The sequence below is a fragment of the Alosa sapidissima genome, chromosome 14 (assembly GCF_018492685.1).
Source record: "Alosa sapidissima isolate fAloSap1 chromosome 14, fAloSap1.pri, whole genome shotgun sequence".
Classification (NCBI taxonomy): Eukaryota; Metazoa; Chordata; class Actinopteri; order Clupeiformes; family Clupeidae; genus Alosa; species Alosa sapidissima.
Window position 1 is genome coordinate 23,457,662 of NC_055970.1, and position 72,089 is coordinate 23,529,750.

At 42.4% G+C, this 72,089-nt stretch overlaps 1 protein-coding gene and 1 pseudogene across 3 annotated transcripts; both read left to right on the forward strand.

Moving 5' to 3' along the window:
* Nucleotides 1–5,828: 5,828 nt before the first annotated feature.
* Nucleotides 5,829–39,875, forward strand: trpc3 (transient receptor potential cation channel, subfamily C, member 3). 3 transcript variants are annotated; one of them, XM_042061166.1, is made up of 13 exons: nucleotides 5,829–6,098; nucleotides 17,559–18,324; nucleotides 19,202–19,252; nucleotides 21,138–21,323; nucleotides 25,548–25,712; nucleotides 29,885–30,101; nucleotides 32,659–32,892; nucleotides 34,609–34,873; nucleotides 35,852–36,047; nucleotides 37,080–37,289; nucleotides 38,306–38,389; nucleotides 38,497–38,572; nucleotides 38,932–39,875. In XM_042061166.1, exons 1-13 carry the CDS (start codon nucleotides 5,944–5,946, stop codon nucleotides 39,072–39,074), a joined length of 2,748 nt encoding a protein of 915 aa, XP_041917100.1. In that variant the 5' UTR covers nucleotides 5,829–5,943; the 3' UTR covers nucleotides 39,075–39,875. The 3 variants fall into 3 exon arrangements, with proteins under 3 accessions (XP_041917100.1, XP_041917101.1, XP_041917102.1); XM_042061168.1 differs by lacking the exon at nucleotides 5,829–6,098 and adding an exon at nucleotides 15,310–15,382; XM_042061167.1 differs by lacking the exon at nucleotides 19,202–19,252.
* Nucleotides 39,876–70,837: 30,962 nt separating this feature from the next.
* On the forward strand, nucleotides 70,838–71,842 carry LOC121682502 (annotated as a pseudogene).
* The last annotated feature ends 247 nt before the right edge of the window (nucleotides 71,843–72,089 follow it).

Here is a 72,089-nt window from a genome sequence, read left to right on the forward strand (position 1 = left end):
TAAGTAACAGTAGTCTGAAACGAAATGCTGTTTTACATCTAACCAGTGGTGCAAATAACTGACATGTCCAAATGGGCCTTGATGAAATGCTTCGCTAGACTGTTAATACACATTTTAACGGGCCAAAGTTGAAGAGCTGTTGTCCGTTATTGTTCGTGCAAATATAGGCTGATTCATGTTCCCTTGCATTGTGTAACTGAGGTCCATGGCTAGTCTGGCTTTCACCAGACCAAGCTCAATCTTTTAAGAAATCAAAAAATAAATAGCGGGCAGATCAGGCTGGGTTCACCCAGCCTAGTCCATAGGCACCCGATATTGTTTAATTTTCCGATTGAGATATCCACGCTCTGGCTATTCTAAATGCAAAAATGCATCAGGGAGTTATGACAAAACTGTACAAACTAGATCCTAATAGAAAGCTGTTAGCTTCCCTAAGCTACAGGTAGGCTTATAAGGTAGGCCTATTTACAACATAAATTGTCAATAGGCTATGCTGGCGACACAAATAAAATCTCCTTTGGAAACCAATGGCTTACGCCTTACAGTATCAAGCGGACTTAAACTGCCATATCGTGGCGAAAAGTTGTAATAAAATTCACGCAGCTCCATGAGTCAAGGAAAGCGCGAATGAAGTAGCCACTTCTAAATTGGACCCACTACACAGTAGCTTAAGGTGTGTTGCTAAAGCAGCCATAATGAAATGAAGGTGTCATTGGATAGGCCTACTTCACACACACATGCTTTTTAATTTCACAGACTACAACTACCAAGCTGGAATCAAAGCACATCGATTCCCCTCTCACACCCTGCACGCACTTAAAACAAAATAAACAGGCGTCTCAGTCTGTAGGCTATAGGCAAAACTGTATCAGACCTGTGTAACGTTGGTAAATCTTCCATTGCACAGAATGATATTTGTAGCACGTGCAACAAATGACAGTCGAAAGATACAATTACAGTGCTGCTATCAATTTGCTTGGTATAACCGCATTTATAGTTTTCTACAAATGCAATCAATCAAATTGGCCTCCATCACTCAACCAATGCTAACGGTAACATTACCTAGGTCCTTATTGATATTATAAGATTAACGTACCTGCAGTAAAAACCAAGCATGTCCGATAAACATCCTCAGATTTATTTCGGCTTCAAGAAGAAATGGAAATTACATTTCATGTGATCATCCTATCCTTATTAGACGTTCTCTGCGGCAAACTACACTCCTTGTATGAAGCGTCCATTGTTTTTCCAACCCACTTTTAACTTCCAACAAAATTACGTCTCACTGCAACGACGCGCCATCTAGTGGACAAACGACTACTTATCGCCAATACTGGAAATGCAGACATGATGATGATGAATATTTATTTTGGCTTTCTTTTAATCCTACTGAATTTGTAATTATGTATCGGCCGTTCTAATACCGATAGTATGTGGGTGCCTGTGTGTGTGTGCATGTGTATATGTGTGCACCGCCATCTACAGGCCAATGAGTGTACAGTCACTAAATGTACACATAACCTAATTTTTTTTAGACCCCCCCATGGATGAAATTCTACGAAACTTGGCATACCCCCAGAGAATGTCAGGTCAATTATACACATAAAATTTGGTGCAGTTCTGAACATCTTAACTGAAGATAGGGGCGATTAAAGCAGAATAATATTGCATTTTCATTTTTTACCGGGGGGGGTGCAAATCACAAATGAGTGATTATGGGCCAGATTGATGTGGGCCCTTGAGACCAACATACCATAAAAGATTCTTCATCCTCAGTGCCACGGTTCAGGTAGTTATTTAGGAAAAACTGCTTTTTTTGCGGTTCGGGGGGCCCAGCACGGGGGGGGGGGGGTAAAAAGTCTAGTGGGGCTACATACCCACCAAATTTCATGTGCCCCGGTGGTTCGGTGTCCCGGGTATCGTTGACCAAAAATTCAGGAAGTAGATGACGGAAAAAATGTAGGCTATACTACATTGCTGGTACATTTTGGAACATTATAGCTACCTTAACAAATTATCTTTAGGCTAATGTCTTCCAGTAGCCTATCGTATAGGTTACTGTATATTAGTTGGCTTGTGCATGAATATGACTTGATGTTTTGTAGCCTACATTTTCGTCAGTCTACAGTCTTTTAGCCCATCTTTACCATGATAACCCTTCCAAGATAGAACCCTTTCGACGCTCTACTTTGAGAGACCAACCACTCATGCCATCGATGTTGAATTTTGGGCGTCTGACGGGGACTGATCAATCTGACCAACAATTAACATCGATTTGACACTCTTTTGCTGTCCGGGTTTACAAATCATTCATTTAGAACATTTAAGTTGCGCTATTTGTTATTATAATCACAGCACAGCCTTATATTATCATTACCATATCATTACATTATCGCAATTAATAAGTCATCATAATCATCATCACAGCATGGCATGTCACACATAGCCTACCTGCTCCACCACTGAGTTCTTATCATGTAGCCTCAACTAGGCTCCACTACCTGCTCACTGTCCCTCTGCTCTGTATGCTTGCTTACATCCTCGTTCAAACTCAACGAACTTCAACATGTTGCTGACATATGCTAGCCTACTTGCAATGTTGTATTTTTGAAGCTTCTACATTGGTGTTACTTTTGCACTATTGTCACTACCGGCACCAGCCGCAATTTCGTGTAGGCAACTTCGATTAACTTTTGATGCGCTCACAAAATCCTGGCTCTGAGTCAAAATGCGAGGGGTGGGGCCTGAAGTGAGCTGTTATTGGATCAGTCGAGTGTCAATATGGAAATGTAACCAATGGGCCGCTGATTGTCCTTCCTTTGGGCCGATCGTTGGCCAAAATGATTAAATTATATAGTAGGTATAAAATAAAAATAACTGATTCATTTCGATTAATTAATTTGAGAAAAAATAACTGATTAAAAAAATTAGTGCAGATTAATCGATTTCGTATGACTTTTGACCCCGAGCCGTTCTAGTCAGTAAAAAATAGACTGTAAAATGAAGGAGAGAGAAGAAAACGTGCTGCCTGTATCATTGATTGGAACATTTACTTTTAAAAAACGGCCTGATGGTGTTGATAAAAAATGAAGTGTTGAAAATAAAGTCCTCTGCAATGTCTGCAGGATTTGCATATCACCGGAGTTCATCAACTCTGTAGTCGCACATCAATGCAAAGAAATTGCAAAGTGTTGACATTGAGGGGAGTGTTAATTTATTTTCATTGTGTCAGGTTATATCTGTGGCCTGAAATGCCTTGTATGTGGAAAAAAAACTTCTTCCCTAAGCACTTTTGAATTTATTTCCTCAGCATATTAGGTCATATCATAGATTATTATGGCAATTATTTAAACAGTGAAAATAATAATAATAATAAAAGAGTCTTTGAACTTTAATGTCACTAATGCTGATTATTCAATGATTCATTTGAATTTAAATATTTAAAATACTTTCACAGCAAAAATTATATATGCGATTAATTTAGATTAATTAATCACAGAGCATGTAATTAATTAGATTCATTTTTTTAATCGATTGACAGCCCTAATATATAGCCTATTCTATCGGCCCAAAAGGTGCGTCGGCCCACCGGGAAAATGCCCGGTATGCCAGATAGCCAGTCCATGCCTGGAGTATCCATAGCAAAGGGGCAGCATGACTAGCTAGCTTGTCCCATTCTAGAGAGTTTATTTGGTTGTTTTTATCCATGTCATATTTTTGTCACAGAAGTATTTGCATGTAAATTTAGCACAGCTGAAGACCGATGTGACAAAACAGTATTAATTTGCTCATGTTTCCTATATTAAAGCAACTTCTTTTCACTGAATACTAGGTCTTAGGTCATAGTTGTTAACACTGTGTTAGATGTAAATTTATCACTTTTCTATCTTTGCATTTTATGCTCAAGATAAATTTGACTTGACACTTAAGAGGCGAGCGACTCATAAAAGCCATTGAAACATAACATGGAAATATTTATGTGGTTCATTCTTAGCCGGTAGTATTTCCTTGCCAGACGTGCATGCAGTACTCTATGGGGTAAATGATGCTTGCTCTGTCAGCAGGAGGTCTCTTGGCATTCTACACATCCATGCATGGAAGCTATGGGTCACTGATTTAGCCAGCCGCAACATCCACTCACACAAATGGCAGTGTCAACTCTCCAGGGAATCTCCCTGGTTGAAACACAATAGGTTATCCATGTAGGGAATCTAGACGTGACAGCCTGTCATTTTAAGGTTTGTCAGTAGGTGTGTTACGTTTGTTGTCAATAGCACGTCCTGTCAATATTGTTGTCATGCTAGGAACCTTGATAATGTTACTATTTAATATTATCATTTAAGTATTTTTGCAGCTTTATTGTTTGGACTGTCTTTTATGCCAACAACAGCACATGTATATAGCAACAGAATACAAGTTAGATGGGGAAATGATGCAGTGTCAGAGTGGCAGTGTCTGAGGAGAGCCTCTCCATCATACTGAGAGAATAGATTTTCTCATGAGATTCAGTGGCAATCCTCTTTCCTAAGATCATTTTGTCGAGGCGGACCCAATTCATTGACCTGAGGATATTGGTCAGTCCTCTGCCTGGTCTACCAAGCTCTGATAGGCCCATCTGTGATTGTCTAATGCCACTCGTCAATACCTCTACTTTACATCACACATTACTGAGAATGACAAAGGGGCCAAGTGATCAATTGCCACAAATGTTGCCCTTTGTCTCCATTGACCTAAAGCTCCCTGCACATACGTCATTGTACATAAGCGACCAAGTATCATTTGATCACATGATTACAATTTTTGAACAGTCAGCATTTTGTTTACTCCTACCACCCCCATGGTTTGATGATGAGTATCACTTGAGGTATTTTGCTGCATTACGAAGTTATACATTCTATTGTTCTATTGTAATTCACTAGAAGCACAGGAAAAAATCCATATCTTATACTGAGGTATTTGCTGAGCAACAATTTGCTCATTTGCTGAGCAAAGCCAGGCTACTCATGGCAAACAGCAGGAACCCAGCCTGTCATACGCAGGCACACTTAGGGCATTAGGAATGTGGACACAGACAGAGCACACACATACACACACGCACACACATACGTACGCACGCACACACACACAACACTACACGGTACTTGCAAACACTTAAAGAGAGACAGAATGGAAAGAAAGAGAGAGAGTGACAGAGTGATTGCTGGCCAGGTTGCACAAAATTATGCAAAAAATATACATCCTCTAATTCTTCAATCTATTAATTTTTGAAGGTACCAATACGGTTGGACAATCCACAGTGAAAAAAAATACAGTTTAAGGAGTTAAGCATCTGTAAATTAACCAGCTGTAAATGTACTGTTTGTCTACACTCGAGAGCCTTTTCCTTCCTCGATGTCTCGCCTGAACTGTGCATGAGTGTACATGTATTTCTGCAAATTCTTAATGTTTCTGTCACATTCAGTGACAGCTGCTGAAAAAGGAAGTCGCATACATACACACACAGTCTCCCTCTCTCTCTCCCTCTCTCTCTTACTCCCTCTCTCTCTCACACACACACACACACACAGACAGAGAGACAGAGAGAGAGAGACTAGTAAGGGGAAACTGTTCTATATAAAATCTACATAAAATGCATAAAAAGGAGAGAGTGAGAGAGAGTCCTGCTGGCTGCCTCCATCAGCAGCGGTGAGAATGAGAGAGTGATGATGGTCCCTGTGGTTTTATGAATCTCTCTCGAGGAAGATGGGTAGGGGTAAGTCCCCCCCTCCCACACACACACACACACACACCTCCCGCTGGTCACCCGTGCAAACTACTGTGCAGCGAGGAGCTCCAACTCGGATTGGTGAGAGTCAGGCGCTCCACGGTCGGCTTCTTGGCTGGGCTCAGAGTCGTGCCGCACCTGGTCGCCAGCGCAAAGGGCGAGGGAGAGCATCTGTCTGTATGTCCACGAAAGAGAGAAAGTATAGTAAGCGGGTCTCGTTCTCCGAAGACGAAGATGAGCAGTGCTGGAAAAAGGAGAACGGCGGTGTGGATGCACATTACGTGAAATCCGTGAAGACCTTTAGAGATTGCTCAGGATACTACCGATATAATATGTGAGTGTTTGCATGAATTCACCTCATTGCAGAACGAGTAAAGCTATGATAATATAGAGCTGCTGCATATGTCGATAAAATTAGCGTCATGTTAACATGTTTGAGGAAGTTTTAAAATAAAATCCAGATATTTTTCTTTTGCTTTTTTTTAAGGATAGGTCTTGTTTCAGCGTGTTGATTCGCCACGTGCATTTGATTTAGGTTGACATTATGGTTAATTTGACAGTGAATACAACTTTATAAGACAAAAGGTGCAAGGTTCTGAAAATATCTAGGCAAGTACTAGGCAATAGTTTCCTGTACAGCATCGCGGCAGTACCATCTAGTGGACGAAACTATGATTCGCTATTTACGGTGTAGCGTTTACTTGGAAGATGTGATTTGTATTCTTGATTAAGAAAACAATGTATTGCTCTCTGAAAGGCATATTTGTCTACTAATCTATACAAGAAATCTTCTTTAATCTTCTTTAAAAACATCGTTGTTAAAATGAAATTGATGTTTTATTCTAAACGACCTCCTGGATTAATAACTGCGTTGTCGCGTTGGTGGAGTAGGCCTATAGGCGAATGAATCAACAACCTGCGAAGACGAGCAGCATCCCATCATTCCACTGAAACTATCTTGTGCATCAGCTAATTCCTAAACTATCCGTAGCGTTGACTATATTGCAAACTGACATACAATTTCACAGCAGTAATCAATGGCATCAAGCGTGGGTGATTAAAAAGTCAGTTTAAAGAACAGAAAGCGCACACATCCATTTGTCCCTCAGCCGACCAGTCAAATCAAGTCAGGTAGGCCTACTGTGTAATTGGATGTTTATACACATGCAATTATGCTTGTTGCAAGGGTGAGAAACAACAATAAATGCTTTGTAGATAATGAATGGCATTTTGTAAGGGCATACACCAGGCTCAACGTGCACACAAATGTATTAAGCGAGGTGTACATGATGTAGAAAAGTACAGTATGACAGTAGGCTAGGTTATACAGTACATAGAAGGGACACTTGATGTCATAATAATCAAGCACATAACAAAGTTTTGTTGCAGATGACCAAAGATTGCCCAAGATAGGAGCTCACTTCCTGTTTGGTGGCTTCACAACTAATTTAGAACACACAAAAATCAAAAAGCCAACTTTGGTTTGAATATCTTCTGGAGCAAATTTGATGGATATTGGAAAAAGGAAAATTGAGGCCCTTGATCTTCATTGATAAAATCCAGTATGACCGCTATATGAATTACACTAATATAAGTTCAAAAGATGCCAAATTGTCGGAGTGTCCGGACAATGGGTGCAACTTTGCTTTCATATATCAAAACATTGCTGAGATAGGTATGGCATTATTGTCTGTTTGGTAGCTCCGTTGCTAAATTCAATTGTCTGTAATGACCATGGTATTTCAAAAGTTTCAAAAACCATACAGTTCAGGCGCATGCTAGCCTAGGAATACCCATATGAACCTGAATTTGGGATTTGCTGTGCAGGTCCGTCTGGCCAAGAGGCCATTGAAGCCCATTTCAAATGTCCCTAAAATACGGGCACGCATACCTAATCCGGCATCGATACCTAATCCGGCATGTATTTCTTTCAAATTGAGTAAACAACTGCATTTAAAACCTTCGTTTATGAGATTATTAGACTTCTGAAGCGATTTGGTAAGAATTTAATGCACCAATTTAAGTTTAATTTCACTACTAGTTATACATCCCTGCTGGAATTCCTAAGTCAATTAACCTTTTCCAGACCCAAGGTCTGCATGCTAACCAGGCTAGGCGCATGCATTAACACAAATCCAATTTCAACCTGTTGGTGCCACTAGTGTTGAATGGCAGACCTGACATTTAGTGAAAAGAATCAGGCAACTGTCTTCAGATCTCAACCTTTTACCCATAGACTCCCATGCAGAAGGGAATAAAGAAAAGCTAGGAAACCCATGGAGCTAGAAAACCCATAGAGCTAGAAAACCCATGGCTTCCTTAGACTCAGCCTTTTCACAAATTATCACAGGTAAATTTGGATGAATTCATATTTGGATGAAACTGAATCATTAAAAGAGACATAGAATGGAAACCACTTTTGCCTTGGTTTTGATAAATTAGGAGAGGTTGTGCATAACCAAATAACCATCATGAACATGAGGCATGGTTGTCACCTCCTTCATATGAAAATCTTGAACTCAGAAATAGCCACTAAAACATGGGCGAATTAGAAAAAGCCTACATGTGATGTCAAATATCACAAAGCAATTATAGTTCAATTGTGGTTGCCTAAGAGGGTGCCATTTAGGGTCAGTCATGGCCTACAGGTTAGGGCTTCGGGCTTGTAACCGAAGGGTTGCCGGTTCGATCCCTGACCCAGTAAGAAAAATGTGGGTGGGGGAAGTGGTTGAGCACTGCTCTCCCATGCCTACATCCACGGCTGAAGTGAGCATGAGCAAGGCACCTAACCCCTCACTGCTCCCTGAGCGCTGCTGTAGCAGGCAGCTCACTGCTCCGGGTTAGTGTGTGCTTCACCTCACTGTGTGTACACTGTGTTCTGTGTGTGTTTCACTAATTCACGGATTGGGATAAATGCAGAGACCAAATTTCCCTCACAGGATCAAAAGAGTATATATACTTATGCCTATATATTTATTCAAAAGGACCAGTTGTCCAGTTGGGACTTTTGAAAAGTTTGGAAATCCGATTGCTTGAATGGCATTGAAGTATCCATCCTTTCAGTACGGATGAATAGGCTGTCTAGGAAATTAGCAACAACTTAGTCATTTGACAGGATGTTGAACAACAACTTGCGTGCTGCTAGCAGCTTGTCACCAGAAATGCATATTTCCCACCCCCACAGCAGGAGGCTGCCACTGAGCCAGAGGCGGGCCAGAGCTGGCCCAGGTTCCCCCCAGGCCCGGCTGCCTTTGGAGCCAGCAGCCCGGAGCTGTGTAGGAGGGCCATGACAGCAGTCGTAAATCCAATTACACCTTGTTGCTGGGGGTGGCTAATGATGCCAGGCCCAGACGTCATTCCAACTGTTTTCAGTAACCTGGGGGATCCAATCTGGTTGTGGTGGTGGAGGAGGAGGTGGTCAGTCTGGACTGGTAGCACTATCATCATGCGCCTTAAAACTCACAGATTGCTGTGTGTGGATAAAGGGCATTATTATGCAGGAGGTTACATACAGTATGTCTCTGACTCTGCGTTATGCTTCAGGGCAGTAGTGTTGCTCTTGCAGTTCAGTTAGTGACATAATAAGGCAATGGAGAGAGACGCTGTGTTCATCAACAGAGATTAAAAGTATTTTTTTTACAAAATGTAAAAAGTTTGACAGAATGTGTGAGCTGAAGCTCCTGTAAGGTCTTTCATTTATGAAATGGGAATCCATCAAGAAATTTCCCAAGAGACAGACGTCTTTAATATTGATCTGCCCCAATTTTGCTTAGAGGCTTTTAAAATGTATCTTTGACTCAGACCGAATGTGCCTAAAGTGAGCCCAGTGGCTTCTACATCTCTTCAAGCGCATTGCAGACACTTTTTGACGCTTGCCCACGCACACCATCGCCACATTTTTCAACTGACAAGCATTTGATAAAAAAAAATGGATTTTATTGAGCGGCTCCTTCAAAGAAAAAAATAGAACTGAATCATAATCTACACAGCAGTGGCAAAAGCAGTGGGCCGAACTTTGGCATCTAATGCCACTGATCTTTGAAAACGACGTGCGCCACACTCATGTCGGTGCCTATGTGTGGAGGCCTCAAGAAAAGTATGCAGGTGCTGCGCTCACTGAGAGGTTCATCTGTGGATACTCTGTCTTGTAGAAGATAGCAGCAAATAGTAACATTGTTAGCAGCAAAACACATCAATCACTTGAGAGAATATAAAACATGGTTAGCACCAAATCTATTAATCTGTGGTTGAAACCACAGGAAAGCATTGCTACTTCACCAAAGGACTTATCTCAAGGACGCAGCTTAATACGTATTTCTCCCATGAATCATACCATGATGATGGAACTTTTTTGAGCATAATTCTTTATTCAGGATTCGAACCATTCGATTTTATCTTTTTGTGCCGTTTTGTCTGTGATGTGAAGACTAAGTGGTAGATTACTTCATTACTCATCCTGTTGGCTAGAGTCTCAGGAACTACCTTACGTTCAAATAAGGCTTTGGCCTGTCATCAGACCATGATAAGGCCAATGCATGCAGTAATTTAACTGCAGCAAGCCTGCATCCTTAGAGAAATCACTGAATGTGATGCACACTACTGTGTGAATAAGATGGTGACTGTGACTCAGGAAAGCAAACTTGAAACACTACACAGTATGATCTCTAATTTGTATGGCACACAATGCCCGTATACAATGTGTTAATACTGACCTGCAGAAATGAATGCTAATTTTATTTATTAGCAAAAAGAAGTTTATGGAAGTGTACTGTTGTTCTACTTATTTTGAACTAAACATACCTTACTTTTTGTGCACTGATTAGAGATACACTAAATTGAATTATACTTGACTTATACTGATAAGTATGCATAAAGGTTTAAGTATATCTAGCCTATACTTAGTACTTATACTTAAATATATATACTTAATATACTTATTGGAAAAGTCTAAGCATATTTACTTGTACTTGTAGCCAGAGACTGATCTTTGTGAGGCTGCATGACAGAGTGTCATTTCATTTAATTTTATTCACTTAGCTGATTCTATTATTACCCTTCCGGTAAACTTATATTTTACTGAGGATATACTTAAAGTAGGCCTATACTATCATGAACTTGAACAATTGGGCTAGAAATATATATCAGCAGTGGGCCTTAGTGGCTCAGGCGGTAGAGGAGTCGTCCAGGAAATGGAAGGTAGCAGGTTTGAGCCCAACTCCTCCTGACAAAACACTTATGATTACTGAATCACGTCAGGTAAGCATATATAATGGGACAAAAAAGAAAAGAGGGTTTGACACACGTTAGATATTAAGCATGCAAAGTATCAGTGCAGTGTTTCCCACAGAATTGAATTCTATTTGTGGTGGTAGGTTTGCATAATTAATTTGAATGCAACAGTTTTTAGCAAATTAGCGCAGCGTGGTTATGGCGCTAACCAGATTTAAGCACAATTTAGTACAATTTGGAAAATCATTGTGTTGTGGTCAATGTTGATATTGTGGTGGGCCGCCACAAATAAGTGAATGTATGGGAAACACTGCAGTGGTTCAATGGCACATGTTTCCAACCTCAATAAATGCTTCTGAATACTTGAAGTCTTTAACATCAAAGTTATCTTCCTTTAACATTGACGTTGTTTTTTTTCTGTGGCTGAAACAAAAAGGCAGTAACAATAAAACCACAAATATTCAACAAGGCCAAACTAAAACATTTGCATGATGCAGAGTTAAGGCCCTTTCACACCAGTTCCGCATTTTCAGACAAAATATTTGCACAAAATCACACAGGTAATAAAATGCATTTTCTTATTAATACATATCCTCTAATTACACACCAAGAACTCATTCAGGTGCCTATTTTGGTGATACAAAACCTGTCAGAAAGCAGATTATTATCCCAGCGCAAAGTTTATTCTTATCTTGCACGCAGAGTTTCCGCTAGAAAAAAATGGTGCCGGTGAGGTTTCGTTTTCCGGACATTTTGATGATATGCCGGTCAAATATCCTATTATCGCTTCTTAATTAGTCAAGTTGAGGAAAACTGGAGACAAAAAACTGCTATAAACTGTTATAAACTGCTATAAACTGTTATAAAAAATAACATCAGGCTGAATAGAATGCAACATGTTCATTAGCCTAACTTACGTAAACATGCCTAACAAGATCTAGCCAGTATGTAGGCTTGTTTTCATAGACAGCAAGAGTCCGCTTCGTTCATTGTTTTAAAAAGGCTACGTTGTTTGTTGCTGCTACCCACGTTATCTCCAGTGGTTCCACTGTTTAACTTGCACAGATGCGCACACACAAGAATGAGCGCTCACACCACTACCCCCTAAGGCTATGCCTCTTTATTTGATAACAATAAATTAAGAAATGTTTCCTATTCTGGGAAATGTTTAGTTTCTTTTTCTTTCGGTCCGCGGTTCAATGATACCGTTTAATTGTGCCGGAAATGATCCACGGACCAGCAATCTCCTCGTCGAGGAGGCCTAACCCTGCAAATTATAAACAGAGAAAGCATAGGCCTACTCTATGCTTTGGGTACAGAACACAGTTGCATGTTAGCCTGGGTGTTCCCATGCTGCCTTGCACGCGATTTGATTCACGCTGCTAAGGCAGCCTGGAGACCATGAAGCAAATTTTCGCCTGAGATAGGGAACCAATCACAGAACAGGGGGGAAAGCAAGATGATGATGAGCTATGCACAGACGCATTTGATAGACATCAACCCAATAAACGGATCTGGGCATTTTTTTCAAATACGAGAAAATGAACGTTTGGTTCCCAGACCACGTCTCATTGAGAAGTGGTGGCGCTAGCCAGGCTAGTTGCATGTCCAGTGGACACGGAGAATGACAGTGTCTTGGAGCGGCGCAACCCCGCAACTCCACTTCCAACGTCATGATTCCGCACGAATCATGCACGCCAGACACTTCTGCTTTTTATCTGGTGGTGGTGTTATTTAAGGCTTCAGACGTTACCAATTTGTCATCATCCATCGCGTCTGGCCTCTGAAAAAACTTTTAAGGCTAGTCTGCCTGGGCCTGGCCATGTTTGAACCGCCTCACTCATTTGCTTGTTGTTTAACATGGACGTTTTAAGCGTGCGCTTCTTATTTGAAATGCAGCATAGGCTATGCGTGTTGTTTAATAACTTTCAAACGGTACATTTAAAATCATAGCCAGAGGACGTATTGCTTTAATATAGGCTTACATTTAGGCTTATTCTCAAATTCAGATTGCGTTAGAGGGGATGGTATTAGCCAATTTCAATCGGACAATTTGACCGGAGAGATTTAATTTTGTCGGACATTTCATTTTTTTCCGGCCAATGTCCCGGAATTACCGGACAACGGAAACCCTGCTTGCACGTCTGAGCAATGCACCAAAGGGTGTGACACTTAACTGTGTATAACTGTTTTGTCGTTGACTGACACCACGGTGAAGCTATACTTCACGGCGGGCTATACTCTGCTAGGTTTTAGTAAAGCATGGTTTAGTGGAATAACTGTTCCATACGGTCTCAAGCAAGCAGATTCCTTCAAATGCGCCGCTGACTATTAAAATGCTGATGCGCTGTTTGAAGTTGCACTGCTTGCTGTTAAAGGGAATGACAGATGTCATTCTCATTGGTTTAAATGATGTTACGCCCAAAACACACCCATGACTGATTAAGAATTATAGGAACGCCTTGTTGTGCCATGCGCCCGACGTTTGATAACGAAAAAATGTGAAAGAGTCAGACAGACTTTATACAGTCAGATACAGTAGTCACATATTTATGTGCAGCATCTGATGTGAATCTGTGAACGTTTTTTACTTAGCACAAAGAAAAATTGAAAAAGGTTTTCCCTTCAGAGGATTCTCTTTGGAGCCATTTTCCCCTAGCCAGATTGCTTCTCAAATCTCAGTTGAGATTGAAAGTGGGTCTGAAAAGGCTTCATTGACTTCCAGGGGCATAACCAGCAGTGAAATGAAAATTAAATTGGTGTATTGTTACCAAATTGTTTCAAAAGTACAGCAATCAAATCTTTCTTGTAAATTAAGGTTTTAAATGCAGTAGTTTATTCAATTCCAAAGAAAATACATGTCCATATCTGTTAACCCTGGTGCTATCAGCGCAGCCATTGGTTGTGTTGAATATACTGCTCTATCTGTCATCACATAAAACCCACTCAATGCCGCAAGATATTGTGATTGGTGCCCGGGTTTTTGGAACATTGGAAATGGGTGTCAATGGCGTCCTTTCCAGACTGACCTGCAGTGCAAATTTCAAGAGCGTATCTCCTAAAACCACTTCTCAATACAAAAGATCTATTTACAGCATGCCATTTACAGTGCCCTTTTCCAACAAAGTTGTGTCCCATTGCTGTTCATATAGGTTACTGTATGTGCTGAGCGATATGCTTTTGGTGTCAGATCTTGAAATGCATTCCATCACAGTACATGCCTGCTGATGGAACGAAAAAAAGTAATTAAAAGTAGTATTCATAATTCATAAAACCTTAGAACATTTATGGTCTGGTCATTAAAGAGGTTTTGCCATTAGTAAATTAATTAGTTAAAAGGCACCGGCTGGCAGACTGATCTAGACGATTATTCTCCATCCGTAAGGACTTCTATTGTCTTGGTATGCTCTCAGGAATGACGGATGATGTCAGGTTACTTTACAATGCAATTTATGGATCATGCATGTTTGTAGTGTATGTATGTATGTATGTAGGTAGGTATGTATTCATGTATATATTATGTATGCATGCATGTGTGTACGGTATGGGGTGAATGGAGGCGGATGGGGTGAATGCTCTTCCCCTTTGCTACAGTGACCTTCTCACCTGTTTTATGTTTGATGTTGTACAAGTACATCATGCTATTGTATCATCGTGTTGGTTAAATTTGATGAAATATCAGATTAAATCCTGAACAGGGAGTTATATAATTCTTTATCCACAATATCTACTGAACAAAGAACCTAAAGAAGAAATCTATCCTGAAAATAATCCTAAACAGTTTGTCCGTCTATTTGAAGTGTGTTCCGTAGAATTCATTCCTGGGCAGGGTCATGCGTGTAATTGTGGCAAAGCAGTCATTGCTGTTGCAACGGAATGGAAAGACACGTCCAAATTGATCTGGTGACTCTCTCGCTGTAGAAGCACATCCAGTCTCCATCTGAGAGGGAAAAAATCCCTTCCACGGCTTTGGCTCCCTGTGAATTCATTTGGGTCGTAAGCCTTCGAGACTTCTCAGTCTGTCCCGGTGAAATTAATTTTCTGTTCTCAAGAGCAACTCTCAAGGATCCTCCCCCTCTGTGGTTTGGTGCCTGTGGCGGTAAATCAATTCAGTTGCCCCTCACATTGCAACACATTCCCAATATATAGACCCTTTCAACAATAAAAACAAAAACAATGCTTGAACGTTCTATTTGGGTCCCAATCTACTTTCTCTGCATTAAGATAACATATGGAATGTTAAAAAGGAAGTCTTGTGGGGCCAACTATGATGCTGAACTCTCTTGAAAGGGTCTATATGTTCCTTGTATTACGTTTAGAAAAAGCCATTGAGCCTTGATGTCTCATGGAGACCTTCGAATGTTGTTTATCGGCGTTTACTGAGATCAGGTAGAGTTAATAGAATCATTATTGCTCTTGGCCTGGTGATACACCACATGGACTGGTTGCTGTTTCCAATGGCTGATAATGGTGCCAAGGCCTATAAAAGAAACAGTCGGGCTTAGCTTATATCTTCCCATAATATGGCCTACAGACAAGTCTCTCCCACGTGACTGAAGTGGTCTTGAGGCATGCGTATATGCTTTTAATTCAGCTTTGTATTAAATTAATGTAGCATGTAGTTTTAGTCACAAAGTCATATTGGTTTATCATAAACAATACTTATAAGATCGGACCTTACATAATACCGTATGGTACACAACTTCTTGTGAAGGCCATTGTTTTTTCCAAACTATTGCAATGCATTGTTAGCTGGCCTACCTGCTTGTGTTTTGAGACCATTACAGATGATTCAGAATGCAGTGGCACGTCTCTTCCACCCATCTGTGAAATGAAGGTTCCAAATAAAGTGGATACATTTTTAGCAGTGTGCACACTGTAAAAAGGGAACGTCAGGGCTGTCTAATTTATCAAACCACATTACATTTATATTACAATTACATAAACCAGTCTAGTTCTGAATGACACACAACATTATTATGTTTAAATAGTAATTTCAATTGAGCGTTCCATTTATCTAATTGAATCACGTAAGCAAAGTGTATATACACTGTAAAAAAAATGTTAGGATGTAATTAGGTTGAGCTAATATATTTTTCCACAACAATGAATTTACAGAACCATATTAGATGAATGTGAAGCATCTATGTCATTTCGGAACCAGGAAGGCAAATGAATGCCCTTGTTCCCATAAGCCCATGAGATCCATGTTGGCAAAAGTTTTCACATAGGTTTTTTTTTTATGTTAGTTATAGAAAAAGACCAGTAGAGTTTTGGAGCTTGGGTTGTATCTTATGTTATGCTTAGAGATTAGCGTTTCTTGGTGTTTTATGCCCCCAACGTTGTCTTCAAGGCAGCGCTGCCTGGAAGGCACTAGGGTTAGCCATTGATTAAGGTTAGGATTAGAGACGACATTGGGGGCATAAAACACTATAGAGCGAGATGAGCCATGCTTTGTTACCACAATGTGTGCGTTGTGTATTAAGCATGCAAAATATCAGTAGATTCATATTACATGTATCTAACTGCAATGAATGCTTCTGAATATTGTGGCACAACTTATTCAAAATGATTCATTGTTTCATCTAAAAATGTTGCTATTTATCTTCTCAACATTGATGCTGTAATATGAATTGTAGCATCTACATGCCTATTCTCTGTACATACCTCAACCTGTATAACACAATGCTGTCAAAATGGTGTGTACAGTATATTTCATGTAAACTGAATTTAAACAATTTCAATCGAATTAGCTCAAATTGTTCAAATTCGGTCATCACGGCATATATTAATTTTGTAAACTGAAATTGAAATGCTGCATTAATTATAGACATGTCATTTATGTGTATATTCAAATTAAGTAAATCCAATGGTTTATATTTTTTCAGTGTAACTGATATACTGTAGTTGATCAGTGTACCTTGTACCATGGCAATGTGCATTTTCTAAATACCCTTTCATTTAATTTTAGAGTGGCTCAATAGTTATGTTTTACATGCTTATAGAAAGCAGTCATGTAGGTCCATTAATTATGCCGGTGTGCCTGCGTGTGGGAGCGTGGTCGTGAGGTAGCCACCTGTGGCCTGGCCTGGGCATCTGTTGCGTTTCATTAAAACGCTCTTAGAGAGCGGTGGAGCTCTCGCCTCCGACGGGGTGCCGTCTCACTCGTCCCGCTCTGCCCTCTCCTCTCGGGGCATCTCCCGCGGCGACATGGTGACTGGGACAGCTGCTGCCGAGTAGAGGCGCGCCTCGGCGCTGCCGCTTCACCACCGGTTGGACACGTGTCAAGAGCAGACTGCTGAGCCAAAGGAGACGCAGCCGAGCCAACAGGAAGTTGCTGGCACTCTGAGGAATCAGAAGACTCAAGGCAGCTTTAGCAAACATTACAAGTGTTGTTGTTCTGGCTGTAAATCTCTCTCTCTCTCTCTCTCTCTCTCTCTCTCTCTCTCTCTCTTTCTCTCACCCTCTCTCCCTCTTTCTTTCTGTTCCTCTATTGTCCCCTTTCTGTCTTCTGTCTTCTCATCCTCCTCTGTCCTCTCTCTCTGTCCTGTCTTCCCTTCGACAGGAAGACGGTGGACAGCCTCAGCCACCAGAGGATGACCATGCAGCGGGATAAGGGCCGACGGCAGGCTATACGCGGGCCGGCCTTCATGTTCAACGCCCGCGGCACGAGCCTGACCTCGGAGGAGGAGCGCTTCCTGGACGCCGCCGAGTACGGCAACATCCCTGTGGTGCGCAAGATGCTCGAGGAGTCAGAGACGCTCAACGTCAACTGCGTGGACTACATGGGCCAGAACGGCCTGCAACTCGCCGTGGGTAACGAGCACCTGGAGGTCACGGAGCTTCTCCTGCGGAGGGACAACCTGGCACGCATTGGCGACGCCCTGCTGCTGGCCATCAGCAAGGGCTACGTGCGCATTGTGGAGGCCATCTTGGCTCACCCGTCGTTCTTGAGCGGCGAGCGGCTGACACAGAGCCCGTGCGAGCTGCTGGACGACGACTTCTACTCGTACGACGAGGACGGCACGCGCTTCTCGCCGGATATCACGCCCATCATCCTGGCGGCGCACTGCACCAAGTACGAGGTGGTGCACATGCTGCTGCTGAAGGGCGCGCGCATCGAGCGCCCGCACGACTACTTCTGCAAGTGCAACGACTGCATGGAGAAGCAGCGCAAGGACGCGTTTAGCCACTCGCGCTCGCGCATCAACGCCTACCGCGGACTGGCCAGCCCCGCGTACCTCTCGCTCTCCAGCGAGGACCCCGTGCTCACCGCGCTCGAGCTCAGCAACGAACTGTCCAAGCTAGCCAACATCGAGAAGGAGTTTAAGGTAGGACACTGAGGTCACTTCTCATGACAGTGCCATGGTCATAGTGTAATTAAACCATACATATCGCTGTATGTTGATTGGGTGATGAGCAGGTCATGAGCAACAGCACATTGGTACTTTGTAATCCTGAAGGGTCCTTAGGTTTGGGTTAGGAATATGAAGAATTTGTTTCCAAAAGGTCATATCTCCATTTTTGAAAACATTAATAAATCTTGTTATTTAATTGTGTACTTCAGGTAATATCAGTAATTGCAGTTGTGTTGTTTTGATTGAGTGAAGATAAATCAAATAACAATAACACAATTACTGTTCCACTGAAATTACCTGGAAAATGAAAAAAAAAAAAAATGAAAATGCATTAAAATGGAGGATATAGCATTGGAACCAAACTCTCATATGTAATTAGATCAGTTTCCTGTAACTCTTTGGTATTTGTGTGAAGATCTATTTACTGTAACACACTGGTACTCAGCGAGTGATGCTGTACATAAACATGTCATTGCATCGTAACTATGGCACTGTAATATGAAGTGCTAGCGACATTTTATAAGCTGCTGCTGCTGCTACTTTGACTATGGCTGGCCTTATGTAATTTTTTCTGCTTATTTTGATCACCACACATTCATTTGTTTCGATATATTACATTATTTTGCTCATGGATTACTTTTGAGTTATTTTTGTGCACAGCATGACTGAATATCATATGCATTCCCTGAAGTATCAGGCATCTTTGATGGTTGCTTATATCTGAGAGTGGCTTAGCGGTTTATTTATTTTTTTCTTTTCTGTTCTTGATTTAAACTCTGTTTTTATCTCATGTGGAATCTACCCTATATGTGTGTTTACATGTGTGTCTGTGTGCCGTTGCTGCCACCAGGATAAAAAGAGCCATAAAAAAGAGACTACGCAGCACAATTGCTTCTCCCTGGTAAATATGCCTACCTCCATAAATTCATTCATGTTGACTAGAATGTGCCTCTTATGCGCAATACTTGTTAATTATCTTTTCACTCCAAGGTCAATGTTGCCGTGTCTTTAAGAATCTCTGCCATGTGGGGAATCATACGGTTGTCACTGCTTAATTTAGGGCCACCAAGATGAACATTTAAAGATATTATCTCACATATACAGTAAATGGGCATTTTGACTTGTCACTGTCACTGCTATTGTTTTTTGTGTTGTCGTTGTTGTTGTTGTTGTTGTTGTTGTTGTTACTTCTGAGGATTATCTGCACCTGCTCTTGTCCTTCTAGTGTGTTTCTCATTGTTTAAGTCCAGTGGAACCATTGTTGTGAAAAACGAAATGCATTTCAATAAGCACTGTCAGAGCATGACTCTAGATTTATGGCTAACTGGAGATGCAGAGGTCCTCACAGTGTAATGGTGTCGTAAATCACTGTTGTGTCGCTGGACCTGTGCTCTGCTTTGGTTATGCCAGTTGGCTATTTCTGCTAAATGTTTATATCTGTAAAAAAAAATACCCCAGACACCGTGGTCTATTTCATCTGTCTTAATCTTTTCAAAGTCAATGAAGGTTATCAGCTGTTGCCAAATAATATTTTCCCTCTGTTGGCCAATGACATAATTGAAATAGACATGCTTAATGGTTCTACCCAGTAGCGTTTCACAGACCACAAAACTGAGTCCTGGAAAAATCTAAGAGAGCGATCTTCATGTTCACGTGAAGGCTGTATTGCATGAGGTGGCGTGGTCATATTTTTCCTCGCCAGATCTCTGATGAATTGTCGCTGACTAAACGCCTGAACTCCTCTGTCTCAGCGTCTAATGGGTGTTGTGACCTTCTGTGGGAGCTGAGAGGTTTGGTACAGACTCAGCAGCATATAAGGTTGCACAGGGGAGAACGGTTTAATCTACTGCACTGTTAGATAATGCTGATTTAAACAGTCTTGAGGCTCACTTTTCTTTCACTTCTTTTTGTCCATTCTGTTGCTTCATGCCAGTCCCTGATTTTTCTCAACAAGTCCCTATTGGACAAAAGTGTGTGCCAAAATGGCCCCAGCTGTGGCGCAACTGGCTGGGGCACCTGCATTGTACGCCGGCGACCCGGGTTCGATTCCCGCCCCGTGGTCCTTTCCAGATCCCACCCCTGCTCTCTCTCCCATTCGCTTCCTGTCACTCTCCACTGTCACTATCATTAAAGGCCAAAAAAATATACTTAAAAAAAAAGTGTGTGCCAAAGGCTTAAACTATAAACATTAAATGTACTGTCTTAAAACTATTTGTTAACCATTTACTTAATTCAGTTCAGTTAGGCAATGCCATAGTGAGCCATATACCTGCATGGAGAAGGTGTCCTTCTTAATTGCTGAAGTTAGTGAATGTGCCCTTATTTACATACGTTGCATTGATAGCGCTATCTGTCTGGAAGAGTAATTACGCTTCTCTTCGACTGTGACGGCGCTTGGCCATTTTTTAAGTTGGCTGTTTATAAGGTGGAAATTACTGCAGTGCAGCATCTTCAAAGCTCAGGCGCTGACTCGTGGAGTTTTTAATTAATTTTGGTAAACATACAGACCAACGTGCATTTCCCAACATAAATGGGGTTTAGTGGATTTCCACAGAACTGTCTGTGAGTTTTATCTTCAAAGGCCGCAGTCGAACGTGGGCCATGGAGCTGCTCATACGTCAGGCTGAGTCTCCTTTTTAGTTAAACTAGTAGCAAGAAAATGAGTTTCATTGTTCATACAATAGCAGTCATCAGCCTAACCCTGTGCTTCTTTGTCATTTTAATCGGTCTTTTTTCCAGAGGTTGTAATCAATTGTGTATTGTTGATGTGTTTCTCTCCCCTGCAGAATGACTATCGGAAGCTGTCCATGCAGTGCAAGGACTTTGTAGTGGGCGTCCTGGACCTGTGCCGAGACACGGAGGAAGTGGAGGCCATCCTGAACGGCGACATCAGCGCCGAGCTGGAGGAGGGGCAGAAGCACCGCACGCTCCTCAGCCGCGTGAAGCTGGCCATCAAGTACGAGGTCAAGAAGGCAAGTGCTCCCGAGTGGCCGGCCGCTTGCTGTCGGTGCTGAGAAACCCTCTCACGCTCCGCCTCGCGCCTCGGTAGAAAAGATTAAACTCCCGAGATGATATTTCTGATGATATTTCTGAGAAGATTTAAGTTGCTCTCTCAATACTGGGGAACACCGAGCTATTTGTTAAGTGATTGGAGAGTGTGTGTTTGAGTGATTCGTTGCAATTTGCTACATGTGTTCTGGACAACACAGACCATTACTGCGTGCCTGACGGTACTGTATGGTCTGTGATTCTGGCAAAAGATTTTAGCTCACCATCCAATTACAGATCTTAGATGCCTCTCTGCTGTGCTGTTGAAGCAAGCTGTTGATGGACAGGACATGTGTTTGGCTCTGTCCAAGACACTTTGTCTGCTGCCCATTTACAGAGCACTGCGCACAGACAGACATAGGAATCTCCCTGAGCATGCACACAGAAAGAACAGCTACAGAATTGTGAGAAGCACTTCACTGAACTTGAAAGATGAACCAGGTTGCAATCATGGACAGCACCTTCAAAAGAAACAAGACCCATTGTCCATGTTATGTAGTCAGGCATGTGTACAGTGTGTCCAACAGTAGTTTCCTCACCCCTCTCTACTCATTCAGGCAGAGTGATTTCTGCTCAGTCAGTCCCTCACTCATTCACTCACTCACTCACACAGATTCAGGCAACCCAAGGTTATTAGGCAACACAATGTTAATCAAGCTAACAGCAAAAATGCAGATGATAAAAGGTTAAAATGACCTGACATATGCTGATGTAAAGCACTTGTCGTAAAGTGCAATTTAAAAATGGATTTCCTGTGTCCCTCCGTGGCCTGACTCTACTGTAGTTGTGAGGACGGGGGGTTGTTGTGTGACATGAAAGACATGATCCAGGAAGTGAGTGGGAACATTATGCTAATTGATTCAGGCAGAAACACACTGCCACACTGATGCACCTGCTAGGCCAGTATTCAGGTGCACCAACTCCACATATCCTGAACAGTTTTTGATGTGGAAGTGAAGTGCATACAACTCAGTGCTTGAAACTAAATTAATTTCAATCAGATGGTTTTGCAAGGTGCTACACATATCTGATATTTGATTCCTGGGAAACACACACACACACACACACACACACACTATATACAATGATATATACCTCCTATGTACGGCAAGTTTTTGTAGAAATATTTTTTAACCATGATAAATTGCATCTACAGATATTTTACAGTCCCAGCAAATGTACCTGCAGAGTCCACACAGGACCTGAGTGAGTAGGGCACTCTCGCCACCCACACCCCCGTAACCAGCCATTATATATGAAGTCCCTGTGTGTGGTGTATTGATGGAGCCCTCTGGTAGCCCGTGGCTGCAGTGCGAGCCCTTTGTGTGTGTGCTGCGGGGGTGCTGGCTGTGTGGCGGAGCCTCTGAGGCTTTCTGCTTCATCAGCAGTGGGGCTGGCTCCTGCAGCCACCCTTCATACTCTAACGAGTAGCACATGGAGTGAAACTATGAGCCCTGGACACACACACTCACACGCACACACAGACACACGCACGCACAGAAACGCACGCACACACACACACGCACACACACACACACACACAGAAACGCACGCACCCACACACACACATGCGCACACACACACACACACACACACACACACACACACAAACACACAGAGGCAAACACGCACGCACACACACACACACGCACACACGCACGCACACACCAGCATTAAGTATCCCACCCCCACCCTAATCTGCTACTGCATTTATTTTCAAACGTGCTCTGCACACACACACACACACACACACACAAACACACACACACACACACACACACACACACACACACACACACACACACACACACACACACACACACACACATACACACAGGGGGGATGCTCAGTCATCATGGGGACTGCATCCAAAATGAGTATATCACGTCTCCGCAGATGGATGTGCTTACAAAAAAAGAACAATCTAGTGGTGGTCTTAAAGCACAGTCAAGCACACCTGAGTCTCATTTCCATGAGGGCTACGTTTAGGCAAAAGGTGTGTAATAAAAAAAAATAATTTTGTGAATGAATTAAAGAATAATTTTCTCATTTTCTACAGCAGCTGTATGAATCTTTAAAGGGAACTCAGGAGCCTAACTCAGAATTGACGAAGCTAGCTCATAGCTATTTCATCTAAATGTAGCCCAGATCACACATCAACCTGCTTTCGCCCCTGTGGGATTTCAGTGTGCTTTGTGAAAAAAAAGCAGTTCCCCATTAAAGTTCTACAGAATGGACTTGCAATTGGGATGCATGCAGCCTCTACGTGTGGGACTTCTCAGTGTGGTGAAATTGGCTTGTGTGATTTTCTGATGCGGTGCTATTGTTAAGCACTTTGGGGAGCTGTCAGTGTGATGTGGCGAAAAGTAACTCTAATGGATGTCTCTCAGTAGATGGAAAGATAGAGCCGGCCCGGGGGAGGTTAGATTTGCACAAACACACACTCATAAATACACACATGCACATGAACACACACAGACACACACACACACATACCCACAATGATGGCGAGGGGGAGAGGAGAGAGAGGGATATATAGAGAGAGATAGACACAGAGAGATAGAGAGAGAGGGAGAGAGAGAGAGACAATAACCCTGGTGTGTCCCCAGCAAACGTTCCTGAGGCAGTGGACACGTCTTCTGCCTGTGTGTGCCTATGATGTGTGATGATCATCCGCACAGGAAGGCTTTAGTGGATTACGCTCTGGGGCGTCCAGTCATCTCATGAAAGTGTTTATAAATAACACAAAACACCAGGGATAATAACGTTCATTTTCCCAGTGTGACGTCTGGACAGCACTGGATCTATTTTGTCCCTGGAGTACTGATCTCCACAGAGCTTTGGACCTGCCGTTAACATGGGACCAGTGTCACCCAAGAGTTCTAGAGATGGTGTATGCACTTCTTAAGGCTTCTGTAAACTGCTGTTGTCTAATGTCTTGTCATGTCCTGTCATGTCTGCCATGTGAAAGGATTTAGCACTTCCTTAAAATATTTTCAGGTCATTCCTCAGTTTTGTCAGGATGCCACAACCTTCAAACATATATGCTAAGCACGTCTATTCCCTTTCCTGTAACTGGTAATAATGTCTGTCTCTATCAGACTCATAATTCAAGGCCTCTGCGTTGTATGGATAATTAGACGTCCCTGTTCGCATTGCCGGTCCCCGCTTGTCATCCGTGAGACGTAGCAACCTATGTAGGACAGCCATGAAATTAACACCTTTTGGTCCCCAAGGCCTGCTGCTAATTAGCCTACTTCAAACAGGAGCACTGGGGCCCCTTGAGCCTTTTTTCCGACTGGCCACTGACACAGATACCTCATGTCCCTCATGGTCCATCTGAGCACATGTTGAATTCAATTCAGTTGTCTCATGACAGGCTACTGTGTTCTTTTGGTCCATCTCTCATTTACCTTCTCAGTGCCTTCTCATACTCTCAACAATTTGTCGTTGTTGAGATGGTTTGCTTGTTTTTTAATGTTCGAGCTGAATAAACAGTAAAAAGCCTTGTAGTATCCAGTAGCCAAAGCCAATGTCATTTTACTCAGGGAGAGCATCCCCCCTTATTGCAGTGCACCTTGTTTTCCTCATCCAAGTCCTGTGAATAAGCTGAGCCCATTACTCTCCGTTAATTCTCACGGTCCCTTCACTCCAACAGGAAGGGCCCTGTGGCGGCATAATGGAACGATTCCATTAGTTTAGCCAGCGTATGCCCGCTCACCTGGCCAGCCTAATGCATTCGCCCCTGATCTGATCACCGCATTTAATATGATTACTCTCGGCTCCTTCTCATTCTCACTCTCCACATCAACTTAACATGCAAATCAGCCGACGAGCCGCCACATACCACCACCACCTATAGGTACGGATTAACAGGGACAACAGCACGGCTGTTTATTTTTATTTCATCACTACCACACCACATGCGCACTCACGCGCGCGCGCACACACACACACACACACACACACACACACACACACACACACACACACACACTCCACACCATCTTACGACTCAAGTGTCCTTGTCTGCACACTATCTCCCACCCCAGCCTACAGTAGTGGATTAATGAGGACAACAGGATGGCTGTCTGTGCTTATTGCATTTCTTTCCTCACCCCCTGTGTCTGTCTCTCTGTCTCCTGCAGTTTGTGGCCCATCCTAACTGCCAGCAGCAGCTGCTGACAATTTGGTACGAGAACCTGTCGGGCCTGCGCGAGCAGACCATCGTCGTCAAGTGCCTGGTGGTGCTGGTGGTGGCGCTGGGCCTCCCGCTGCTCGCCGTCGGCTACTGGTTCGCCCCCTGCAGCAAGGTAAGGCCGGCCGCCTCGCGTTTCTTATTGGTCCTTTAAATCCCGAGCAACCCAACCGCATTGCCTCTCATTGGTCCGTTCACTTTTGTGTTTGTCTGCATCGCTTTCCATTGGTCCGTAACCCCGAGTGGCTCGGCCGTTTCACTTCTGATTGGTTCATTAGTCCCGAGAGGCTTGTTTTCCTGGCCTGTTTTTGGTGCGTAATCCCGAGTGGTTGGTGTGGTTAGTATTGCAGGCACGTGTGCATCTGCGGCGTGAGCTGAGGCTCCACGTCTGAGAAAAGAACAGCGGAAGCGCCAGATGAATGAAACGAGGATGAATGCAGCTGTGAAGTGTGGGATGTGTACACAGCTGCGCAAAACAAATTTATGGGCCAAATAAACATTCAGCTGCTGTAAGCATAATGTGTAAAAGGTTGAAAGCTTTCCCCATTAAAACAGATCACAGCCGCCACTTGCACTAGGAGTGCCTGTGTTAAAATGCCTGTGAGGGTTTTGGGGGAGGGGGAGGCAAGGTGTGCATCAATAAACACAGCACGGCAAAGAAGGAGTGGGTGAGGAGGATACCTGTGTGTGTGTGTGTGTGTGTGTGTGTGTGTGTGTGTGTGTGAGAGAGAGAGATTGTGCATGTGTTTGGTCTATTTGTGTGAGCAGTAATGCATCGGATTAGAGAAACATGGCGCGTGCACTCCTGTACTAATTGAGCTGTCTGAATCCTTGCCAGCCGAGGGAGTTTCCTCACTGTTTAAGGGTCCACTCAGTTCCACGTGTACTCAGTGTTAGCTTATGTGGTGATATCAGTTTGTCATGACACTCACTCTCATTCTCTCTCTATCTATTTCTATATCCCTCTCTCTCTCCTTCTCTCCCTCTCTCTCTCCATCTCATTTCACTATCTTGGCATACACCATCCCTCTTGTAATGCTAAAAAACTTTAGATAAAATGCATATTTAGGCCTACTAACCTTTTCAAAATGGAATATATCCGTCTACCAGTACCACCACGACCCAAAAGCCAATACTTGCTCATCTGATTGATGCTCCGTTCACCTGCACATCAGAGTGATGCTACGTTCACCTGCGCATCTCCACTTTAACACTTAAGTACCTTGGAGAAGCCAGGCATTCGCAGTATTGATCTGAGTTGGCGTGATGCCCTGTGCCTGCGCCTGTGCCCGTGCCCGGGGCTATTCGTAGTCAGGTTACTGCTTTGGCCGGCATCAGCAGCGAGTTAATAAGCTATCCCTTGAAGTGCCTATGGTGTTTGGCACTCTGAAGGTAGAGGTTCAGGGGCACTTGGCTCAAAGACCTGTTCCTAGAGCAAGCTATTGCTGTTTTATCAGAGAGCGATTGAGCCAGACATTTTTCTGTATGATAAAGAAACATAAGTCCCTTTCGGACCAAGAAGTACTTACAGGAACTTAGTTATATGAACAGTGCACATCTAAATGAATTCTACTAACTACTCTCCCCCAAAACCAGTTTTTCATTTGCATTCGGAAAATGAACTGGTAGGAGGGCGTAAGGAGTGGCGGAAGCACGACGACAGTGTTTATAGCGTCACATGCTACAGGGTTTAAAATAGGCACCCACTCGCCTCGCCAAATGCAAGTAAATTAGCCTAAATATTTCAATTATTTGAATGACCCTCACTGTCTACAGTGTCACTTTAAGCAAATCCTGAGGCTCCACACGTTTAGCTTTTTTTGCTGTGAAAAACAGCTGTAATAGAACAACCAAGCATGCTGGTTAACAGTAGCCTAACGTTAGTCATCAGATCCGTTTGGAAAATTGATTTATTCCGGAGAGCTCAACAATGTTTGATTTTATTGTCACCGAAGTAATAAATAACATCTGGTATTTTAGTGGAATTGTTGCCGTGTCATAGTATGCTAAGTTACAGGTTATGAACATAGTGTCATCTAAGTGTTCTGACTAGCAGTAGGCTATTGCACTAAATTGGAGAAACGAGGGGTTAAACTTTCCTTTGTCCTAAAGTGTGTGCAATTATGTCTGATATTTTGGGAGATTTGTACATGTAATGGAACTTATTTGGTTCTGATCAGTTCAACAGTTCTGATACATCATGCTGTGTACCTGATATTGGAAACTAATTAAGAATTTACACAGAGCAGAAGAGGTATATATATAGTATATATAGTATATATATAGTATATATGCATGTATAGAGTTCAACATGCATTATATATATATATATATATATATATATATATATATAATGCATGTTGAATTATCTAGAAGAAGGAAAAGATTAATTAAAAAGGCAAAATTGCAGAGCAGGTCTGAAATATCAGAAGAGTGGAAAACTGCAGGAGAAATATTATTCTACACACACACTGCATTACAGCACTAAAATGAAGATACACACATCACATATGCACACAAGATCACATATGCAGAGCTAATTAAAATACACAAAGGATGAGAAAACACTGATTTAGTGACTCTTTGTTTCACCATGTGATGCTTTTGAGCTGGCAATTGTTCCTTAAATGCAAAACAATTTGAGAAGACCACTTAAGATGGATAGAGCTATGATTGCAGATTCATTAATCAGTCAATGAATGAGTACAACAACCTTAAATGACACCGAACAATTTGTTGTTTGTGAGTTTATATTGGCCTTTCTTTATTTTTATTTTTTCTCCAGTCTTTTAAAGTAGTCTTACATGTTATGTTTTTGAGGTGAGCATAAAAATGCAATCAAAGCCTAAGTCGATGGCTTTCCCCACTTTCACTGAATAAGCCAGTGAGGCATCACAGATGTTTTTATGTAACAAACTAACAGTCTTGAATTGTCTATGGAACAAACACAGTCATACATGCTGAACTTATATACATGAGCAGAAAGGAAAAATAATGCAGTAGAGCTTTTGAAATGAATGAATCATCTGATCGTGAAGCACTGACTGAGTTGAAATGAATGAATCAACTGATCCTGAAGCACAGAGTTAAAAGAACATTTAATGTGCAGAAAAAAGTCTTGTTTGATACTCTGAAGGTGACCTAAGCACAATGTGGCCACAAATGTATATCCACCAGATACCCCCTCCCTCAATACATTTTGTAATGAAAAGGATGCACAACATTCTGAGTTTGTGCAGGACAACAGTGGGGCTAGAAATGAACTTTTTCCAGTGAAATGTTCCAAATGACAATGTGACACACATTCTCCGGACTCTGATAAGGCCGTTGTAAAACCATTCAGATCAGCTTATTGTCGTAAGGCTGAATATTAGGGGCATAATTCAGTATTGTCTGCTGTAACCCAGGCTGTCAACACTGCAGGAGCTCTTAGGCAGATACCATTTAATTGTGCAGACATGCTGACAGCACCATCATATGCTTCCCCAGGCAATTTCCTCTACACATAGCAGATGTTTACATGCCAAAGTGTTATTTGACTTCATACAGACATACTGTATATACATACAAAGAGTAGTGTACATTAAGTGTGTGCACCTGCACATAGTGTCCACACATACATATACAGTACTGTCTACATACATATACAGCACAGTAGCCTACACAAATGCACACACTGTTTCTGATGTCTTGCCTCTGCAGACAGTGTGTGTGTGTGTGTGTGTGTGTGTGTACTGTAGGCTACTGTGTCCTCACTGTGTCCCTGCAGACAGTGTGTGTGTGTGTGTGTGCGTGTGTGTGCGTGCGTGCGTGTGTGTGTGTGTGTGTGTGTGTGTGTGTGTACTGTGCTACTGTGTCCTCACTGTGTCCCTGCAGACAGTGTGTGTGTGTGTGTGTGTGTGTGTGTGTGTGTGTGTGTGTGTGTGTGTGTGTGTGTACTGTAGGCTACTGTGTCCTCACTGTGTCCCTGCAGACAGTGTGTGTGTCTGTGTGTGTGTGTGTGTGTACTATAGGCTACTGTGTCCTCACTCTTCCTAACTAAGTTCCTCTACTAACGAATAAGTCTCTCTCATTCCCACTACAAACGTCATTAACCTGCAGCGGGCCTCTGCTGTCCCTACACTCTGAAATCAAACATTCTCATTAAAAGCTGTTATTGTTTTGTTTTTACCCTACTCTCCTCCTCTCTCTCCATCCCGCTAGCTAGGAAAGGTGCTCCGTAGTCCCTTCAAACTCATTAAAACCTGTTATTGTTATTGTTTGTGCCTCTCCCTCATCTCCCTCTAGCTGGGGAAGGTTCTCCGCAGTCCCTTCATGAAGTTTGTGGCACATGCCGCTTCCTTCATCTTCTTCCTGGGCCTGCTGGTGTTCAACGCCTCCGACCGCTTCGACGGCATCACCACGCTGCCTAACGTGACTGTCACCGACCACCCGCTGCAGATCTATCGGGTCAAGACCACACGTTTCACTTCTACCGAAATTCTCATCATGGTGTGGGTGGCAGGTGAGGTTTCTGCTGATTTGCTATCGTCCATTATTCAGCACTCATTAACACTATTGTAGTGCTCATCAGCAGTGTCAAGAGTGAGGCAGAGAAATGCCTTGGGCCCAAATCAATTAGGCTGAATTACTCATTTGGATTTCATTTAGGAGCATACATTCAAATTGAACCCCACTTCGCCACAGACCGAACACATAGCTGATACAGCCTGTACTGCCCACAATTCTCAGACCTGTCTTATATAGTTTCACGAGTTCACACTCCAAATTCACCAGAACAGAAGTGAGCAGAAAGTAAGTAAGTTTTTTCTATTTTTCTATTTTTTTTATTTTTTACATTTTCTATGCACAGAGTGCAACCCAAAGCACAATTCTACACACAAAGAGTGTTTGGCAAGTCTCTATATAGGATCATGAACATACCTGTCAACATTTAGCTTTCCAAAAACAGGAGATTTTTAACAGCTAGTTCTGGAGTAGGCTATTCAACTAGCCCGCATGCAAGACTCGTTGGCACCCGCTTCCTTATTTGGGTTTTGGGTTGCCAGGTTTTAGCCTATGACAAAACAGTTGAAATTGAAAGTAATTGATCGTGTATGTGTAGGGTGTATTTCATACACAATCTGGCAACCTGGGAGATGTCAGACTAACAGAAAAAATGAATGGATCAATGATTTTAAAATGAAGTTTGATGGCAATGCAAATTACAGGAGTTTTCTGGGAGAAATAACAAAACGGGAGGGTGCCGGGAGATGACCTTGAAGTGCTACGTAGGGACCGTGCAACATTACACCCCATACACCCCAGTGTCTAACCAAGGAGGAAAGGAGGTGTAAGGGGAAGTGATGCCCGAGCTTGCAGGTTGCTGGAAATAAGATCCCTGACAGAGTTTGATGCTAGAGGCGTAACCAATTCCGTCACACTCTTCCTGAACTTCTATTTTAAGACATTAATTTAATGATAAATCTGCTTCTTTTAGTTGTTAGGGTTACGTAATTTATAAAGATCACTAACAACTACAAATCAATTAAAATGTACAACAAAAGCAAAAAGTAATTATTACACAATGTTGTCACAATTGTAAAAAATGAACCTACAGATTCTTCTTAAATAGCATGTGGCTGTAGCATAGCCATCAGCAGTGATGCATCACTGCACAGACTGCCAGAGAGAATGTAAAGGTCTTAGGGCAGGACTAAGCCCCAGTCCATACATTACATCACTCTAATCTAATGTAAAAAGGCTAACGGATCCAACAATCCTTTTAGTGTTGCGGCCAGGACATAAGGGCTTATTTCAGTGGGAAAAAGCACATTCCAAGTGGAACATTTTAATTATGTGTCAATACAACTATCAAAGTGAGTTTTTATTTTATTTGAACACCCTGGCATGTCTCTGAACAAGTAGTATTTTGGCAACAAAACAGGTAGCTGTAATTAATTTCCCTGCTCACTGACTAACTTCCTTACTCAACTACCAGCACAACCTGAGATTAAAGTGAAGAGTAAATGTTTTGATGAGCATGCAAAAAAAGAAGATGAAAGTCAATGATTGTAAGATTCCCAGTAAAGAACCCCATGTTGCCAAGACAAAAACAATGCTGTCCGACTTCACCGAGATGGCTCCTTGATGCTGTCTGACATTGCTCGAGGGTAATTTCCTAATAACGTTAGTCAGTAAAGCGAATGATCTCAAGTCTCTATGACATAGATTGTATTGACCAATACTAACTCTGAGAAGGGGGGCTATTGTTTGCGAAATAATAACAGCATACAGCCAATTATTTGGGGGAAGTTGGGTAATTATTTGCCAGCTAATAACAGCCTGCACCCAATCACTGCAAACAAATATATTTGCAAAAGCTTTCTACCAACACCAGTCACAGTCAGTGATCACAACACAAATACATATTCAAGCTATAAGAACTATGTTTAGGGAGGTCATTGTGCACATCCCAGCTGCAGGACTAAACACTGTCAGTAAAGACACCTGGAACCTGAAGAAGATTGAAAGGTTCAAACGTTCAACTAGCATGACAAAATAAAACAAAAAATGAAATATTTGAGAAGTGTGCGGACTTTTTAAGCATTTACAGGCTAAGAACTAAGCCAAAGAACATTATTGTCAGAGCATAGAGGATGTCTCATGATTTCAGTTCACACACATACAGGAACCATGAGAGAGGTGTGAATGTACTACAGTATAAACATTACACTTGAACGGAACGTTGGCATTGATCTGTCTGGACTGTTATTCCCCGGAGTCATGTTTTAATAGGGGGAGGGGGAGGCTCTGTCCTTTTAGCAGTTCACCTTTTTTTCTGAGTGTCGCACTGAGACACTGGTGTGTGTATGTGTGTCTGCATGTGTATGAGCGTGTCTGTGTGTGTGTGTATGAGTGTGTGTGTGTGTGTGTATGGGTGTGTGCGTGTTTGTGTGTATGAGTGTGTCTCTGTGTGTGTGCGTGTGTGCGTGTGTGCGTGTTTGTGTGTATGAGTGTGTCTCTGTGTGTGTATGTGTGTGCGTTCGTGTGTGTGTGTGTTTCTCTCTTACCCCTCGTAGGGATGATGTGGTCGGAGTGTAAAGAGCTCTGGACAGAGGGCCCCAGGGAGTACATCCTTCAGCTGTGGAACGTGCTGGACTTCGGGATGCTTTCCATTTTCATTGCAGCGTTCACCGCGCGTTTCTTCGCCTTCCTCCAGGCCATGAAGGCACAGAAGTATGTTGATGAAAACATCCACGCCCCTGACCTTTCCATGGTCACTCTCCCGCCGGACATCAAATATTTCACTTATGGTAAGTCAGAGAGAGAGAGAGAGAGAGGATACAAGGATACAAGGATACAAGGAAGTTTATTGTCACATGCATATAGTTACTAGAAGTAAGAAATGCAGTGAAATTATGTCTGGTGTCAGCCTATTTGTGCATTAATGGGGGGGGGGGGGGGGGGGGGGGGGGTAAAAAGTGCAGTAGAAGAGGGGTTTAGTAGATTAAGTGGCAAGGGCTGCATAAAAAAGGTGGGGGAGGATTGGGATTGGGTGGGGGGCACCAACAAGGAGCACCCAAGAGCAACAGGGGCAAGGAAAAACTCCCTTACCAAGGAAGAAACCTTGGGCAGATCCACGGCTCAAGGGGCTAACCCAACTGCCAGGGGTCTTGGTGTGTGTGTTGGGGGGATGACAGGGGAGATGGGATAGTGTGCTGTGTATGTGGGGAGAGGGCAGTGTGCAATATGTGTGTTGGGGAAGCTTCCTCATGAGACAATGTGCTGTGTATTGGGGGGGGGCAGTGTGCTGTAAGTATGTTGGGGATGTGTGTTGGAGAAGCTTCCTGATGAAATAATGTGCTGTGTATGTAGGGGGGGGGGGGGGGGCAGGGACTTACTATTGCAAGCAGAGTACTGTATGTATGATGTATGTGAGTGATGACAGTGAAGATGTGTGTGTGGGCGGGAGGGGAGTGGAGCAGTGACTGTGTGTGTGTGTGTTTAGTGTGTAGGTGGGGGCAGTGTGCTGTAAGTATGTAGAGGATGTGTGTTGGAGAAGATCCTGAAGACAATGTGCTGTGTATGTAGGGGGGGGGGGGCAGTGTGCAGCAAGTATGTAGAGGAGGCTTACTGTAGCAAGCAGTGTGCTGTATGTATGTGAAGTGATGACAGTGATGATGTAAGTGTGTGTGTTGGGGATGGGGGTGGGGGGTAGGGGGGGGGGCAGAAGGCTAGGCAATCAAGGACATGGGTAGATGGAGGAGAAATCAAAAATAATAAGATTAATAATGGAGATGTGCAAAAGTTGGAGAAAGTCAGATATGTGTGTGTGTGTGTGTTTTGACGTTGTGAGAGAGAGAGAGAGAGAGAGAGAGAGAAGCCCTTGCAGTGTATTGATTGTAGTTGGCGAAAAAAATATGGAGATAGTGGATTCAGGATAGAATCGAACACCCAGTGTCATGAAAAATTATATGCTCACCAATCTACCTTCAAGTCCATTTCTCTTTAAATCATATTTGAATGCAGAATGTTTCTCCACATTTTAAAACAGCTCAATTCCTATGAAGTATATTTGCTACAAGCAAAATTCATACATTATTCCTTTCAAGCAGACATACTGTTCATGTGATGTCCTGTAATGTTGTTTTGTTCCAATGATACAACAGTCAATAACTGGATCAATCAAAAATTAAGTGTTTGGAGCCTATATGTTTTTCCTTGTAGCTTAGCACTGAAAATAATTTATGCGGTGCAGGTTTTTGTTGACATTTATCACATCAGATTTTGAGAATAATAGGCTTATGCCTAATAATAATGCTGTGTAGCACCGTCACATTAAAGTTTTCCGATGTGGAAAATAAGATTATGTCAGAACATGTCAAGCTACTGCAAAAGTGCTTCACAGGCCTCAGTCCTCAGAGTTTGGTTATATACACAAATGCAAAAACTTTCAAATGTGTCAAACGGATATTCCTTCACATTCTTTAGACACAGCCCATTTACAGTGTTTTTTTTTGTCTGTATAGCCAGGGACAAATGGCTTCCCTCCGACCCTCAGCTCATCTATGAGGGCCTCTACGCCATCGCCGTGGTGCTGAGCTTCTCTCGCATTGCCTACATCCTCCCGGCCAACGAGAGCTTCGGTCCACTCCAGATCTCGCTGGGACGCACTGTCAAGGACATCTTTAAGTTCATGGTCCTCTTCATCATGGTCTTCCTGGCATTCATGATTGGCATGTTCATCCTCTACTCCTACTACCTGGGCGCCAAAGTAAACCCCGCCTTCACCACGTGAGTGACCAATCCATGCCAGGCTACTGTTTTGATGAACCTGTTCAGTCTGTCCTCATACTGAATAACATTTGAGCCCAAATATCTTTGGCTGATAAATGACTGCCTTTGTGTGAGTTCAGCGCACACATATTGCGTATATGAGGGAATTGCACTGTACACTATACATCCAGCAAAATAAGCTACATATAATGGTACAGCCCTTCTAAAATGGGAAATACATATCTCTTCATTTTATGCAAACTGGCAGAATAGATACACTTTGTACATACAGCATCCCTCTGTCTTTGAAAATGAAACTGCTCCATCGACAACAAAGGTCTTCCTCATAAAGAGCCATTTTCGATGAGAAAGAAGGAGAGACCGCCCCTATTTATGGTGCTGCCAGTCACACAGAGAATGTAATGCTCCAGGAAGCACTGCACTGGCCTCAGTCAAGGAGGAGCCGGGAGAAGACAGTGATGTGAACAAGTCTTGAGCAGACTTGTAAGTAATTTCACAGTGTGGCAAACTCTGTGTTTTTTTCCATGTTACCTGTCTTGCAAGAAGTCAGGGGAAACATAGGAAGTGCCACAACACTGTTGTTTCAATCACCACATGTCCTGGAATTCCATCACTAGAACTGGCATTTCAGAACAAACAGAGAGACTCAATGGGAAAGGGGAACTAAGACAGAAAAAATAGGAAGAAAACAAAAGCAGCTAGCCATCAGACTCAAGGATATGAACCAAGTCCCCCAGTCTGCTGTAAGTCTAATCTGCTGGTTGAAGTGCTTCCTCATATATTTATGTGAGATCTGATTAATAGCAGCCTGTGGGAGGCTGCCATCATGTCAGGGTGCCGTGGCCTCTTCAACATGGGTTGACTTCTGTCGGCCTATCATTCATCAGAGACCTCTCACGGGTGATCATTTCTCTCTCCCTCTGTCTCTCTGTCTCTCTCACTCTTTCTCTCCATTTCTCACTCTCTCATCCCCAGGGTGGAGGAGAGTTTTAAGACCCTGTTCTGGTCTATTTTTGGCCTGTCAGAAGTGTCCTCCGTGGTGCTGAAATACGACCACAAGTTTATTGAGAACATCGGCTATGTGCTATATGGGATTTACAACGTCACCATGGTGGTGGTGTTACTCAATATGCTCATCGCCATGATCAACAGCTCCTACCAGGAGATAGAGGTCAGAAGAAAATCCTTTACATTACATCATATTCTGCCATTTAACAGTTGCTTTTATTTAAAGGCACTGGCAGTATTGTGCAGTATTGAATTCTACCTTAGGGGCATATGAAGCGAGGTTGCTAGCTTACCACGGTAAATTTGTGAGTGATCGCCAAGGGAATGCTTTACTGCATGTATTGCTTCTGAATTGACATATTGTTTTGAGATCAGCAGTAATTCCCAAAGTTACCTGGGTAAGCCAGGAGCCTTGCTTTATTGTATACCCTTCTGGAAATGAAATGACACAAACAAAAACTTACTTAGAAACATTCAATCAATTCGATATCTGTTTATGCAGCTGTCCTTAATGTCCTTGGAAAAGTAGATATTTATAAAAGATTAGCCTTGCGTAACATTGTTGTGTGGCAATAAAGTATATTTGATCTAATCTTAATAAAGCTAATCCTAAATCCTAAATTAAAGGCACTGGCAGTATTGTGCAGTATTGAATTCTACCTTAGGGGCATATGAAGCGAGGTTGCTAGCTTACCACAGTAAATTTGTGAGTGATCGCCAAGGGAATGCTTTACTGCATGTATTGCTTCTGAATTGACATATTGTTTTGAGATCAGCAGTAATTCCCAAAGTTACCTGGGTAAGCCAGGAGCCTTGCTTTATTGTATACCCTTCTGGAAATGAAATGACACAAACAAAAACTTACTTAGAAACATTCAATCAATTCGATATCTGTTTATGCAGCTGTCCTTAATGTCCTTGGAAAAGTAGACATTTATAAAAGATTAGCCTTGCGTAACATTGTTGTGTGGCAATAAAGTATATTTTATCTAATCTTAATAAAGCTAATCCTCAGCCTTATAGTCAGATCACATAGAAACCAGTAGTGACATTGGATGTTTGTTGTTATAGCCATCTGTTTTTGCCAAAACAATGTCTGGCTAGATGACAGCCATTTTTGTAAACGGTGGGTCAGGGTCTTGGCCTCCAAAGCCAGAGTCTGCCCCGCTGAATATTTGCTTTGATTGGCCATTAGGATGACGCAGACGTGGAGTGGAAGTTTGCGCGCTCCAAGCTGTGGCTGTCATACTTTGACAATGGGAAGACGCTGCCGCCGCCGTTCAGCATAGTGCCCAGCCCCAAGTCCTTCTTCCAGTGCGTCAGGCGCATCGTCGGCCTCCTGCGCTGCCGGAGGAGGAGCCTGAAAAAAGACGTGGAGCTGGGCATGGACAGCTCCAAGTCCAGGGTACGCATGTGGAGTTTTTCATGAGTACTGTATGTGTGGGTGGGGTGTGTGATGTTACTGCCCCCAGTAAGACACAATTGGCCCTCACCCTGAAAACTGTGATCGTCTGTTTTCTGTCTGTTGTTTTGTTGTCTGTTGCATATGTTTTTGCTACAGGGTGGGACCACAGCAAACCCCACCTGAGAGATGATTTCAGTATTTGTTTTGTTTTTGTTGTTTGTTTGCTTGTTTGTTTGTTTGTGTTGTTGTTGTTGTCCCTTGTGGATCTGTGGTATGTGACTGTCCTGGGGTGAATGTGCCATTACTTTTTTCCATTCACAGGTAATGCGTCTTTTAGATGTGTTTAGCTGCCGGTCCCTGCTCCATCCCTCAAGGCCTGACATCGTTTGGAGCTGAGCCCTAGTCCTGCATGATAATCTATTGCTACAATAAATGAAACCGGTTGTATCCCGTATCCCCTGTGTTAGAAACTCATTGAGGTTTGTCCCCAGGAAAACAATGGAATCAGTTTTGAGTGCTAAAGAAAAAAAAAACAACAACGAAAAAAAGGAGCAGCCCTTATTTGTGCCTGAGGGCAAAGCCGATATCATTTATATTCTCATCGTGCTGAACAGTAACCCTTTGTGATGGTGGGTTCAACAGATGTGGTTAGCTGTGTGAGGGGGAGAATTCATCTCTCTAAAGAAGTTCATTCAGATGTCCTCACGCATGTAGCATTACCATGATACATCTCCTGTCCAGGCTTCATTCTGTCCTGCCATTAATACGTTTTCACCTAACCGCCTTATTCACAGGGACTAATTGAATAGAAAAGAGAGAGGAATGAGAATTGCTAGGCTCCTGGATTGCCTGAGCATGTACTATAATGTGCTATCATTTTTCTGCTGATGATTAATGTGTGTGTGTGTGTGCCCGCCTTTTGTCTTTGGTTAATCTTTGGTTGTCCGTGTAGTTTGCACATCTATAAAATCACATAGCAAGAATAAACTATAGCTTACTTACTGGTGTGTTTGCAGTTAAACCTCTTTACCCAATCCAACATCCGCATCACAGAGTCACAGAGTTTCAACAGCATTCTCAACCAGCCCACGCGCTATCAGGTAGGATCTAGCAACCTCCCCAATATTTCAAATGCCATGAACAGGTGTTGTTCTTTGGTGTGTTAGCATTCTTCTTACTACCTGTCATGTTGTACTTGTCTACATAGCAAATCATGAAAAGGCTTATTAAACGCTACGTTTTGAAAGCACAAGTGGACAAGGAGAATGACGAGGTCAACGAAGGTGAGTTAAAATTCTGCTGTTTCAAAGCCACAAGTGATCATGCTTTTTTGTCAAGGATTGATGCTGCAAATGCTAAAGCTAAAGATCTTAAATTGCATGTTGTGTTATGTATGTGTGGCTCTTGTGGTTTTTAGACAAAGACTGCATGCAGAACAGTTTTGCCCTACAGTTTAAATCAGGTATCTGTCATGTGGTGTTTAAAGAAGCCTATGCATATGGTGTACATATAGTAATATACAGCAAGCTATAAGGCAATTGACATTCTCTGCCTTAACCTGGGCACTGGAGCAGCCTATAGTAGAGTAAAGCACACGTCTGGAGAGTGAGAGTGTTTTTTCTGTTTTGTATTTAACCTCCAGGCGAGCTGAAGGAGATCAAACAGGACATCTCCAGCTTGCGTTATGAGCTGCTCGAGGACAAGTCCCAGGCCACAGAGGAGCTGTCTCTGCTCATTCAGAAACTCAGCGACAAACTCAACCTCGGGCCCATACGATGCGAGTGACAAGAGTAGTGGGGTTGTGGGGTAGGGGGATGGCTATACTCACTGGGCCGGACTAGTCAGCACCACTGGCCGCGGTCCTGAGGTGTCCACCTCCGATTGAAGAAAAGCAAACATGGCCAATGTGGACTTCACAGTGGAGTGTATCTACTGTATACAAGGCACAGCGCTGCCAGTGAACACTACTTAAGAATCATTCTCAAAGGCATGCGATTTGCTGCCTGAATGTTATTTTGCTATATGCAGTCATTTTTTTGTTCATCTGGGCACTTCTGTTTTCGTCATTTTTGTATTTGTTTTAGTGTTTAGTGTGACATTTTCATGTGTGTTTTGTCTTTGTCAATATCAATGTAACTAAACTACCGGTATATACAGTAGACATGTTCAATTACTGATAAACAGGAAGTATACTTATTATTTATTTTATTCAGACAATAATCTGTCTAAGGGACACAACTGTAGGTTTGTCATAGTTGAGAGTATTTTAGCTTTTATAAATGTCCAGGTAGACATAAACTATGACACTCACTTTGTGACTCATATTATATCCATTCTGTGGCCCATGTGTTTTACCAGACCAAGAGGGATATTTTAAGAGACTGCTTTTGAAATAAAATGACTGCTTTTGAAAAAATAAGTAGAATGTAAATGTAATGTGCAGATAAAATGTATAGTACCAATTATGAATGCAATGATATTGAAAGGCACTTTGAGTTTTCATGCCTGTATAAAGGCCTATTCACACCAAGAACGATAACGATAACTATAAATAAATATCGTTCTTGTTAATATGAATGACGACGTTCACACATAAACTATAACGATAACAACATGAAGAACGATATCGTTGGGGATCACTTTCAGAGTGATATTCAGAACGATAAAAAGCTAATAGCCAATCAGAACCCATCGAATTTTAACTGTCACATTAATTAACACAAGGAGAGACTTTGTTTATCGTTGTTCAGTGTGAACGCTTTTATCGTTATGGTTATAATTATCATTATTGTTATTGGTGTGAATAGGCCTTAACTCTGTTTATCTGTTTGTTTATCTGTATTCTGCTTATATATGGCAGTGACTGCTGGGAGGACAGAATGTATGTTGTCTGAGCACAAGATGGCTTGGGCTTCATCAGTTTAAAACTTCTATGTATATCCATGCAGTGCACACATGCATAACCTTTGGCACCACCATTGTCATACTGGTCTGTCTCTTTTCAGTTTAAGATGAATTGTTTTCATTGCCACATTTGAATAGTGTTGTTAGCTTTGTATTTCCAGGTGTAGGAGTCATAGACCAATGGGGCACTCATTCCATACTGTGGTTGAAGGACAAAGCAGATAAAGTTTTCTTTTCCCACTCAGAATAGCGTGAGAAAGGCCAGGCTATTCAGGTGAAGTAAGTCACTCAGTCAGTAGTTTTTCAGGAAATACTGCTCGCCATAATAATGTGTTAACCTGCTCAAATACCTGTGCCAGATAATCAGATGTTATCCTACTGCTAGACTCTATACAGATTAGGAGAAACATACTGCACGAGTGTGAATTTACATAGCATTGTGAAACTGACTCATTTACGTTGCAATGACATTTTGATTCATTTATATTGATCAGTTAGTCAGGAATGTTCATTTCTTTTTATGCACATGCCAAAAATATATTTTATTAGACTCAACAGATAATTACTGTGTGTGTGTGTGTGTGTGTGAGAGTGTCTGTGTGACTGTCACAGTAGTGTTTAACATGAATAGACCACTCAGTGACTATACAAATTCACAGTATATAAGTTGTATTTATAGACTCTCGCTCTCTCTCTCTCTCCACACACGCACACACACACACTTTATTCATATAAACTATGCATTTTCATATGGATTAGTTTATTATGTATACAGTAACCGTATTAAACTTGCAATTAATTAACTATATTACCATAAGATTGAACATTGAAAATAACTGAAGTTCACACAAATGACTTGATTATTAATGTTATAATCAGTTTTGTATATAAAGATTATTTGCAAAATTACTGAGTTTGTTTTTAATGATTTTAATTTTATAAAGAGATTTTACATAATCCAGATTTGGATTACCTGTGAAGCCATTTTGATATTAACATTGTCAGGATGCTTCTGTGCACTTGAAGCCGATCCGAGCACTCTCCTCCCATCACACGGTTTTCTCGCCAATAACACTGGAAGGCATTACCACCATTCAACTGGTTATTGCTGCCACTGTTACTAGACAGCGCCCCCCTGAGGTAGAAAGATATAAAAACATCACTCTTACCCAGTACATTCAGCTCAATTTTGATTCTAAAGGTTTATATAATTTGTGAAGAATCACATTAAAATTGAACAGTAATATTTCACAACAGATAAATAATCCAGCATCCCACCCACAGATGAAGAGGCATTCAAGTATAGTTGTATCTGTCTCATGTGAGGCAGTTTTTAGCTGGTTTACAGTTTTTTACAATTGTTTACACATGTTTTCAAAACTCTTGTCTTTTTTTCAAAATTCCACACACAAAACCCTCACATTTGTTCACACAAAATGCAAAATGCCTCAAATCTCCAGCAAAATGACACAAAGCATTCAAAATATCATAAACACAACTTTAAAGCAAACATTCGCCTCACATTATAAACACATTTTTGTCATAACATGACATTTTGGATACATCATGTACACACTGTTGCTCAAAACCTAAAGCTCTTCTGTCTTTCATGGGCTTTATATATGTATTTCCATACACAAGGGAAAGTTACGGTAGAGAGAAGTTGAAATACACAGTAAAAATGCAAGCAATATTGAAATAAAAAAATAGTGATGACTCAATAACTTCAGCCTTACCATCGACAACACCACAGTCACAGCCTCCACCCATGTCAAAAGCCCAGGTGTCCCCCCAGGTGTTCCCATGCTGCCTTGCGCGCGATTTGATTCACGCTGCTAAGGCAGCCTGGAGACCATGGAGCAAATTTTCGCCTGAGATAGGGGACCAATCACAGAACAAGGGGGAAAGCAAGACGATGATGAGCTATGCACAGACGCATTTGATAGACATCCGTGGCACCCAATAAACGGATCTGGGCATTTTTTTCAAATACGAGAAAATTAACGTTTGGTTCCCAGACCACGTCTCATTGAGAAGTGGTGGCGCTAGCCAGGCTAACAAAACCCGGCAATCATCATTCTCCCATCTGAAAAACATAGCAAGGATGCGCCCACTCCTCTCCCGCTCTAACACTAAGCACGTAATACATGCCCTCATCTCCTCCCGCCTAGACTACTGCAATGCCCTCTTCAGTGGTCTCCCCTCTCACTTACTCAACAGGCTCTGTGTCCAAAATTCAGCTCCACGGTTGCTTACATCTACCCCTTCCAGACATCACATCACCCCTGTGTTGCAAAACCTCCACTGGCTCCCTGTCCCACTGAGGATTGACTTTAAAGTCCTCCTCCTTACCTTCAAGGCCCTACATGGCTCTGCCCCCACATACCTGTCTGAACTCCTGCACCCCTACTGTCCTACACGCGCCCTGTGACCCTCTGATCATGGCCTCCTCACTATCCCCCTAACCCGACTCTGCTCCATGGACAACCGAGCATTTTTCTCAGCGGCCCCCCCACCTGTGGAATGCCCTACCTCAGCAGATCAGATCTGCTGCCAATGTAGACTGCTTCAAGCCTCTCCTCAAAACCCATCTGTTTAGGATAGCTTTTAACCTATAACCTACATAGACCTTCTTTTATCGTCCTTTTAAATTGCTCTCTACTCACTTTCAACTGCAGAAACAAACATTCCTAAGGCATTTCTGGAGGCACGGAAAATGTTATAGTATTGAGCTACAGTTTTTCTTGATTGTTTACACACATTTTCTGAAAGCATGCCTCATACTCACAGAACTCAAATCACACACAAATCAAAAAACACACACACAATGGGCAAAACCCCTCAATTCTTCTGCAAAATGAAACTCATTCAAAACAATGTTATTTATTCTCAAAATGGTATTTTGTTTTCAAATGACACACACAAACCATCATATGAATAGACATCTATAAGAAGCAGTTGAACACGTATGTGCTCAATGTACTGTAACTATGATGAAAGGAAAACACTTCTTCTCCATTCATCATAATGACTTAGGCCTTTTTTTATTAGTGTTACACTTACTACAGACAGTACATACATAAGTGTGTTGTAAAATATTTGAGAATATTGTTTTTATACTCAGAACACACAAATACATGGTAACAAATATATTTTATTTTTCCCCACAAAAACAATGTGCACAGTGTACATCCCAACCAACACAGAGTTACACATAGAGTGGTCTACATACAACGGAACAACAGAAGAATTTACTGTATACAGTTAGAAAAACTATGCTGCATCCTTTCTTCTGTTTATGTTATGGACATTTTAAGACTAATAAAATATGTTCGCAATGGATACAGGCCTATTTATTTACTTTATTTGGTATCAGAACTAATATGGTGGTAATTAGCTATTTAGTAATGTCATTAAAGCGTTCAAATTGGCAATCACTTTTGATAATTAAAAGCTGGCAAAGAATTTGCCTCTAAATGGCTAAGATCTATAAATGGGTAAGCATGGTGGTGTCCAGTAAGCGACCAACTAGGCCTATGGCAGCGATCCAACGTGTCCTTCTATTAAATCAAAAACGCCGTGTGGTCCATGTCGCTCCATAGCTCTTTTTTGTTGCTGTTGCACAAGTTATTCCGAAAGCTGGAAAACGGTGTCACCTTGCGCAAGCTCACCTCGTCCAGCAAAACTTCAAGTTCCTCTGACGAGAAGCTTGGTGCCCATTTATTACGTTGCTTCCCCACCATACTGTATCTAAATCTCTCTCTGTTCATTGTAGATAGGTTGCTTTTTATTGAAAACATTAACCAATGGCATTTTTTTAATTTGAACCTTGAATTTCCCCTGGGGATCAATAAAGCATCTATCTATCTATCTATCAATACCGCATTAAACAGAAGTAACTGCAGCTGCTTGCCAATCAATTATAATTGTTAGGTACCATTAATATAAAAGTGTATTACATCATTTTAAGAAGTTGTTAAACCCATGTCAAGAAGCGGCACAAGTGGCACAACGGGATAAGGAGGGTGGATGATTAGCGAGGGATAGGCCTACCCGGTTAGTCTATGAGTCACAACATATGAACATATTACTGACAATTGGATAATTTAGTTAATATAATTTATATATTTAATATAATTTATATATTTATATTTTACTGATTACTTGAACTATGTTAAAATAAATGTTACTGGAATAATTTGAGGAATGTTTCATTTGCATAGAACGTGTTGTGTTTCTTAACGCCGTCATGCACCTTCACGTGAAGTAGAAAATCGATTCCTGAGCAATCGATGTCAACTAATTCAGCACTTTCACTTGGGACAGTGCCTTTGTAACGTCGAACGTAAGAGGCAGCGTGTTAAGAAGCTTCCTAAGGGACACTTCGGGGAACACACTTAGGAACATAAACAACTTTGGTAAGATATATCTTTTGAGTCTTCTTAGCGCGCTAAGAGTGAGCGTTATTGGGGAACCGGCCCCTGATTGCTAATTGTAAAACTGTTTGACAGGTGTTTGCCCATGTGATGAGTCAGTGTGCATAGTAGGGCAATTGACTTTAGACTTTGAATGGCAGGCTGTTCCTTGTGAAAACAAGAGATCTTCTTCATGAAAATTGTGCCAAAGGCAGATAATTGTGTGTAGTGTTTTGAAAAAAGTGTGCTTTAGAACTGCAATTTGAGTGTAAAGCAGGAAGTCTGATTACTGTAATTTTCCTTTCAAAGCATCTGCTTGGTTTTGAACATTTCAACCAGAAATCTTCTAGGAGCAGATTGAAACGGCCCATACCTACATAGAGAGTATATCTATTCATAGGCCTATACTAAGGCAATGATTGGATGGTGTTCAGTAAAGTAATGAGTGTTTACACATGTGAAGAGAGAGAGTGAAGCACTGGTGATTTAGTGTGGCATTTTGATGGGTTTTGTTTGAAAAACAAAATCAAGTTACTTCCTGTTAGATTTTTGTGTGTTACATAGAAAATTGTGTGTGGTGTTTTGCAAAATGTGTTTTAGTAAATTGAAAACTGAGTCAAACACTGAGAATTAGTGTATGGTTTTGCAGATTTGGTGTGGGGTTATGATGTTTGGAAGACATGTTTAGAAAATTGTGTGACAAGCAAAGATTTAGTGTGTAAGCAGTTGTAAAAAACATTATTACTCCCTTTTGTTGATGGGGGGCAGTCGTGGCCTACTGGTTAGGGCTTCGGGCTTGTAACCGGACACTGCTCCGGGTTAGTGTGTGTTTCACCTCACAGTGTGTTCACTGTGTGCTCTGTGCGTTTACTCAGTCACGGATGGGATAAATGCAGAGACCAAATCTTTGGTATACGCAAGTATACTTGGCCGAGAAACCTGATTTACATTTTGTTACACAGTGATGAATACCTCCACATCTTTACTTCTGAGAGACTTTGTCTCTTTGTGATGCTCTTAATAACCAATCATGGTGCCAGTTACCCTCATTTCTTGTGATTTTCTTGCATTTTACACAACGTCCCAACTTTTTTTGATTTGGGGTTGTACTATTTCAACAGGCAAATAATCCAGCATCCCACCCACAAATGAGGAGGCATTAAAGTTTTGTATTATCTGTCTCATGTGAGGCAGTTTTTAGTTGGTTTACAGTTTCTTGATTGCTTATAATGTACTTAATGAAACTGGGATCCACTTGACCTTGATTTTCACCTTCTTAGCACAGCAGAAGTCATCTATTGCAAATGTGTTGACGCTTTTTTTATTGGTTTAACACCTTTTTCTCATACTCAGGGCCCAAGTTCGGCGACGATATAGGTAGCGGGAAGCTACATCAAGGCGAGGAAACCAATCACATGCAACTAGTGCTAAATTCTGATCTATCTATCTGTCTATTATTAATCGGCCTGACTGCCCACTTTGTGCGTCTACCTTCACTCTGGCTACAGGGTGCATGCACTGTTGGCAAAATACACTGCCAAACTGGCATCCAAGGACTCCAAACTCGATTGGATTATGTTACAGCCCTGCCGGTTCCTGCTTGCCTGCCTGTCTGTCTTTGTCTGTCTTGCAGGGCGGGGTTATGGCACAGGTGCGGCTCGTCACCTGAATGGGGCACAGATGCTATAAAATGGGCTACCAGGCTGAGGTTCGCCCTTCCCTCTTTCCTTCCCAGCGTGCGTCCTTCCCAGCACACTTATCCTGACTGCACTTCACATTTTCAGTATACATTTACTTTACAGTTTTTCTCGATCGTTTTGATGCCTGTGTCAACTCTGACATCACATTCTCAAAATAGTTAACACCTGTGTCTGAACAAAAGCACTCTGGCCAAAATGACACATTTTGTTTGCAAAAGGCTGTTACTCTCTCAAAACACTTAAAACATGCAGCAAAAGCAAATCTTGCTTCAACCACACATCCTGTCGTCAAATCACTGTGTGATTACACATTGGACAACAAAATGCAAAATATAGTTCTCAAAAGTTGCATTTTTGCTGTCTGTTCCATTTCATTATAATTTTTCTGGTATCAGAAAAAAAACTGTGAAAAGACTAAATGTACTGAATGAAAAATAATTTTATTCATTCCTCCCAAGATGTAACTGTCATTGACATGTAAGACCTACAGTAAGCGCCTAGGCAAGACAAATTTCATTGAACTACAATTTGTCATTTTTCATCAAAATAGACCTACAGTAAACACCTTTTGTACTGTTTTCTTCACCAATTAGGCTATACAATAATTTCTCTAAATGTGACTTAGATCCATAGCCTACTTGCAAATAGCAGCACAGAACAGACATGGCATCTCTTATGGATAATGAACGATTGCTGATTGAAGAGTTGCGCAAAGGAGTTTCACACAGGTGTATCAGAGATTCAGACATATGCAAGGAATCTATACCACCTGTGAAAATATGTTTTCCTTTTGTTTAGCACAGGAAAACCAATAGAGTTTGGGGTTTTTGAATGATATCTGTGTTAACTGTTATGCAAAAGGGTTAGATAAATGTGTGAACCCAATGACAATGTGTGAACACATTTGCAAGAGATGACTTCTGCTGTGCAAAGAAAGTGTTCGTGAATACCAAGTGGATCCCAGTTTCCTTAAGCAGGTGAAAGCAATCGAGAAAAACTGTAATAAATATATTTCTTTAACCTTTATCCACGTGGTTCTCCCCATGTTATATCACCAAAAATGAGCGTGGTGGTTGTTGCAATTAACTGTGTCGAAGCGGCAATTCACAGCTAATCTGTCACGGACAGAAGACGACCCAAGAGCGCAAGTTCAAATTCAGAGTCTTTTATTGAAGGGTTCAGGGGGGAAGAGGAGTGAGAGAAACGTGAGGTCTTGGAGGTTCCGGTTCCAGGGGTGCTAGGAGTGCCAGGGGTGTCAGGGGTTCTCGGGGCTCAGGGGAACCCACACACAACAGCAAGGTGAACAGCAGGCAGTAGTACAGACCAGGGCTAGGCACTAAACGTGGTGAGAGACAGAAGGCAGATTCGAGTTACCGGGGGGGCTGAAGATCGGAGAGTAATCGAGAAGATCCGGAAGGCAGGTCGGGATAACCGGGGCAGTAGAACAGGGAGGCAGTCAAGAAAGGATCCGAATCACAGGTAGGAGTCAGAGAGTAGGCAGGCAGGCAGGCAGGCAGGTTACTGGTCCAGGTTTGAAGACGATCTGACAGGGCTTGGCTGAAAAACAGGGCTTTATATACTGGGAGAGGTTAGTGGAGAAATGCAGTGCAGCTGGCAGAGTAATTAGAGCAGAGTGGGGCAAGGTGAGGATGGTGAGTAGGAAATGCAGCGCAGCTGGCCAGGTAACAAGAGCTGAGCAGGGCGGAGCCAGGTGGAGCTCGTTAGGCAGAGTAGAGAGAGAGTGAGCAGAGTGGCAGAGAGTTGAATCAAATAAGGGTTGTTGCCAGGGAGGGAGAATGCTCATGACAGGACCCCCCCCCTAAGGGACGGCCCCAGAAGTCCCAAGAACAACATCATGCCGGGAGGGTGGAGGGGAGCAGGCGGCGGGTCAGAACTCCTCCGAGCGGTCCGAGTGAGCATCCCCATCCTCAGAAGGAGCTGGAGGGTCACGGTCGGGAGACAGGACAGGTACTGAGACAGGATCAGGGTCAGGCACAGGACAGGAAGCCGGGCGGGCAGGACGGCTAGGGACCCCTCTGGGACGGCCCCTACGGATTGCAGGCTGATCAGGATGTAGTCGGTGGAAGTCAGTGATGAGGGTCCGGTCCACTATCCTCCTGGCCGGGATCCAGGTCCTCTCCTCCGGACCATATCCCTCCCAGTCAACGAGGTACTGGAGACCCCTACCCCGTCGCCTAGAGCGGAGCAGCCGCCGGACGGTGAAGACAGGACCGCCATCTAAGAGGCGCGGAGGAGGCGGCGGCGGAGCCGCAGGGACCAGGGGACTTTCATGGACCGGCTTGACCTTGGAGACGTGGAAGGTGGGATGGACCCGCATGGAAGTGGGCAACTGAAGCCGAACCGCCGTTGGACTGATGACTTTCTGCACAGGAAAAGGACCAATGAAGCGAGGGGCCAGCTTTCGTGATTCAACCCGCAGCGGCAGATCCCGGGCAGACAGCCAGACCTTCTGACCAACCCGGTAAGTAGGTGCTGGGGCCCTCCGTCGGTTGGCACCGACGGCGTAGCTGGTTCCTGACTTCAGGAGCATAGTGCGAGCCTGGGCCCAAGTGCGGCGGCAGCGGCGGGCATACGCAAGAGCAGACGGACAGGTGGCATCTGCTTCCTGGCTGGCAAACAGTGGGGGTTGATACCCGTAGACACACTGAAAGGGGGAGAGCCCGGTGGCGGAACTGGTGAGTGAATTATGGGCATATTCCACCCAGAGCAGGTGTTGAGCCCAGGCCCGGGGATCTTGGGAGGCCACGCACCTCAGTGCCTTCTCCAGCTCCTGGTTCATGCGTTCAGTTTGGCCATTTGACTGCGGGTGGAATCCAGATGATAGGCTGGCGGTGGCCCCAAGGAGATGACAGAACTCCTTCCAAAAGGTTGCTGAGAATTGCGGCCCCCGGTCTGACACTATATCCTGGGGTAGGCCATGGATACGAAACACATATTCCAGGACCACCTGGGCGGTCTCCTTAGCAGAGGGTAGTTTAGGAAGAGGCACGAAGTGAGTCATCTTACTAAAGCGGTCAACAATGGTAAGGATGACTGTGTGTCCGTCAGAGGGCGGAAGACCCGTAACAAAGTCCAGTGAAACGTGGGACCAGGGCCGCTTGGGTACGAGTAGGGGTTGCAGCAACCCAGCAGGAGGCTGGTTGGGGGTCTTGTTTCGGTTACAAGTGGGACAAGCTCGGATGAATTCTTGGACATCCCGTCTCATCCGCCGCCACCAGAACCGCTGGCGGACCAGATGAAGGGTGCGAGTGATGCCGGGATGACAGGCCAGACGGGATTCGTGCCCCCACTGGATCACAGGTGACCTGAGATTTGCTGGAACAAACAGACGGTTGGGGGCGCTGGTGCTTGGGCCTGGCTGGTTCCGAAGAGCCTCCATGACCTGCTTCTCGATCTCCCAGGTGAGGGCCGCTACGACAAAGTGGCTGGGAAGAATGGGAGCTGGCATGGCGGTGATCTCGTCCTTCTGAAACATCCGGGAAAGGGCATCAGGTTTGATGTTGCGAGATCCCGGGCGGTAGGAGAGCGTGAAATTGAAGCGGGTAAAGAACAGAGACCACCGCTGTTGACGGGAGTTCAGCCTCCTGGCTGTTTGGATATACTCCAGGTTTTTGTGGTCTGTCCACACTACGAATGGTTCCTTTAACCCCTCTAACCAGTGCCGCCATTCTTCAAGGGCGAGCTTGACGGCCAGCAGCTCGCGGTTCCCAATGTCGTAGTTGCATTCGGCTGGGGTTAGCCGACGGGAGTAGAAGGCACAGGGGTGCATCTTGCCATCCTCGGCTGCTCTCTGAGAAAGCACTGCACCCACTCCCACGTCCGAAGCATCTACCTCCACCACAAACTGCCTTGCTGCATCTGGCATCTGGAGGATGGGAGCGGAAGTGAAACGTGTCTTGAGGCTATGGAAGGCCTTATCAGCAGCTGCTGTCCATTGGTACGGCTGCTTAGTGCTGGTTAGCGCCGTGAGTGGTGCAGCCACTGTGCTATAGTTTCGGATGAACCTCCTATAGAAGTTCGCAAAGCCCAGGAACTGTTGCAACTTTTTCCGAGACTCAGGGACTGGCCAGGACGTGACAGCCGACACCTTCGTGAGATCCATCTGAATGCTGCCCTCGTTGATCACATACCCCAGGAATGAAACGGTCTTGGCATGGAACTCGCACTTCTCTGCCTTCACGAAAAGAGAGTTCTCCAGCAGGCGGCGCAGGACCAACTGGACATGGTGCGTGTGTTCTGACAGAGTCTTTGAGAATATTAAAATATCGTCAAGGTACACAAAAACGAATGTATTTAACATGTCCCTGAGGATATCATTCACTAGGGCTTGAAAAACTGCTGGGGCATTGGTGAGGCCAAATGGCATGACGAGGTATTCATAGTGGCCGGTTGGTGTGTTGAACGCAGTCTTCCACTCGTCTCCCTCTCTCACCCGCACCAGATGGTAGGCATTGCGAAGGTCCAGCTTCGTGAATACGGTGGCTCCCTGCAGCAGTTCGAAGGCAGACGAAAGTAAGGGCAGTGGGTAGCGATTCTTAACCGTGATGTCGTTCAGACCCCGGTAATCTATGCATGGACGAAGAGAACCGTCCTTCTTACCGACGAAGAAGAATCCCGCTCCTGCGGGGGAAGAAGACGGTCTGATTATCCCGGCGGCAAGAGAGTCATTAATGTAGTCTTCCATGGCCTTTCTTTCCGGGGCTGACAGTGAATACAGACGACCCTTGGGAGGTGCTGTGCCAGGCAGGAGATCAATCGCGCAGTCATAGGGTCTGTGTGGGGGTAGAGATGTCGCCTTGGATTTGTTGAACACCTCTTTCAGGCTGTGGTAACAGGTCGGAACATTGGATATGTCGGGGGTAGCGCTAGATATTTCCCGATGAACGGGCAGGGTGGCCCCCCTTAAACAGGTCTGGTGACAACTCCTTCCCCACGAACGGACTGTTCCTGTCTCCCAGTCGATGTGGGGGTTGTGCTGACGGAGCCACGGGTATCCGAGAATGAGTGGTTGGCCAGGTGAGTGTAGGAGGTGAAACTGGATGGACTCTTGGTGGTTTCCTGACAGCAGAATTGTCACAGGGGCTGAGATGTGAGTGACCGTGCCCAGATGATGTCCATCCAGGGCTCGTACAGGAATGGGTTGTGCCAGTTGATGATGGTTCACGTCCAGTCGCCGTGCAAGCTCAGGGTCCATGATGTTTGCTTCGGCTCCAGAATCCACAAGGGCGGCCAACGTATGAGTCGTGTCGGAAAGCTGAAGGCGGAGATGAAGCAGGGGTTTTCGAATGGAGGGAGACTGAAGACTTGTTGAGCTCACCCGGATCTCCCCTACACCTGGTGAGCTGCTGCTTTTGCCGGACAGGTGGCGACCATGGTGATTTTCACCACCACAGTAGAGGCAAAGGTTGGAGGTTAGACGGCGCCGACGCTCCTCGGGAGTCAGAGAGGCACGGCCAATCTCCATGGCCTCAGGCTGATTGAGTTGGCCTTGGGACTTGACAGGCAGGGGCTGGACAGAGGAGGTATCGACCCGAGTGCGGATGGCAGGTTGACTGAGACGCCCCTTCTCCCTCCTCCGGGTCTGTATACGGCGGTCAATGCGGACGGCAAGGTCAATGGCGGCATCAAGCGTTGAGGGCGGGTCATGAGAAACAAGCTCGTCTTTGATATAGTCCGCCAAGCTGTGGAGGAAGGCTTGCACCAGTGCCTCCGAGTTAAACGAGCTTTGACTGGCCAGGGTACGAAAGTCAATGGAGAAGTCTGCCACTGTCCGATTGCCCTGACGGATGGTGAGCAGAGCTTGTGACGCTTCGGCTGTTGGCGAGCCTAGATCAAAGACCTTTAACATCTCCTCCTCAAAGGCACTGAAGGAGGCACAGGCTGGGGTTTGCCGGTCAAATTCCGCCGTTCCCCACAACCGAGCTCGGCCGGTGAGATGGGTGATGACATAGCCTACCTTGGCTCCCTCCGTTGAGAAGGTCCTGGGCTGTAGTGCGAACTGGATTCGGCAGCTGCTCAAGAATGGTCTTACTTGCTTTTGGTTTCCATCGAAACGTTCCGGGTTCCCAATCTCTGGTTCAGGAGTGTGGGGATCTGGTGGCAGCACTGCCGGTGGTACAGGAACAGAAGAACCAGGGGTGGGTGCAGGTGGAGTAGCCGGGTTTGAGAGTAGTTGCAGGGCTTGGGCTAGCAGTTGTTGCTGCAGTTGGAACTGTTGCTGCTGCTGTTGAAGCTGTTGCTGTTGCTGCTGGAGAAGGGAAGCGATGTCGCCAGCCATCCGATTGATGTCTCCCTCAGTGCGTTCCAGTCGCTGTAGGGCAGTCATCTCGGGCTCTTCCTCCATAGTGGTCAGGGAGTGCGCTGGGTCTATGATGGTCAGATCGTTCTGTCACGGACAGAAGACGACCCAAGAGCGCAAGTTCAAATTCAGAGTCTTTTATTGAAGGGTTCAGGGGGGAAGAGGAGTGAGAGAAACGTGAGGTCTTGGAGGTTCCGGTTCCAGGGGTGCTAGGAGTGCCAGGGGTGTCAGGGGTTCTCGGGGCTCAGGGGAACCCACACACAACAGCAAGGTGAACAGCAGGCAGTAGTACAGACCAGGGCTAGGCACTAAACGTGGTGAGAGACAGAAGGCAGATTCGAGTTACCGGGGGGGCTGAAGATCGGAGAGTAATCGAGAAGATCCGGAAGGCAGGTCGGGATAACCGGGGCAGTAGAACAGGGAGGCAGTCAAGAAAGGATCCGAATCACAGGTAGGAGTCAGAGAGTAGGCAGGCAGGCAGGCAGGCAGGCAGGTTACTGGTCCAGGTTTGAAGACGATCTGACAGGGCTTGGCTGAAAAACAGGGCTTTATATACTGGGAGAGGTTAGTGGAGAAATGCAGTGCAGCTGGCAGAGTAATTAGAGCAGAGTGGGGCAAGGTGAGGATGGTGAGTAGGAAATGCAGCGCAGCTGGCCAGGTAACAAGAGCTGAGCAGGGCGGAGCCAGGTGGAGCTCGTTAGGCAGAGTAGAGAGAGAGTGAGCAGAGTGGCAGAGAGTTGAATCAAATAAGGGTTGTTGCCAGGGAGGGAGAATGCTCATGACATAATCAATATTGCTTGCAAAGTTATAAGGTTCTAAAGTCACTGTGTGAAACTACTCAGCGATCATTCGTTACCTACAGTATAAGAGATATCATCTGTTCTGTGTTGCTGTTTGCAAGCATGGATCTAAGGCACATTTAAAAATAATATTAGCATTTTTGGTGAAGAAGACAGTACAAAGATTTACAAGTACAGGTGTTTACCATAGGTCTATTTCAATGAAATATGAAAAGTTAGTTCAATGTATAAACATTTTCTAGGTGCTTACTGTAGGTCTTACATTTCAAGTCATTTTTACACCGGTCACCAGATGTTTTACTACTTCCTTTTATGTTGTTATGTGGGAGTTGTCTACCAACACCCAATTACATTGCTCCTGATTTTACAGCATCAGCGTGACTCAGCAGGTAATGTGTGTAGTGTCAGGTGTGTAATACTGTCGTGTGTGTAAGGTGTGTCAAGTTACCTGATGCACATCTACAGTCAGTTCATCTTTGCAACTAGATACCAAGTGGTCATGTAAGGCCATATCTCTCTTTCTCACACACACACACGGCAAAGGATCTGTGCTGTGGAAAAATATTAACATAAAAGTGACGTTGCTGCTGCATTGTACTGTGCTGTGTACCACTTCACAGATGTGAGCTGTCAGTTCTAGAACCTTGGAACACAAGACATGATTACAGTTTTTTTTTTTCACTTCACTTTTTCCAAAACTTTAGCTCATTGTGTCAAAACTTTACACACAAGACACAACACTGGGAAATAAACCATTCACATCTACAGTATGTCGAATTAAAACTCTGCTATCAAAACCTAACAATCCTTTGTCAAAATGTCACTCTGATGACAAAATGATACACACTTGCATCATATGAATACACTTTCAGATTAGCAGCAACACACTAGTGTACTTTATTTAAAACATTGCAGTCTTTAATTTCCACTGCTTTCATTCAGTTTATCAGTTAGCATTCTGTGAAGCTCAATACAACACTTGCAGTCTTTGTTTTCACAACAACCAAAACAACCAAGGTTTTCACAACAACCAAAAATTAAAGTACTGAAAGTTACAAATGACATCAACTCAATACTGTACAATAATTTACAGTACAGTACATGCAGTAACACAAAAATAAAACAAAAATACTGTAAAAATAAAAATACACTTCTGTAAAAACTGTAAAACAGGCTTAGATGTGGTGGACTCTGCCAAGCTTCCCTCATTGTCAGGCCATGATTTATTACATGATCCACCAGTTACTCTAATATCATCTGAAATATTGGTCCATGCATAGCCTCTTCGACCACCTCCTACTCCTATCTCTCTTTGTCTTCCCCTTCCTCTACCTCTTGCTTTCCCTGCCTCCATGCTTGCAAAGTTCTCAAAATGGCTCAACTGAGGCCTATTTGTGGCTGGCTGACTGGTTGTCAGTTTTGTAAGTAACTGCGCCAGTTAAAATAAGTATTTTCAGATGTGTGTCAAACTGTTTTCAATCACCCAATATGTTTTGTATTTTGAATAGATGTGTTGTCCCAATGGTACCCATGAGATTTCATTTATGAACAAAGTGTCTTATGTATGAAATAGTGTGTGCAGGAGTGTGTTGTAGAAAGGTGCAAGTGTGTTGCTGAATTGGAACTAAAGTGCAAAGCATCGCTTTTGTTTAAGGTATGGTTACACTGTGTTTAAGGTATAGTAACAAAAGCTTCGAGTTGTGTTACTTTGGCATAAGCATGTGTCTATAGTGTTCAAGCAATGGGCAAAAACTGTAAAACAGGCTTAGATGTGGTGGACTCTGCCAAGCTTCCCTCATTGTCAGGCCATGATTTATCACATGATCCACCAAAGTTTTAGCCTGACGAGCCATACCCACATCAAGATGTAGGGTCTGGGGACTCACCGTTCGTAGTGCTCAGTCTGAGGGGTGGGATAATCGTTTGTCTTACAAATTCCCTCTGCACGCAATAGGATAGCACTACAACTCATGAGTCCAATGCGTTTTTCCACCAGCGGAGCTAGTTGGCTAGTTCAAACTTTTGCCAACTTAAAAAAAGCTTAACTCGTGTCATGCTGTTCGCCAACAGCAACATCCATCTTCTTTGTTTTCAAGTAGCAGGGAATTCACACCGAACCGTTGCAACTCTGCCTTCAATCATTATGTTAAGCCCGCCTACCGATTCTATACACGATGTGATTGGCCTTATCGAAGCTTAATTTTTCCAGCTTGCAAGCCAATGGAGAGTTGCTAGACTACCTGGGCAGCCAATTCAATTTTGATTTCTAGATTTCTAGGCTACCAAAGTTTCTCATCTGAAATATTGTTCCGTGCATAGCCTCTTCGACCACTGAGCCCTATTTGTGGCTGGCTGATTGGTGAATTAACACAAGGAGAGACTTTGTTTATCGTTGTTCAGTGTGAACGCTTTTATCGTTATGGTTATAATTATCATTATTGTTATTGGTGTGAATAGGCCTTAACTCTGTTTATCTGTTTGTTTATCTGTATTCTGCTTATATATGGCAGTGACTGCTGGGAGGACAGAATGTATGTTGTCTGAGCACAAGATGGCTTGGGCTTCATCAGTTTAAAACTTCTATGTATATCCATGCAGTGCACACATGCATAACCTTTGGCACCACCATTGTCATACTGGTCTGTCTCTTTTCAGTTTAAGATGAATTGTTTTCATTGCCACATTTGAATAGTGTTGTTAGCTTTGTATTTCCAGGTGTAGGAGTCATAGACCAATGGGGCACTCATTCCATACTGTGGTTGAAGGACAAAGCAGATAAAGTTTTCTTTTCCCACTCAGAATAGCGTGAGAAAGGCCAGGCTATTCAGGTGAAGTAAGTCACTCAGTCAGTAGTTTTTCAGGAAATACTGCTCGCCATAATAATGTGTTAACCTGCTCAAATACCTGTGCCAGATAATCAGATGTTATCCTACTGCTAGACTCTATACAGATTAGGAGAAACATACTGCACGAGTGTGAATTTACATAGCATTGTGAAACTGACTCATTTACGTTGCAATGACATTTTGATTCATTTATATTGATCAGTTAGTCAGGAATGTTCATTTCTTTTTATGCACATGCCAAAAATATATTTTATTAGACTCAACAGATAATTACTGTGTGTGTGTGTGTGTGTGTGAGAGTGTCTGTGTGACTGTCACAGTAGTTGCAGTTGAACACGTATGTGCTCAATGTACTGTAACTATGATGAAAGGAAAACACTTCTTCTCCATTCATCATAATGACTTAGGCCTTTTTTTATTAGTGTTACACTTACTACAGACAGTACATACATAAGTGTGTTGTAAAATATTTGAGAATATTGTTTTTATACTCAGAACACACAAATACATGGTAACAAATATATTTTATTTTTCCCCACAAAAACAATGTGCACAGTGTACATCCCAACCAACACAGAGTTACACATAGAGTGGTCTACATACAACGGAACAACAGAAGAATTTACTGTATACAGTTAGAAAAACTATGCTGCATCCTTTCTTCTGTTTATGTTATGGACATTTTAAGACTAATAAAATATGTTCGCAATGGATACAGGCCTATTTATTTACTTTATTTGGTATCAGAACTAATATGGTGGTAATTAGCTATTTAGTAATGTCATTAAAGCGTTCAAATTGGCAATCACTTTTGATAATTAAAAGCTGGCAAAGAATTTGCCTCTAAATGGCTAAGATCTATAAATGGGTAAGCATGGTGGTGTCCAGTAAGCGACCAACTAGGCCTATGGCAGCGATCCAACGTGTCCTTCTATTAAATCAAAAACGCCGTGTGGTCCATGTCGCTCCATAGCTCTTTTTTGTTGCTGTTGCACAAGTTATTCCGAAAGCTGGAAAACGGTGTCACCTTGCGCAAGCTCACCTCGTCCAGCAAAACTTCAAGTTCCTCTGACGAGAAGCTTGGTGCCCATTTATTACGTTGCTTCCCCACCATACTGTATCTAAATCTCTCTCTGTTCATTGTAGATAGGTTGCTTTTTATTGAAAACATTAACCAATGGCATTTTTTTAATTTGAACCTTGAATTTCCCCTGGGGATCAATAAAGCATCTATCTATCTATCTATCAATACCGCATTAAACAGAAGTAACTGCAGCTGCTTGCCAATCAATTATAATTGTTAGGTACCATTAATATAAAAGTGTATTACATCATTTTAAGAAGTTGTTAAACCCATGTCAAGAAGCGGCACAAGTGGCACAACGGGATAAGGAGGGTGGATGATTAGCGAGGGATAGGCCTACCCGGTTAGTCTATGAGTCACAACATATGAACATATTACTGACAATTGGATAATTTAGTTAATATAATTTATATATTTAATATAATTTATATATTTATATTTTACTGATTACTTGAACTATGTTAAAATAAATGTTACTGGAATAATTTGAGGAATGTTTCATTTGCATAGAACGTGTTGTGTTTCTTAACGCCGTCATGCACCTTCACGTGAAGTAGAAAATCGATTCCTGAGCAATCGATGTCAACTAATTCAGCACTTTCACTTGGGACAGTGCCTTTGTAACGTCGAACGTAAGAGGCAGCGTGTTAAGAAGCTTCCTAAGGGACACTTCGGGGAACACACTTAGGAACATAAACAACTTTGGTAAGATATATCTTTTGAGTCTTCTTAGCGCGCTAAGAGTGAGCGTTATTGGGGAACCGGCCCCTGATTGCTAATTGTAAAACTGTTTGACAGGTGTTTGCCCATGTGATGAGTCAGTGTGCATAGTAGGGCAATTGACTTTAGACTTTGAATGGCAGGCTGTTCCTTGTGAAAACAAGAGATCTTCTTCATGAAAATTGTGCCAAAGGCAGATAATTGTGTGTAGTGTTTTGAAAAAAGTGTGCTTTAGAACTGCAATTTGAGTGTAAAGCAGGAAGTCTGATTACTGTAATTTTCCTTTCAAAGCATCTGCTTGGTTTTGAACATTTCAACCAGAAATCTTCTAGGAGCAGATTGAAACGGCCCATACCTACATAGAGAGTATATCTATTCATAGGCCTATACTAAGGCAATGATTGGATGGTGTTCAGTAAAGTAATGAGTGTTTACACATGTGAAGAGAGAGAGTGAAGCACTGGTGATTTAGTGTGGCATTTTGATGGGTTTTGTTTGAAAAACAAAATCAAGTTACTTCCTGTTAGATTTTTGTGTGTTACATAGAAAATTGTGTGTGGTGTTTTGCAAAATGTGTTTTAGTAAATTGAAAACTGAGTCAAACACTGAGAATTAGTGTATGGTTTTGCAGATTTGGTGTGGGGTTATGATGTTTGGAAGACATGTTTAGAAAATTGTGTGACAAGCAAAGATTTAGTGTGTAAGCAGTTGTAAAAAACATTATTACTCCCTTTTGTTGATGGGGGGCAGTCGTGGCCTACTGGTTAGGGCTTCGGGCTTGTAACCGGACACTGCTCCGGGTTAGTGTGTGTTTCACCTCACAGTGTGTTCACTGTGTGCTCTGTGCGTTTACTCAGTCACGGATGGGATAAATGCAGAGACCAAATCTTTGGTATACGCAAGTATACTTGGCCGAGAAACCTGATTTACATTTTGTTACACAGTGATGAATACCTCCACATCTTTACTTCTGAGAGACTTTGTCTCTTTGTGATGCTCTTAATAACCAATCATGGTGCCAGTTACCCTCATTTCTTGTGATTTTCTTGCATTTTACACAACGTCCCAACTTTTTTTGATTTGGGGTTGTACTATTTCAACAGGCAAATAATCCAGCATCCCACCCACAAATGAGGAGGCATTAAAGTTTTGTATTATCTGTCTCATGTGAGGCAGTTTTTAGTTGGTTTACAGTTTCTTGATTGCTTATAATGTACTTAATGAAACTGGGATCCACTTGACCTTGATTTTCACCTTCTTAGCACAGCAGAAGTCATCTATTGCAAATGTGTTGACGCTTTTTTTATTGGTTTAACACCTTTTTCTCATACTCAGGGCCCAAGTTCGGCGACGATATAGGTAGCGGGAAGCTACATCAAGGCGAGGAAACCAATCACATGCAACTAGTGCTAAATTCTGATCTATCTATCTGTCTATTATTAATCGGCCTGACTGCCCACTTTGTGCGTCTACCTTCACTCTGGCTACAGGGTGCATGCACTGTTGGCAAAATACACTGCCAAACTGGCATCCAAGGACTCCAAACTCGATTGGATTATGTTACAGCCCTGCCGGTTCCTGCTTGCCTGCCTGTCTGTCTTTGTCTGTCTTGCAGGGCGGGGTTATGGCACAGGTGCGGCTAGTCACCTGAATGGGGCACAGATGCTATAAAATGGGCTACCAGGCTGAGGTTCGCCCTTCCCTCTTTCCTTCCCAGCGTGCGTCCTTCCCAGCACACTTATCCTGACTGCACTTCACATTTTCAGTATACATTTACTTTACAGTTTTTCTCGATCGTTTTGATGCCTGTGTCAACTCTGACATCACATTCTCAAAATAGTTAACACCTGTGTCTGAACAAAAGCACTCTGGCCAAAATGACACATTTTGTTTGCAAAAGGCTGTTACTCTCTCAAAACACTTAAAACATGCAGCAAAAGCAAATCTTGCTTCAACCACACATCCTGTCGTCAAATCACTGTGTGATTACACATTGGACAACAAAATGCAAAATATAGTTCTCAAAAGTTGCATTTTTGCTGTCTGTTCCATTTCATTATAATTTTTCTGGTATCAGAAAAAAAACTGTGAAAAGACTAAATGTACTGAATGAAAAATAATTTTATTCATTCCTCCCAAGATGTAACTGTCATTGACATGTAAGACCTACAGTAAGCGCCTAGGCAAGACAAATTTCATTGAACTACAATTTGTCATTTTTCATCAAAATAGACCTACAGTAAACACCTTTTGTACTGTTTTCTTCACCAATTAGGCTATACAATAATTTCTCTAAATGTGACTTAGATCCATAGCCTACTTGCAAATAGCAGCACAGAACAGACATGGCATCTCTTATGGATAATGAACGATTGCTGATTGAAGAGTTGCGCAAAGGAGTTTCACACAGGTGTATCAGAGATTCAGACATATGCAAGGAATCTATACCACCTGTGAAAATATGTTTTCCTTTTGTTTAGCACAGGAAAACCAATAGAGTTTGGGGTTTTTGAATGATATCTGTGTTAACTGTTATGCAAAAGGGTTAGATAAATGTGTGAACCCAATGACAATGTGTGAACACATTTGCAAGAGATGACTTCTGCTGTGCAAAGAAAGTGTTCGTGAATACCAAGTGGATCCCAGTTTCCTTAAGCAGGTGAAAGCAATCGAGAAAAACTGTAATAAATATATTTCTTTAACCTTTATCCACGTGGTTCTCCCCATGTTATATCACCAAAAATGAGCGTGGTGGTTGTTGCAATTAACTGTGTCGAAGCGGCAATTCACAGCTAATCAATATTGCTTGCAAAGTTATAAGGTTCTAAAGTCACTGTGTGAAACTACTCAGCGATCATTCGTTACCTACAGTATAAGAGATATCATCTGTTCTGTGTTGCTGTTTGCAAGCATGGATCTAAGGCACATTTAAAAATAATATTAGCATTTTTGGTGAAGAAGACAGTACAAAGATTTACAAGTACAGGTGTTTACCATAGGTCTATTTCAATGAAATATGAAAAGTTAGTTCAATGTATAAACATTTTCTAGGTGCTTACTGTAGGTCTTACATTTCAAGTCATTTTTACACCGGTCACCAGATGTTTTACTACTTCCTTTTATGTTGTTATGTGGGAGTTGTCTACCAACACCCAATTACATTGCTCCTGATTTTACAGCATCAGCGTGACTCAGCAGGTAATGTGTGTAGTGTCAGGTGTGTAATACTGTCGTGTGTGTAAGGTGTGTCAAGTTACCTGATGCACATCTACAGTCAGTTCATCTTTGCAACTAGATACCAAGTGGTCATGTAAGGCCATATCTCTCTTTCTCACACACACACACACACACGGCAAAGGATCTGTGCTGTGGAAAAATATTAACATAAAAGTGACGTTGCTGCTGCATTGTACTGTGCTGTGTACCACTTCACAGATGTGAGCTGTCAGTTCTAGAACCTTGGAACACAAGACATGATTACAGTTTTTTTTTTTCACTTCACTTTTTCCAAAACTTTAGCTCATTGTGTCAAAACTTTACACACAAGACACAACACTGGGAAATAAACCATTCACATCTACAGTATGTCGAATTAAAACTCTGCTATCAAAACCTAACAATCCTTTGTCAAAATGTCACTCTGATGACAAAATGATACACACTTGCATCATATGAATACACTTTCAGATTAGCAGCAACACACTAGTGTACTTTATTTAAAACATTGCAGTCTTTAATTTCCACTGCTTTCATTCAGTTTATCAGTTAGCATTCTGTGAAGCTCAATACAACACTTGCAGTCTTTGTTTTCACAACAACCAAAACAACCAAGGTTTTCACAACAACCAAAAATTAAAGTACTGAAAGTTACAAATGACATCAACTCAATACTGTACAATAATTTACAGTACAGTACATGCAGTAACACAAAAATAAAACAAAAATACTGTAAAAATAAAAATACACTTCTGTAAAAACTGTAAAACAGGCTTAGATGTGGTGGACTCTGCCAAGCTTCCCTCATTGTCAGGCCATGATTTATTACATGATCCACCAGTTACTCTAATATCATCTGAAATATTGGTCCATGCATAGCCTCTTCGACCACCTCCTACTCCTATCTCTCTTTGTCTTCCCCTTCCTCTACCTCTTGCTTTCCATGCCTCCATGCTTGCAAAGTTCTCAAAATGGCTCAACTGAGGCCTATTTGTGGCTGGCTGACTGGTTGTCAGTTTTGTAAGTAACTGCGCCAGTTAAAATAAGTATTTTCAGATGTGTGTCAAACTGTTTTCAATCACCCAATATGTTTTGTATTTTGAATAGATGTGTTGTCCCAATGGTACCCATGAGATTTCATTTATGAACAAAGTGTCTTATGTATGAAATAGTGTGTGCAGGAGTGTGTTGTAGAAAGGTGCAAGTGTGTTGCTGAATTGGAACTAAAGTGCAAAGCATCGCTTTTGTTTAAGGTATGGTTACACTGTGTTTAAGGTATAGTAACAAAAGCTTCGAGTTGTGTTACTTTGGCATAAGCATGTGTCTATAGTGTTCAAGCAATGGGCAAAAACTGTAAAACAGGCTTAGATGTGGTGGACTCTGCCAAGCTTCCCTCATTGTCAGGCCATGATTTATCACATGATCCACCAAAGTTTTAGCCTGACGAGCCATACCCACATCAAGATGTAGGGTCTGGGGACTCACCGTTCGTAGTGCTCAGTCTGAGGGGTGGGATAATCGTTTGTCTTACAAATTCCCTCTGCACGCAATAGGATAGCACTACAACTCATGAGTCCAATGCGTTTTTCCACCAGCGGAGCTAGTTGGCTAGTTCAAACTTTTGCCAACTTAAAAAAAGCTTAACTCGTGTCATGCTGTTCGCCAACAGCAACATCCATCTTCTTTGTTTTCAAGTAGCAGGGAATTCACACCGAACCGTTGCAACTCTGCCTTCAATCATTATGTTAAGCCCGCCTACCGATTCTATACACGATGTGATTGGCCTTATCGAAGCTTAATTTTTCCAGCTTGCAAGCCAATGGAGAGTTGCTAGACTACCTGGGCAGCCAATTCAATTTTGATTTCTAGATTTCTAGGCTACCAAAGTTTCTCATCTGAAATATTGTTCCGTGCATAGCCTCTTCGACCACTGAGCCCTATTTGTGGCTGGCTGATTGGTGCTCAGTTTTGTAAGTTGGTGTGTTGTGTTGTCCCAATGCTACCCATGAGATTTCATTTATGAACAAAGTGTCTTACTGTATGTATTAAATAGTGTGTAGTATGCAGGAGCAAGTGTGTTGCAGAAAGGAGCAAGTGTGTAGCAGAATTGCAAAGTGCAAAGCAGCGCTTTTGTTTAAGGTATGGTTACACTGTGTTTAAGGTATAGTAACAAAAGCTTCAAGTTTTGTTACTTTGGTCTAAGCATGTGTCTATAGTGTTCAAGCAATGGGCAAAAACTGTAAACTGTTGATAATGATATGACTGCATACATACGTATAACACACATATATATGTGTGTCAAATAAGAATTAGGTTCGGTATGTTAAAGGTTACAAACACCACTTTGTTATATTTGATAGATATAAGATATAAGCTGCAATATTTTGCATGTGAAAAACATTGAGGTACATGTACCATGAGAATAACTTTGCAATTACCTGTGGCCTTTGTTCATGAAGCAAGATATCATGATGACCAACCTATGTATGAATGACTGTGCATATGTGTAACTAAGTCTGTGCCTATTTAAGGCAAACAGGCATTGATTGCAGTTAACTGCAGCCTGCATTAATTGTGTGTCTATTTGCTTTAAAACCACAGAAGGATTCGAAAGTAAGTGATACTTACCTAGTAATTTCATCTTTAATTTGCTTAATATGAGCTCACAATACATGGCTAAGAGCTAACATTGTAACATACTTGTTTTGTAATATCACAGTCTAAGAAATAGGGTGTGGTTAAGTTAAATGTTCTAACATCATGCTTCAGGTTGAATGTGCTATGCAACAAGCATGTAGGCTACAGTACACTAACAGCATTAAAGTTTTAACCAAATATACTTAAAAGGGTAGTTTTGGTGCATAAATGTCACCATTCCATGTCACTTTCTCTCTCATATTTCATGAGGACCAAGCCTTCTGTTTTGCCATTGCTGTTTCTTAGCATAAATAAGTCAGGTCACTGTGGCACATCAGCTGAGTCGTATTACTGGATTGTATCTGTACAGCTCTTTAACGCCATTTTCTAGTAGAGAACTGATAATGATTCTTATGGATTAAACTTGTGTTTCCAGTGCCTTTTGTGCTGACTTTCTTCCCTGTGAGAGGTGAATACTATGTTTGTTGTTCAAAAGAGTGTGTGTGTGTGTGTGTGTGTGTGTGTGTGTGTGTGTGTGTTCATGCATACAGATAGGGTGAGGAGAAAAGACTAGATCAGACTAGAATATATTTCCGTTTGGATTGTGAGAATATTGTGTGCCCATTCACCTGCCACAGGTTGAAGTGACAAGGCTAATGCTGTGTATGTATGGCAAGCCGATTGAGCATTTATTCTGATATCAGGCATAATTGTCATGTACATGTAAGCCGTTTTTGTCAACTAGTTAACTAGTGAGCCATGTTTGTGTGAACTAGTTAACTAGTGAGGGCCAAAATATGCACAATAGTTAACTAGTGGGAGCCAAAAGGCTCACTAGTTAACTAGTGAACACATTTTAGCTTCACTAGTTAACTAGTGAGAGCCAGAGATGTCTACTAGTTAACTAGTAAAGGCCAAATGCATACCAGTTAGCTAGTTGAAGGCTTTTGGGTCTCACTAGTTAACTAGTGACAGACAAAAATGTGCACATGTTTACTAGTGAAGGCAAAACACCTCACTAGTTAACTAGTTGCAGTAGGTCAATGTCACTAGTTAACTAGTGAACCATAAATGGCTGACTAGCTAGCTAGGTGATGGCAGTAGGCTCACTAGTTAACTAGTTGATGCATAATTTGTCCAAACTAGTTAACTAGTGAGGTCATACATGTATACTAGTAAACTAGTTCAAGACAAAATTCACACTAGTCAACTAGTGGCGCAGAATTCAAATTAGGAGGTAGAGAATTCCGGAAATTGAGGCTTTCTATTGGCTCCCTATGTCCAAATAGAACCTGACAACCAATCACAGTGCAGAATTTCACAAAATCCCACCCACAACATTTGCATGTGGCACACAAGTTAAAGGAGAATTCCGGTGTGATATTGACCTAAAGTGTATCGAAACATGATACCGAGTGTGAACGTATGTCTCATAGCCCATCTCGGCTTGTCCCCTGCACTCCAAAATCTGGCGCTAGTTAGCCGATGCTACCAACATCTTCTTCAATAGTGGTGCTTCGGCATCGGGCTAGCCATGCAAATAAATCACTGTTTTACACCCATTTACGAGTTGCTGCTACTGGAAGAAACTGGAATCCATGCATTTCCACTGAATTATTTTTGGAATCTGATCCCTTATCATACCTGTTCATTCTTACTCGTTGCTCGACTTATCGTGACTAAATTCAAGATGGCTGCAAACGTTAAACTTCGTGAAGATACTGTCTGTATAAATCGTCTTGTAAGTAAACTACCAGTGCTTTTTCAAAGTTCTCAATGTCTCGTTTTAAATGTCAGGGCCCTAGGAAGTCTACCAATGAAGTGTGGAGATACATTGAGCCTCGTAAATGGGTGTAAAACAGTGATTTATTTGCATGGCTAGCCCGATGCCGAAGCACCACTACTGAAAAAGTTGTTGGTAGCATCGGCTAACTAGCGCCAGATTTTGGAGTGCAGGGGACAAGTCGAGATGGGCTATGAGACATACGTTCACACTCGGTATCATGTTTCAATACACTTTAGGTCAATATCACACCGGAATTCTCCTTTAACATGCTGGCCAAAGGAACTCTAGCTAGTAAACTAGTGGCTTCAGTGTGACACTTACATGTAAACTAGTGAAGGCAGAACTGCTCACTAGTTAACTAGTGAAGACACAAATGCCCACTAGTTAACTAGTAATGTCTAAAAAGTGTCACTAGTTGATTAGTGTGCACCAAAACACCCACTAGTGAACTAGTGATGGCAATTTCCATTCGACTAGTTAACTAGTGAGGTGCAAAATGTGTCACTAGTTTACTAGTGTGCCCCAAAATGTCCACTAGTTAACTAGTGAAGACCATTTCAGCCCCACTAGTTAACTAGTGAGATGCCAAAATGGTCACTTGTTAACATGTAAAGGCCAAAATACCCACTAGTTTACTAGTGAGGGTGTTGTGGGCCTTACTAGTTAACTAGTGGCATGCATATTTTGTTCACTAGTTAACTAGTTACACCTAAAAACACAAACAAGCTGACCGTTTTTGTCCACTAGTTAACTAGTGTGCAATACGTTAGACCGGCACATCCGGGAACTTGACTCGTGACAAACGTTCCCGCCCCTTTCGGGGGGAAAACAAACAACCCCTCTCATTAACTCCAACGCAAATTATGGTCAATAAACGTAATTCGTACAGAAATCGCAGGAGTAAATTATAACAAAAAATACCACAAATCAATATGATCACTCAATACATAACCACTTTGCCGGTCGTTGACCGTGAAAGATACCTACAAAAGCTTAATTCAATTAATATAAAAACATGTCCCTTCAGTCTCCCGAGTACGAAGTGGTGCAACAACCCCACTCAGTGACCAGAAATATACGGTCTTCTCTTCTTTTTCTTTTTACAATTTTCTTCTATGAGGATTTTTTTTGAGGACATGGTAGGCAAAAGAAACTCAGGGAGGGGTTCTTAGCTGTGTGGTTGGTACATCTACCGGTTCACTCTGGCTTGTTCTGAGGGAATGTTTTCCCCTCAAAAGGGGCATGGCGCAAACAACCTGCTCTGTGTGACGCGGGTCCGGTTGTAAGTATGTCGCACTTGCATGCAAATGAAGAAGGCGGAACAAGGATTTTGATTGGTCCATTCAGGACTCAGAAACCTAGAAAACATGGCTGACTTCGTCCAGGCTGTTCTAAGAGCAAACTTTTATAAACTAAGATCGTTTGAGCATAAAAATATGTTTTGATAACATGTCTAGTGACAAAGTTGTGGTGTATTGCTGTAATCTACGTTCAGTTAATGTCTACAATCTTTAGTTTTTCAGTTATTAGTCTGAAAATCGCAATAAAACTGGAGGCATTTGTATATGGTTGCAGAAAAAAAGTTTTTTTTTTCTTGAGCTTTTAATTACTTTTGAAACCATGTGCAGTTAATGTGTACAATCTTTTGTTTTTTAGTTATTAATCAGAAAAGCGCGACTGAATGGATACATATGTCTGTGGTTGCCTAGCAACAATAAACAAAGAATAATATTAAAATCGATCCCTTGAATCTTTGGTGTGGATCACTAAGAGCTCACTTGTTAAAGCATGGGGTTTCCCTGTTATTATTAAAAAACATTTTGACAGAATATGAGATACTGCATACTGCAGGCTCTGCTTTACTATCTATACTGAAGTACCGTTGCAGAGCAGTGTGTCACTTTAGCCACTAGGGGCACCCATCAGGACCTGATCGCAAGGCTATGAACAGTAAATTTACATTTAGACTGGGTGGGATTCTTACATAATACCCAATAGGAGTCTTCTACCCACCCTCTCATTAGAATTTGCATAATAGCCGTTTCAGGCACTAGTTAACTAGTAAGCTGCTTCACTGACACACATGCAAACTAGTGAGACTTCAATTGTTCCACTAGTTAACTAGTGGACAAAAACGGTCAGCTTGTTTCTCTTTTTAGGTGTAACTAGTTAACTAGTGAACAAAATATACATGCCACTAGTTAACTAGTAAGGCCTACAACACCCTCACTAGTAAACTAGAGGGTATTTTTGCCTTTACATGTTAACAAGTGACCATTTTGGCATCTCACTAGTTAACTAGTGGGGCTGAAATAGCCTTCACTAGTTAACTAGTGGGCGTTTTGGAGCACACTAGTAAACTAGTGACACTTTTTGCACCTCACTAGTTAACTAGTCGAATGGAAATTACCATCACTAGTTTACTAGTGGGTGTTTTGGTGCACACTAGTAAACTAGTGACACTTTTTAGACCTCACTAGCATTTGTGTCTTCACTAGTTAACTAGTGAGCAGTTCTGCCTTCACTAGTTCACATGTAAGTGTCCCATTGAAGCCACTAGTTTACTAGTTAAAGTTCCTTTGGCCAGCATGTTAACTGTAACTGTGCCACATGCAAATGTTGTGGGTGGGATTTTGTGAAATTCTGCGCTGTGATTGGTTGTCATGTTCTATTTGGACATAGGGAGCCAATAGAAAGCCTCAATTTCCAGAGTTCTCTGCCTCCTAATTTTAATTCTGCGCCACTATCTGACTAGTGTGAATTTAGGCTTCAACTAGTTTACTAGTATACATTTATGACCTCACTAGTTAACTAGTTTGGACAAAGGATGCATCAACTAGTTAACTAGTGAGCCTGCTGCCATCACCTAGCTAGCTAGTAAGCCATTTATGGTTCACTAGTTAACTAGTGACATTGACCTACTCCAGCTAGTTAACTAGTGAGGTGTTTTGCCTTCACTAGTAAACATGTGCACATTTCTGGCTGTCACTAGTTAACTAGTGAGACCCAAAAGCCTTCAACTAGCTGACTGGTATGCATTTTGGCCTTTATTAGTTAACTAGTGGACATTTCTGGCTCTCACTAGTTAACTAGTGTGCACAAACATGGCTCATTAGTTAACTAGTTGACAAAAATGGCTTGCATGTTGGCCTGATATCAAGATATCAGAATAAATGCTCAAGCGGCTGGCCAAATTACATAGAAGTTAACAAGTGGGAATTTGACATTCAGTAGTCAGCTAGTAAACATTTTTGTACCTTACTAGTTGACTAGTAAAATATAGAAGTCTTTAAACTAGTTAACTAGTGCACATTTCAGTGTCCACTAGTTAACTAGTTCACACAGAAATGGCTCACTAGTTAACTAGTGGACAGAAATGGCTTGCATGTACATGACAATTATGCCTGATATCAAGATATCTGAATAAATGCTCAATCGGCTTGCCATATGTATGTGTGTGTATGTGTGTGTGTGTGTGTGTGTGTGTGTGTGTGTCACAGGGCGTGCTGAAGTGATCCGGTTGATGCTGAAAGATCAGGGGAAGGAATGGAAAGAGATTCCTGTCATTCCTAAACGACAATATAGGCTAGGCCTGCTATCCGTCAGTTATGCTTAAACCCCGTTTTTTAATGCTGCCTAACAGAACATCCAGCTGAACTATATAGTTATGAACAGTACTTTAATCATTTCCATATTTAATTTTACGCACATATTTAATTTGCGGGAGTGTAGTGAATCATCGGTTTGTCCCGCACCCGCGAACGCACCTCTCTCATCCCGCCCGCTCCCGCAAAGAGCTTTCAAAAGTTGTCCCGCGCCACACTCTTTTGCGTCGGGACCCGCGGGTCCCGTGGGTCTACCGCAGGAGTGCAGACCTCTATTTTAAGGCTTACTAAATTCACTTTACTAGAGGTTTTAAGCATACTGCATGTTCTTCCTCTTCATGCTACCTCAAATGCACCAGAGGAACTGTGTAGTACTGAATTTGAGGGGTTATATTGTAGAGCTCTTTTTACCTGTTGAAGAGTTTGTGAGGGTAAGCAGGTGAGGAGTCACTTAATGATTTGTTTGTGCACTGCTTGAAAAAACAGGTTTTGGTAGTCAGAGAAACTGGAATCCCAGGCTTAAACCAGAACCCAAGAGATAGAGTTCAACCCACTCCATGCTAATGAGATCCTTTGGGGGATTGATACTTGAATCAGGAAAAGCATTTTCTGCAGTGAGGCAGCTCAACACCATTAGCAGGGATTTAAAGTTTTTTTCAACTGCTTACACACTAAATCTTTGCTTGTCACACAATTTTCTAAACATGTCTTCCAAACATCATAACCCCACACCAAATCTGCAAAACCATATTAATTCTCAGTGTTTGACTCAGTTTTCAATTTACTAAAACACATTTTGCAAAACACCACACACAATGTTCTACCTAACACACATAAATCTAACAGGAAGTAACTTGATTTTGTTTTTCAAACACAACCCATCAAAATGCCACACTAAATCACCAGTGCTTCACTCTCTCTTCACATGTGTAAACACTCTTTACTTTACTGAACACCATCCAATCATTGCCTTAGTATAGGCCTATGAATACATTTACTGTCTATATAGGTATAGACCCTTTCAATCTGCTCCTAGAGGATTTCCGGTTGAAACAGCAACAGCAAATTATTTGGGAAAAATCACTATTTTTGGTTTCAATATTGCTTGCATTTTTACTGTGTATTTCAACTTCTCTTTGTAGATACCTTAACTTTCACTCTTGTATGGAAATACATATATAAAGCCTAAGACAGAAGAGCTTTAGGTTTTGAGCAACAGTGTGTACATGATGTATCCAAAATTTCATATTATGAAAAAAAAAAATTATAATGTGAGGTGAATGTTTGGTTTAAAGATTTTGAATAAAGACATTTTGAATGTTGTGTGTCTTTTTGCTGGAGATTTGAGGTATTTTGCATTTTGTGTGAGCATGTGTGTGAAGTTTTGAAAAATAGACACAGAAGATAGAATAGAGTTTTGGAAATGTGTAAACAATTGTAAAAAAAACTGTAACATCTTGATAAGAATTAAACTCTAATGTGAGTCACATACTGTAACTAGGTAATCTGATATTTTATGTGGGTTTTTTTTCTGAAGCTGTTTGGCCAGTTGCCCAAATTTGAGGATAGAGATCTCGCACTGTATCAGACAAATGCCATCCGCAGATATCTGGCTCGAAAGCTTGGTATGTAGAGTACCTGTCCATAGTGTCCACTGAATGAATTGGTCTGATTTCTTAAGAATGAATTTGACTGAGAATGCTTTGTTAAAATGTAGGACTTTATGGAAAAGATGACAAGGAGGCTGCCCTCATTGACATGATGGATGACTCCATAACGGATATCATGACCAACTACATGAAACTGATCTACGAGGACTATGTAAGTGGTGAAGTTCCTGGCAAAGTTAGAAAGAAGGTTGATGTAACTTAATGCAATTGACATAAACTTAACTGTGTGTGTGTGTGTGTGTGTATAGGACACAAAGAAAGAGAACTACCTCAAAGAGTTTCAAAGCATCCTGGCTCGGTTTGAAAAAAATCCTTGCTTGTAACAAAGGGGGTTTCCTTGTTGGAAAACAGGTAAAATCAAAATTGACTGATCATTAAACTTTCATCACAATGCTGACAAATTTTGTGTGTTTAGGCTATCATCTTAGCAGCCCATCGGTGGTTCTCAAAGCTGCTGTAACCTACTGGTTGTGCTTTGGGGTTAGTCAGGTGCGCCTGCACCTTGGATTGGGGTGAGTCAGGTGCACCTGCATATGGATATGACATGTTATCTGGCCACACCCTTATTGTGTCCTCTTTGTTACAGATCTCCTTTGCAGATTATGGCCTCTTTCTCCAGCTGCTGCACCACCAGGTCTTAAGCCCCACTGTACTGGATAACTTCCCTATGCTGCAGGCCTACAAAGATCAAATGTGTGCTCGTCCAAAGATTAAGGCCTACTTGGAGAGTGATGCTTTCAAAAACAGACCAATCAATGGCAATGGAAAGCAATGATGTGCATATGAGCCCCAGAAACAGCAAACATATTTTTCATTGAAAGGAATACAATAAACTACATTAAAACACTTTATAACTGAGTGTGGTCTGTAAGTGCCATGGCCGGATTATCATGACCCTGGGCACAAAATCGAAATGGGCCCCTTCTGCCTCGCCACATGCACACACGCACGCATGCACGGCGTATACCTGCAGGCGCACCTGACTCACTAACCCCAAAGCACAACCAGTAGGTTACAGCAGCTTTGAGAACCACCGATGGGCTGCTAAGATGATAGCCTAAACACACAAAATTAATTTCTGTGAATTAAAGCTCTTGT

Coding starts and splice junctions, on each gene's coding strand:
- trpc3 (XM_042061166.1), top strand. CDS start 5,944: ATGTCCACGAAAGAGAGAAAGTATAGTAAGCGGGTCTCGTTCTCCGAA. Junction 36,048..37,079: donor GCTCCTACCAGGAGATAGAG/GTCAGAAGAAAA, acceptor ATTGGCCATTAG/GATGACGCAGACGTGGAGTG. Junction 38,390..38,496: donor ACCAGCCCACGCGCTATCAG/GTAGGATCTAGC, acceptor TTGTCTACATAG/CAAATCATGAAAAGGCTTAT.